Genomic DNA, 72,089 nt, shown 5'->3' with positions numbered 1-72,089 from the left:
AAGGAAAACAACCCACTTGCCACTCCAAATATTATCAGTGTGACATTACCTTTATTTTCATTTTGCGAGACGTTTTGCAAAAAAATTCAAGATAAACACTTACGCCTCAGCATTCAATAGTCCGAAAAGCAGGGGGAGTTAGGCTAGGAAAATAAAATCACGAAATAAAACAAACATGGCACTTGCCGAGGAGAGCGCATTGGACGCGGCGCTTTCCTCTGGCTCGCTCTGCTTTGAGAGAGACGCATTGTAGCTTTTGGATTGACGAGGGCAACCACGTTTCCATGTTCATGAGCTGGCGCTAGCCAGGAAGACTCCCATTAGAGACGAGTGTGTGTGGTTTCTCGTGAACACGCATGGGACAGAAACACAAATTCCCTCATTTCTCAAGGCAGATGAAAATGTCACTGTAAAATGGGCGCAATATGCTCAGTCATAAACTTACCAAAAAAACAATGTTTTATGGAAGGCAGAACAAACACACTTTAAATGAGCTCTTAATGTTAAAATATATATATATATTTTAAATAAAACACAAGATTAAATTATGACGCTTTTAGTTTCCTCCTTGAAAATAATCATAATAAATGTAAGACATAATAAAAACATTATATAATATATAATTACATGCAACTAACCCTCAACCAAACCCTAACGCTATAGTAAGTACATGTAGTTAATTAATATTGCTCAGTACAGAAATATATAATTACACTGTCACAAAGACACCTTAAAATAAAGTGTAACCCCTAACCCTAACCCTATAGTAAGTACATATAGTTAACTATTATTACTCAGTAATTAATTAGGCTTACACTGTAACACGGACAAGCTTTCCAGGTCTTGGATCCCTCTGCACACGGATAAGTATATGCAAACATGCAGTTCATAAAGTAAAACATGGGATAGTAAAACTTCCCGTTGGACGCTATACCTGCGTGCCGTGCGAGTGTGAAATATGCTAGGACTGGGAAAGAGACTGTTTTGAAAGAGCGATAGCATCGGCTGGCACTCGGTTAGAAGCCCACAGGACCGAGAAGAGGCCAACAGACCACAAACAGAGAGCGAGGGACGGACATGCTAACACGCTACATCCTCCACTGGCATTCATTCCCCATCAGATTACAGCTCAAGCTCTTTAGATCAACATATGAGATGTTCTTGTGCTGAAATCCTCATGTACATCGTTGAGCACTAAGACGGTCCATAATAAAGTCCCTAGAGAAAGCTAGTAATGCTTCTCGTGTATCTCAATAGCCGGTAGCCCTTTATATCACTGTCCTGTTACACTATCGTTATAATAACTGGGTAATAACTAGATACTAACCCTGAACCTACCCCATGTAGTTTATATAAACCAGCACTTTCTTACGCAATCGAACATACTGTAAAACTAAATGCAACCTAATAGCAAACCCACTTAAATGTACATTGTTGTGTGCTTAAAATCTTAAAAGTGCATTAGAGAAAACTGTACTATATGCAGATAATACTAATGAAGTAAGTGTTTTAAATAAACCATTTAAGTGTGCTTAACAAGTGTACAATACAATTGTAATAGTCAAATTAAGTTTTACTCTAGCATACGTTTAAATCATCATGTTGTATATAATCTTTTCTCATGCTCTAAAGGTGCAGTGTGTACATGTTAGCGGCATCTAGTGGTGAGGTTGTGAATTGCAATTGCACCCACTCACCCCTTCCTTTTGAAGCACATAGAGAAGTTACGGTGGCTGACACAGGACAAAAATGTCTTCGTCTGAGACAGCAGAGAGTAGCCAGCGCTCTGTAGAGAAGTTTGTCCGTTTAGGGCTACTGTAGAAACATGGCTCATTCTAAGGTAATCCACTTGTTAAGTCGTGACGTAAGGAACGCCGTTTGTGGGTCCAAGCCTCAACTCGTTTCACTTGAGAATGCCATTGACGCCCGTTTATGAGCACGATTTATTCATATTAAACATCAAACGTTTAAAAAAGTTTAACATTTTAAATACTTACAGTCTACACAGCAGTCTCTGTCCTCACAGCGTCACATACATTAATATTTTAACGATTTAAAAAAGATGAATCACTGTCTGGCCATCTGGAAATTTGGTATGGAGAAAAAGGTTATGATTATAGCTTTTTTTGTAGTATCACACCACATTGTGTGTGTATATTAGCAACGTTTGTAGTTTTTCTTGTGGTATAAGATAGAGCGTTTGGACCCGGAAGCGCTGCCGCGTGACGTCAGCCTTAACAACCGGATAGAAACATAACGTCCATTATGTTATATTGCATTTCTGTCAATTGATCCTCATTAATGCTACACACTGCACCTCTAATATAGTTCAGTTATTTGTATGTGTTGAATAACATTCTAAAGCACATGATAATTTTATCATTTTAACTGTAGTGTGTTATTCAACCTTACACCTACAGTAAATATAATAAAGTACTCGTGGTGAAAACCGTGTGCAAATTCATAAGTCAAGACCATTGTTGAGTGTTTTCTTCTTAAAACTGCAGTGAACCAAAGGCAGTCGCAAAAACGTGGTGTGAAATCACTGGTGTTTCTAACCAATCACATCACGAGGGGGGCGGAGCTTTAGCATATCATTAACTGCTGTGAAGCAGGGCAGTCTCAAAAGAAGCCAGGTAAGCCCGGTATATCTTTCTGTTGATATGAAAAATCATGTACATTTAGTACTATAGCGAGTGAATTATATGTTTATGATGTATATTACAATGTTATAATGAACTACTTTCCTTTTCCACTGATGTTTATGATGTTTAAAGCATTTCTTGGGATATTGTCTTGTTAGTTTGTTTATTATCTTGTGTGTTTGTTTATTGAATTGTTTGTTTGTTTATTGTCTTATTAGTTTGTTTATTATCTTGTGTGTTTGTTTATTGAATTGTTTGTTTGTTTATTGTCTTGTTAGTTTGTTTATTGTCTTGTTTGTTAGTTTATTGTCTTGTTTGTTTGTTTATTGTCTTGTTGTTTGTTTATTGTCTTGTTTGTTTGTTTATTGTCTTGTTAGTTTGTTTATTGTCTTGTTTGTTTGTTTATTGTCTTGTTCAGTAGTTTATTGTCTTGTTTGTTAGTTTATTGTCTTGTTTGTTAGTTTATTGTCTTGTTTGTTTGTTTATTGTCTTGTTAGTTTGTTTATTGTCTTGTTTGTTTGTTTATTGTCTTGTTTGTTTGTTTATTGTCTTGTTCAGTAGTTTATTGTCTTGTTTGTTACTTTATTGTCTTATTTGTTTGTTTATTGTCTTGTTTGTTAGTTTATTGTCTTGTTTGTTAATTTATTGTCTTGTTAGTTTGTTTATTGTCTTGTTTGTTTGTTTATTGTCTTGTTAGTTTGTTTATTATCTTGTGTGTTTGTTTATTGAATTGTTTGTTTGTTTATTGTATTGTTAGTTTGTTTATTGTCTTGTTCATTAGTTTATTGTCTTGTTTGTTAGTTTATTGTCTTGTTTGTTTGTTTATTGTCTTGTTTGTTTGTTTATTATCTTGTGTGTTTGTTTATTGAATTGTTTGTTTGTTGATTGTCTTGTTAGTTTGTTTATTGTCTTGTTTGTTTGTTTATTGTCTTGTTTGTTTGTTTATTGTCTTGTTAGTTTGTTTATTGTCTTGTTTGTTTGTTTATTGTCTTGTTCATTAGTTTATTGTCTTGTTTGTTTGTTTATTGTCTTGTTTGTTTGTTTATTGTCTTGTTTGTTAGTTTATTGTCTTGTTTGTTAATTTATTGTCTTGTTAGTTTGTTTATTGTCTTGTTTGTTTGTTTATTGTCTTGTTAGTTTGTTTATTATCTTGTGTGTTTGTTTATTGAATTGTTTGTTTGTTTATTGTATTGTTAGTTTGTTTATTGTCTTGTTCATTAGTTTATTGTCTTGTTTGTTAGTTTATTGTCTTGTTTGTTTGTTTATTGTCTTGTTTGTTTGTTTATTATCTTGTGTGTTTGTTTATTGAATTGTTTGTTTGTTGATTGTCTTGTTAGTTTGTTTATTGTCTTGTTTGTTTGTTTATTGTCTTGTTTGTTTGTTTATTGTCTTGTTAGTTTGTTTATTGTCTTGTTTGTTTGTTTATTGTCTTGTTCATTAGTTTATTGTCTTGTTTGTTTGTTTATTGTCTTGTTTGTTTGTTTATTGTCTTGTTCAGTAGTTTATTGTCTTGTTTGTTACTTTATTGTCTTGTTTGTTTGTTTATTGTCTTGCTTGTTAGTTAATTGTCTTGTTAGTTTGTTTATTGTCTTGTTTGTTTGTTTGTTTATTGTCTTGTTCATTAGTTTATTGTCTTGTTAGTTTGTTTATTGTCTTGTTTGTTAGTTTATTGTCTTGTTTGTTTGTTTATTGTCTTGTTTGTTTGTTTATTGTCTTGTTAGTTTGTTTATTGTCTTGTTCAGTAGTTTATTGTCTTGTTTGTTACTTTATTGTCTTGTTTGTTTGTTTGTTTATTGTCTTGTTTGTTAGTTTATTGTCTTGTTAGTTTGTTTATTGTCTTGTTAGTTTGTTTATTGTCTTGTTTGTTAGTTTATTGTCTTGTTTGTTTGTTTATTGTCTTGTTTGTTAGTTTATTGTCTTGTTAGTTTGTTTATTGTCTTGTTTGTTTGTTTATTGTCTTGTTCATTAGTGTATTGTCTTGTTAGTTTGTTTATTGTCTTGTTTGTTAGTTTATTGTCTTGTTCATTAGTTTATTGTCTTGTTTGTTTGTTTATTGTCTTATTTGTTAGTTTATTGTCTTGTTCATTAGTTTATTGTCTTGTTAGTTTGTTTATTGTCTTATTTGTTAGTTTATTGTCTTATTTGTTTGTTTATTGTCTTGTTTGTTTGTTTGTTTGTTTATTGTCTTATTAGTTTATTTATTGTCTTGTTTGTTTGTTTATTGTCTTGTTTGTTTGTTTATTGTCTTTTTCGTTAGTTTATTGTCTTGTTTGTTTGTTTATTGTCTTGTTTGTTTGTTTATAGTCTTGTTAGTTTGTTTATTGTCTTGTTTGTTTGTTTATTGTCTTATTAGTTTATTTATTGTCTTGTTTGTTTGTTTATTGTCTTGTTTGTTTGTTTATTGTCTTTTTCGTTAGTTTATTGTCTTGTTTGTTTGTTTATTGTCTTGTTTGTTTGTTTATAGTCTTGTTTGTTTGTTTATTGTCTTATTAGTTTATTTATTGTCTAGTTTGTTTGAGCTTCAGGGAGGTGACTGTTTGCCGAGTGTGACCGTCAAAGCGTTTAACCCTCTTTCCCGTCACTCGACTCATGCGCTAGTCAACACATGCTAACCCTGCCGTGCTGTGTGAGGAGGCCTTGTACACTTCTGTATTGTGGAAAGGAAAGGAAATCTAAGTCCGCTAAACCCCTTATTAGGTCGGCAGACGTCACCGACCCTCTGCTAATATTTACCATGAACATTAGCTTGAGTGTACAGTCAGAAATGGGCTTATTAAAAGTGTTAATTCCAAGCAAACATCAATTATTAGCAATAAAGGAGTCCGTGTCGAGGGCTTTGATGTGAGCTGTTTGTGATATACACTTCTGGGCACTGAGACATGGAGCAGGGGGATTCTGGGAAGGTCAGCCAGTTATTTTACATTCATGTTAGAGAGCAGGCCGATGTTCTGGGGTGGAAACAGCATCAGTTCTGTTCGGGAATAGACTGACATTCATCTGTGTTTATTTGCCCTGTCAGGTGATACGGGAGCGCTTGCTAAAAGGTTTTGTTTTGAAAAGCTCAGACTTTGGATCTTTTTATTAGAAATTCAAACTTAGTTGCATGACAAGACTAATATGCAGTACAATGCAGCGCCAAGGGACGGGATTAGGGCGGAGAGAAGTCACACACACACACACACACTCACCCATATATAAATGCTATGCGCACATTCAGACGAAAAGTTCTGGATTTGGTCCGGAATAATGTGAGCAATCTTGCATAAACAGACATGATGCAAACAATGAGCGAAACATTTAAGCTTACATGAACACAAGAGCGTACGAAAGCTTGTTTCTGCCATGGAATAAAACTATTTAAAGATAATTGTGACTTTTTATCTAACAATTGCGAGTATATATCAAGCAATTCTGAGAAATAAAAAGTCAGAATTACCTTTTTTATTTTTAATTCTGTGGCAGAAACTAAGATAGTGTGTGAAGACGAATTATACCGTACTGTCAATGTCTATAGAGATCATTTTAAATGTGCTATGTTTTTCTTTAATTGAAAATATGAAACATTAATAAAAACACTGAAAAAAGTCTACATTTGGCAAACTCAGATACATTACTATCCTCAAAAATATAAACCAAAATTATACAAAAATGTAGCTATTCAGGCTATTTGACATTAATTTTAAATGATTGTTAAATACAAAATAAATGACATGTTTTTAATGTGTGTGTGTGTGTGTGTGTGTGTGTGTGTGTGTGTGTGTGTGTGTGTGTGTGTGTGTGTGTGTGTGTGTGTGTGTGTGTGTGTGTGTGTGTGTGTGTGTGTGTGTGTGTGTGTGTGTGTGTGTGTGTGTGTGTGTAAAAAAGCGTGATATTAAAAGCGTATATATATATATATATATATATATATATATATATATATATATAATTCATGCTTTTTTACATTACTTACTAAATAAATAAATAAAAGTAAATTACATGTTTTCTTGTTAGTTAATATATTATTGTTCTTGGATAGGCTATTCATGTTTTAACTATCTATAAAAAATGTTACGGTCAGATTTTAATTATAAAATATTCATCATCAATTTAACAGTAAATATTATATTATTATGTATGTTGTTAAAGTGTTGTGTAAGTGTTATAGTGTCGTGTAAAACATACAACATTACACTGTTTAATATTGAACTTGTTCCATATCAACTCCTGAAGTTATGAATTCTGTGAACTTCAGCTCCACCAAATTTCCTAAATATCATAAACTTGTTCGAAAGAATCCTTGAGAAAGTGCCACGAGTGGGGAAGGTGAGCGGGAGGGACGGCGATATCCTGCTATTCAGAGCTCTAATCTGAAAGACACACAGATAGTGTTACACCCCACAGTATTTCACAGTAGCATTGTTTTTTTTCTGTTCTCACTTCAAACCTCTCCTCTTTTTTTCCCTCTCTCCCTCTCCCTTCAATTTGAGTCACACTCGTGCATCCTGATGGAAGAGATTTCAGGAAATAAAGCTCGACAATTTCCTCCGAGTGTAATATTAGAATCCAGCAGAAGCGAGGAGAGTCCGCAGGGTTGCTGCGATCTCGTGAAACACTCGTGTAGATAACGCACATTATTATGCACGCATGTCTACATGTGCATGTGTGGCGTCTAAAGTGGCAGGTTCTGTTTCTAGAAGGTTCCTGTCTTGCTGTGCCAGTTCAATTTCCCAGGCCTGAACCGGACATGTGTGTGTGTGTGTGTGTGTGTGTGTGTGTGTGTGTGTGTGTGTGTGTGTGTGTGTGTGTGTGTGTGTGTGTGTGTGTGTGTGTGTGTGTGTGTGTGTGTGATGGGTAGGTTTAGGGGTAGGGGCAGTGTAAGGGGATATAAAATATGGGTATAAAAACCATTACAGCAATGGAATGTCCCCATATGTCACAAAAACAAACGTGTGTGTGTGGGGGGGGGGGGGGTGCGTGCGTGCGTGCGTGCGTGTGTGTGTGTGTAAGTGAATGCGACACTGCTTCGCCTGACCTCTCCTTACGTTCCTCTGTGATTTACATACGACGCTTTAAACTCAGCGCTGCTAAAACATCTTCAATAACACTGACGAGGACGTAACCTTAGCGCAGGCGTCTCTGTTTCCTTCTAATTACTACAACAAATAAGAAAAAGGAAAGAAAAAGGCTCTTGTTTTGAGCGTGCACAGCTCCTCTGAGGTCCAGCTGTGGTCGAGTTTTACTAGTTATGGTCTGAAAAGTGATTTTTAGCCAGCGAGTGTTTATCTATGCAGTCATTCCTCCTGCCATCATTTTTCAACCGAGTTTCTTGCCGTTTGTGCATATAGTTACCTGTGTGTCTGAGGTGGAAAGAGCTGGAGGCAGGAATCCGAGAGAGTTGGGCAGAGCCATCTCATCACTCCTTCATTATGTTGGCATGCCCAGGAATCAAACTGACTCGGCAAAAAGAATAGGCCCTTTCATTTAGCATGGCCTGCAGGAAGAGAGGGAGGGTCAGCGAGAGAGAGATACAACAGACTGAAAGAGCTGGGCACATGGCTGGGTGTCTATACAGAAACACACAGTCTGATGCCTGTGATTCCCCATGCAAAAACGCGGACAGAAACCAGCCATAAAAATACTCGACAATGCAAAAAGTCAGTGCATTTTGGATGAATATATCAAAAATAGATCCGTATAATTAATCAAATCATGGGAACATTTTACAATAAGATATAACATTAGTTAGCATAAACTAATGAGGAACAGCACGTATAAAGGATTTATTTATCTTTGTTAATGATAATTTCAACATTTACTAATACATTATTAAAGTCTTGCTGACTGTGAACTAACCTGACAAACCATGAACAGCTGGATTTATATTAACTAACGTTTACAAAGATGAACAAATACAGTAACACACACTGTAAAAAATTATTTAGAAAAAAAGTTACCTGGTTGCCTTAAAATTTTGAGTTCATTGAAATTAAATTGTTGAGTTAATACAATGAACATTTTTTGAGATTCGACAACCTTTATAAAAATATAATTAAAAGATTTTGTAAGCATTTTGGGTAATTGTGTGTTTTATTTCTGATGACGCAGTGAAACATGCCAAATAGTGCTATTTTCATGATTTATTAAAAAATTTATGTGGTTTAGATACAATAATATTTTGAGTTTCTATTTATTAAACAAGTGTCCTTCATTGTATCAACTCAAATATTTAATTTCAATAAACTCAAAATTTTAAGGCAACCAGGTTACTTACTTTTTTAAGTTAAACCAACAAAAACCACCAATATTTTTTTACAGTGCATGTACTGCTCATGGTTAGTTCATGTTAGTTAATAAACTAACTAACATTAACTAATGAAACTTTATTGTAAAGTGTTACCCAAATCATGATATGGACTAATGTTTGTGAATATTAAACCGCTATAACTACTGAAATGCAAATCCGTGTTTGCTGGATCAAACACGACAACAATACTAATACTAATAATAATTATGAAATTCATACACTGTAAAAAAAAATTGTGGTGTTTTTTTGTTGGTTTAACTTAAAAAAGTAAGTAACCTGGTTGCCTTAAAATTTTGAGTTTATTGAAATTAAAAATTTGAGTTGAAACAATGAAGGAAATTAGTTTAATAAATATTATAACCACATAAAAAATGTGATAAATCATGAAAATAGCACAATTTGGCATGTTTCACTGCGTCATCAGAAATAACACACACATTATTACCCAATATGCTTACAAAATCTTTTAATAATCTTTTAATAAAGGTTGTCGAATCTAAAAAAATGTTCATTGTATTAACTCAAAATTTTAATTTCAATGAACTTTAAAATTTAAGGCAACCAGGTAACTTTTTTTCTAAATAATTTTTTACAGTGTATAAACATCAGCATTAAAGGAATATCACACAATCAAGAAGTTTTCATCCTTGTTTTCATTTATACACTAAATCTGCAGCATTTAATTTCATGATAAAGTATTGGACTGAGTTGAAAATTAATGGCATTACCTGCAGACTTTTATTATAGACTCATTATTATAAAACAGAATCCAGAAAACATTAAAAACAACACAGATCTTTTTTCTTTTTCTTTTCTTTTTTTTTGGGGGGGGGGGGCAGATTTCAAAGGCTACTTTTAATAAAATTATTAGACTGTAAACAATTTATGAAAATATTTACTAAAAATACTTTTTAAATCAAATTACAAACAGAATCGAGAAAAACAGGGCTTTGATTTAATGATTTCATTCTCACTCAGGTAATGCTTATGTAAGGAACAGCATAAATTCACCCACATAAAATGTGGTGCTTGAAGCAAGGAAAGCAATGCAATTAATCTCAGAAATCAATATTAACGTGTAAACTCTAATTATGAATATGTTTTCCACTGCTCCTCTCAGAGATGTTTCCATAACACTGTAAACCCGAATAAGCTGGCGAAAAAAATCATTATTTCTTTATTACTTAAATTTAAAGTTTAAGTAAGTGGGACTTGCAGATTTTTAATTGCTCTTTACTTGACATATCTGAGTAAGCTTATTCATACATTTATTAATTTAAAATTATGATTTAATCTCAATTTAAAAATATGTTTAGTAGAGGGAAGTTGGCTAGCTTTAACTAGCCGATTCTATAAATGCTACCTTGCTCATTGGTAACACAATAACATTACCATAGCATAGCACTTGCTGAAACTACGCTCATCCTCTACTCCTCCTCATGATGGAAACCCTACTTACACCAACATAAGAGAAACTCTTCTAAATTAGAAGAGTTTTTGGCACTTAAAAGGGTTCTTTATATAAACCTTTAGGGGTTCCAAATACGTAGCACTGATAGAGCCTTTTCTAAGAGTGTGAGCCTGATCAGTAAAACACATGCAGTGTCATCTGTACCTCAGATACAGTAAACGTCACTGGGACAGGAAATGGTTAAGAATTAACCTGCTTAACCCATGCGCTATGACATGAACGGCTATATTTAGTCTGCGGTTTCATAGGTAACACTTGAGCATGTGTGAATGAATGTCACCGAGACCAGCGGTGACATCAGAAGCTGATGAACAGGTCAGATCAGGTCATGATTCAGACAACACAACTAAAGCAGCTGATTCGGCCTCGGGGACAGACATGGAAAAGCTTTTTTAAAGCAGGCAACATGCAGAAGATACATGATATTTATTTGAGACTACGGATCTGAGCGCATGGTCTGAAGCTCACGGCGCAGGTACACTTAGGGTGTGTCCGAATCCACTTTTTCAAGTTTAACGATGGAAAAAACGGTCTGCACACCCGACGTATGGTCTAAAAGGGTCGTCCCTCATCTCTTAATGAGTCATGGGTGTGTTTTGGGCGTAACGTGCAATAGTCTCATCTCCCTTTCCCTTTAAAAGCCGACTGTGCTTGCGCCATGACGGATTCACTGTTTACATGAGGAGAGACTGAACGCTTCTCGAGAGATGGAATCCTTTTATTTTTAATATTTAAAAATGTGTGTGTGCTGCTGTGCATCCCTGTGTGTGTAATAATCAGAGTGTGTGTGTGTTGTGCACCGCCTATAGGCTCATATACAAACACACCCTTTAAATAACACAGAAATACTGCACTATTGACTTTAGAGCAGGTGTGTGTTGGTCAATGGTCAGTGGTTTTCAGTTCCTCACAATAGCAACGCTCCAACAATGCTCCTGAACACACCTGGTTTAGACCAGACGCCCGTGAGGGAACACACACACACACACACACACACACACACACACACACACACACACACACACACAGAGAGAGAGAGCGAGAGAGTTTAGGGTTCAATTCTTACTAATATTTGCTTATCAGCATGCATATTACTATGATATTGGTTGTTTATTAAGTACTTATAAAGCACATATTAATGCCTTATTCTGCATGATCATATTCTACATCCCTTAATCACTCAATACCTAAACTCAACAACTGCCATATTAACTATTAATAAGCAGTAACTATGAGTTTACTGAGGCAAAAATCAGAGTCAATAGTGAGAACTGGACTCTAAACTAAAATGTGATCATATATTCTGATATAATGCAATAACACATTCTTTACAATCATTTTATTTGTAAACTACACTAGTAAACATGGAATAACAATGAACAAGGAGGTTCATTCTGAATACTTCTACAGAATGTATTATTCTTAGTTCATATTAATATCTACATTTACTAATGCATTTTTAAAAGTGAATGTTTGGTCTGCTTATGTGATTAGTCAATGCATTGCTCCTTGTTAATATTAATTAATGCATTAATAAATGTTGAGATCTATTGTATATTAGTGTTACCTATGCATTAAAAAAATTCAGACTTCTTGACAGGTTCTTGTATTAAATGCACTGGCACATCTGTTCACAGGAAACAGGAAACACACACACACACACACACACACACACACACACACACACACACACACACACACACTGATGGGGATCAGTGTGTGTGTGTGTGTGTGTGTGTGTGTGTGTGTGTGTGTGTGTGTGTGTGTGTGTGTGTGTGTGTGTGTGTGTGTGTGTGTGTGTGTGTGTGTGTGTGTGTGTGTGTGTGTGTGTGTGTGTGTGTGTGTGTGTGTGTGTGTGTGTGTGTGTGTGTACATGTTTTTCTAGCCTGGTGGGGACCTGAAGGCACACAGACTCATGGGGACTCGTGTCACTGTGGGGACCTAAATTGAGGTACAAAAAGCTTAGAAATCATACATGAGTTATTTTGAAAATGTAAAAATGCAGAAAGTTTCCTGTGATGGGTAGGTTTAGGGGCAGGGGCAGAGTAAGGGGATAGTATGTACAGTTTGTACAGTATGAAATCCATTACGTCTATGGTGAGTCCCCAGAAAGATAACGCACCAGACATGCCATTTTTAATCACCTTGTCACAGTGATTATCAGTAAGTGTCAAAATACTGATACGGTGTAGTATAATGCTGTAAACAATAACAATATATGAAATACTGCAGAGGTTCCCATCAGTCCTCCAGCTGTCTGCATATGAAAACTATATTTGCCCAGGGCCTCTGTCTGCGAGGCACAATTCAATTAAAAATGTGCTGTGCTATGACTGGACCAGGATCCAGACCGACTAGCGTTTCGCTGCATCAGAGAATTCTCGAACTGTGAAAATCGCGGGCACGGCTAACGTCTGCGTTTCCACTGGCTCGGCCCTCCCGCTGACAAACCAATTTCTTAAGCCTCAAGCCCAGCCACCGCCACCCCCTTAAAAGCCCAAAAGAGTCCTTAAAGGTGTGGATCTGTCATTAGCACATTTAGCTTGGCGCAAAAGCACATTGTTATTTTTAAGAGCCAGCTGTATCTTTGGAGCGTGTGCGGATTCCCGTGGCTTTGCGCCTGAGTCCGCTTCCCCTGCCGACTGCATGTTTAATCAGCTCGGCTGGTCAGCGCTCCTCTCGTGACTTACAGTAATAAGTTGTGGTGGCTGTGGAATCAGGCTAAAATGATAACAGTGACACTTCTCAAACATCTGGATCAGACTAAACCCATTCAGACTTTACTTTAGCAGGATGACGCATGTTAGCAAACAGCCTCTGATCGGCTGAAACCAGTTCGCCTGTCGTAAATCACAGATAACGACCTCTGACCTCAACACAACCCCGACACACAGATCACACATGCATTTCTGAGGCAGAATAAAAAGAAACTAGATAAAGAAGTTTGTCGAGACAATCTTTAAGTTGGCGTGAGAAAGTCGGACCAAATAGTTTGAAAAAGTTAATCAGAAGATTAGGGTGTTCCTTTGTGGTTGCTAGGGTACACAGGGTGGTTGCTAGGATGTTGTTAGAAATAAAAACGTGTATCACAATGTGACTATACCTGGCAATCACAACTTTTTTTTGCATATAAAGTGAATTTATATCTCACAATATGACTTGATGCTTCAAAATTATAACTATTTCTTGCGATCTGTCTTTGCTGTATTTCTCACAATTATGCCTTTCTATTTCAATGAATGTTTCTCAGTTGTTTCACAGAACTTTTTCTTAAAATCTTACATGTTTGTGTGATGTTAAAGAATCTGAGGAAGACAAAACACAAGAATGGATTCAGAATGCAGATCCAAACTCATGTCTTTATTTCTTCCATGCAACACAAAATGAGATGTATTTACTATGTTTTTTTTTGACGGAGGCTTTCAGAAGTTTGCAGTTTGTCTATCGCTTGCGGGTCAAGATGGCAACGACAGGAAGGTCTTTTGGATTTCTGCATTCTTCAATACTAGATAAAGTCACGTTTACCAAACTAGTGCATGACTTTATAGCATGAGCCAGTTTGTTCTTAAAGTCTAATTAGCTGTGGTACAGTTTGTGCCAAAAACAAAGCTTCTGAATAGCACGGAGAGAACAAGATGCTCCTTAAACACCTCCGAGACCAAGAAATGGCAAACATGAGTTGCCAGTTTACCTCCAATGTTTGCAGAAAATCTTCACACCATCACTCCAAGAAAAGATGAGAAGTTTCCCAAGGCCTTTTGTAGGTCGTGCCCTGTTCATGGTCATTGCTTTAATGTAACGCATTCGACTGATCCAGCAGAAGAATAACGCCAACCAAACTAAAATACAAAACAGATCAAATGAACACAGGGGCGAGTTTGAAAAACACACACGGCGTTTGCCATCTGTTGCTCAAACATTTTTCTTTTTGACAGAGGTGGACAGTAACTAAGCACATTTACTCGAGTACTGACACTTTTTGAGTATCTGTACTTTACTTGAGTATTATTTTTTCTGGAAACTTATGACTTTTACTTCACTACATTTGAAAGACAAATATCGTACTTTTTTACTCCACTACATTTCTATCAAGGTCGAAAGTCGTTTCTGTAGCAGCTCTGAAAGTCCTTCTTTAAATGTTTTGTTGTTGTCGTTGTTTCAGACAGTCTGTCAGGAACCGCTCTTATAGGGTCATATACATTTCACCAACTTTTTTTGAACACTGATCAGTTCATAGCAAAATGGAAGAAGACGGTACTTAGGCACAAGTGTGTGCACCCATAGCCATACTTTGAAAGTATGTTTCAGTAAAAAACAAAAAAATATCAAGATTAGTTTAGTTGGCATATTGGTGCATGTCTTATAAAATATTAAAAATATGAACGTCTGGGAGAAAGAGAATAGTAAAGTTGTGAGAATATCAGATGTGTATCAGTGTATTGGATCCGTGCATTCGGCCTTAAAGTGACAGCAGCTTTATAAAGAGCTTTGTAACTTTATACAAGTATTTAAATGAGTTTAAGTTAGTCGTATGCTAGTATGTCCGATGGGCATCACTGACTGGCTTAAACCATGATGGCATAATGTGCATTTATACAACAATAATAAAGTAATGCGTTTGCACAAAAAAGGATATTTACTTTTATACTTAAGTACTTTTGAAAACAAATACTTCTGTACTTTTACTTGAGTAAAAATCTGTTTCTACAACTTTCACTTGTAACGGAGTAATATTTGACCAGTAGGACTTTTACTTTTACTCAAGTAATGAAGTTGTGTAGTTTGTCCACCTCTGCTTTTTGACAGGAGTTGGTGTAGGTGTATCTCATGTGAAATCACTGTCTCATTTGACTGCCATCAGATGTGAGTTCTGCTTAACAGGTGGTATAAGTTGATTACAATGCAGGTTGCACTCCTGTAACATTTTATTACTTGAACACCTCAGTGGTTAGTGAAACTTTTAACGGAGCAGTTATTGTGCAAATGTGGTAGCACTTATCTAATTGGCTGCATCGGAGGTAAGTTTATGGTCACGGCAGCAGCTAACAGGAGTTTAATGCGATTCAAGCTCACGAGCAGTTGTTAAAAGATTGGTTGATAAGAGTATGCAAAGTTGAAAAGCTGTCATTCACTCCTGCGTTGGCTTACGTCCGCATTACAATAAATAAACCGAGCCTCTCCTTCCTATTAGCAGCTTGCTGTTAACAGAAGAGGGGACGTGCTATTGACGAAGGTCCTGAGAGTTCGGTTATGTTTATGCTTGAAGTGAATAATTCAAATAAACACGTCCAGTGAAAATAAACGCTGCGTGTCGGAGCGAGGAGGAATCAAAACGCTCACAGTTCACTTTCGGAGCCTTAATTAAACTGCAGGGCAGATAAGATTACTGACTGGATGTGCATCGACATAACGCACACAAACAGCTTTACGACATCCAGGAGTCTGAGAGAACGACACATCTTCATGCAGACTCCTCAAATGCTTTTAAAGCCTAAAGTTAAAAAAAAAAGATGCTGAACCTCTTACGACCTATAGGGAGAGCAAATGCATGAGTTTTAACCAATTGGAAAATAGTTAAAATACATTATAAAGCACATTACAAAGTATTTTACTTCATTTGTTCAAATGTGTTTTAGGCATTTATACACTGACCGAAAAAAATGTACAGTGCTGTCACTGGGGCGGTACCCTAAGGTACAAAACTGAAAAGGTATTAACATGTACCTTTAAGGTACTAATTCACACTCTTAAAGTACTGATATGTACCTTTAAGGTACTAATTCACACTCTTAAAGTACTGATATGTACCTTTAAGGTACTAACACACACTCTTAAAGTACTGATATGTACCTTTAAGGTACTAACACACACTCTTAAAGTACTGATATGAACCTTTAAGGTACTAATTCACTGATATGTACCTTTAAGGTACTAATTCACACTCTTAAAGTACTGATATGAACCTTTAAGGTACTAATTCACACTCTTAAAGTACTGATATGTACCTTTAAGGTACTAATTCACTGATATGTACCTTTAAGGTACTAATTCACACTCTTAAAGTACTGATATGTACCTTTAAGGTACTAATTCACACTCTTAAAGTACTGATATGTACCTTTAAGGTACTAATTCACTGATATGTACCTTTAAGGTACTAATTCACACTCTTAAAGTACTGATATGTATCTTTAAGGTACTAATTCACACTCTTAAAGTACTGATATGTACCTTTAAGGTACTAATTCACTGATATGTACCTTTAAGGTAATAATTCACACTCTTAAAGTACTGATATGTATCTTTAAGGTACTAACACACACTCTTAAAGTACTGATATGTACCTTTAAGGTACTAATTCACACTCTTAAAGTACTGATATGTACCTTTAAGGTACTAACACACACTCTTAAAGTACTGATATGTACCTTTAAGGTACTAACACACACTCTTAAAGTACTGATATGAACCTTTAAGGTACTAATTCACTGATATGTACCTTTAAGGTACTAATTCACACTCTTAAAGTACTGATATGAACCTTTAAGGTACTAATTCACACTCTTAAAGTACTGATATGTACCTTTAAGGTACTAATTCACACTCTTAAAGTACTGATATGTACCTTTAAGGTACTAATTCACACTCTTAAAGTACTGATATGTACCTTTAAGGTACTAATTCACACTCTTAAAGTACTGATATGAACCTTTAAGGTACTAATTCACACTCTTAAAGTACTGATATGTACCTTTAAGGTACTAATTCACACTCTTAAAGTACTGATATGTACCTTTAAGGTACTAATTCACACTCTTAAAGTACTGATATGTACCTTTAAGGTACTAATTCACACTCTTAAAGTACTGATATGTACCTTTAAGGTACTAATTCACACTCTTAAAGTACTGATATGTACCTTTAAGGTACTAATTCACACTCTTAAAGTACTGATATGTACCTTTAAGGTACTAATTCACACTCTTAAAGTACTGATATGTACCTTTAAGGTACTAATTCACACTCTTAAAGTACTGATATGTACCTTTAAGGTACTAATTCACACTCTTAAAGTACTGATATGTACCTTTAAGGTACTAATTCACACTCTTAAAGTACTGATATGTACCTTTAAGGTACTAATTCACACTCTTAAAGTACTGATATGTACCTTTAAGGTACTAATTCACACTCTTAAAGTACTGATATGTACCTTTAAGGTACTAATTCACACTCTTAAAGTACTGATATGTACCTTTAAGGTACTAATTCACACTCTTAAAGTACTGATATGTACCTTTAAGGTACTAATTCACTGATATGTACCTTTAAGGTACTAATTCACACTCTTAAAGTACTGATATGTACCTTTAAGGTACTAATTCACACTCTTAAAGTACTGATATGTACCTTTAAGGTACTAATTCACTGATATGTACCTTTAAGGTACTAATTCACACTCTTAAAGTACTGATATGTATCTTTAAGGTACTAATTCACACTCTTAAAGTACTGATATGTACCTTTAAGGTACTAACACACACTCTTAAAGTACTGATATGTATCTTTAAGGTACTAATTCACACTCTTAAAGTACTGATATGTATCTTTAAGGTAATAATTCACACTCTTAAAGTACTGATATGTACCTTTAAGGTACTAACACACACTCTTAAAGTACTGATATGTACCTTTAAGGTACTAATTCACACTCTTAAAGTACTGATATGTATCTTTAAGGTAATAATTCACACTCTTAAAGTACTGATATGTATCTTTAAGGTACTAATTCACACTCTTAAAGTACTGATATGTATCTTTTAGGTATACATATGCAGCATTTAGGGGTGAGTAGGTACAAAGATGTACCTTTTCACTTTTGTACCTTTGGGTACCGCCCCAGTGACAGCACTGTACCTTTTTTCTGAGAGTGCATAGTTTTAAGATGTTCTAAAGTCAATTTGATTATCACGATAAATTCATGCATAACAAACATTTATTTATCATGCATAAAACACAATTTAGTTTGCAATATCATTATGTACTTGGCAGCAATTGGGATAATCTGTAGATTTACAAATCTAGCATACAAATATGAGGATATTATTATAAAAGTTTGCAGTGTTGTTCGTTTTAAAAACTAAGGTTACACTTTATTTTAAGGTGTCATTGTGACAGTGTAATTATATATTTAAGTACTTAGTAATATTAATTAACCTCATGTACTTACCACAGGGTTAGGGTTTGGTTGATGGTTAGTGATTATGCATAATTTACTGTTGTCCTTATTACACGTTACATGAATTTAGTAATAACTATAAGTCATGCACAACTGCATGCAACTAACCCTAAACCAAACCCTCATCCTCCTCCTAACTCTGAGCTAAGTATATGTAGTTACTTAATATTTTTCTCAGGACTACTACATGGGCAACTTAAAATAAAGTGTAACCAAAATAACAACTTGGGCATCGAAACCCCATGCATGGCAAAGCCACTATATAAATGTTGTGTGATAGTAAATACAGAGCCCGTGGCTGTTTTTAATCAATAATTCATAGCCAGTCGTATAATGCAAATGTATTACACACAGACAGAGTCTGACCAGAACTGATGCACTGTAGTGAACTGAGCACAGAACTCTGTCTCCCCCTATCGGTCAGTTTCAGAATCACTACCGACACCGTCCATCTCCGGACTGCATGACTTGATGAATTCACACAATAATATTTGCAACTTCTCCTAAGCTGTCCAAAAGAAGGAATTAGTGCGCGTGGAAAGCTTTAACTTTGCTGAGTCACTGACTGAGTAACACACTTCCTTGAGCAAAGCTTTCCTAAATCAGACACTGAATAAACGTATTAAACTCTTCGTTTGAATATTAAGCTCGTATGAGTGTTTACAGTCTTTAGTGGTGGCATATGCATTGTATATATCAAAAGTTTCAGGCTGCGCAATCGAGCGTCGAGCCTTTTTATACGAGGCACACAACTTTTTGAAACTAACTTAAAGCAGATTTCTCAAATGCAAATGCTAAATTGCGAGTGGTAATTATTGAGAGTTAGCGAGGGGTGGGCAAGAGGAGGCATCGTTTTCCTTTTCGTCACTGCGCGTGCGGTTTAAAAGCCCGTGCGCGCTCAGCTGACAAACCAAAGTTCGTCCCTCTCTTGGAAATACTACACGGGAGCGCACAGGGAGCGCTTTGCTTTTGCAGACACCAGCAGAAACACTCCAGTGCTTGCTTTCTGAGAGCGAGCGAGCGCGCGTTGGATTTGCAGGGATTCAAAGTTGTTGGAAAGTATTTTTGTTTTGCAACCGAATTCTCTGAGATCGTCCATCTACAGTCTTCGCATGAATCTACTAGACCCCTACCTGAAAATGACAGATGAGCAAGAGAAGTGTCTGTCTGACGCCCCCAGTCCGAGCATGTCTGAGGACTCCGCGGGCTCCCCGTGCCCGTCCGCCTCGGGCTCCGACACGGAGAATACCCGCCCGGCCGAGAACAGCCTCATGGCTCCAGACGGGACGCTCGGCGACTTCAAGAAGGACGAAGACGACAAGTTCCCGGTGTGCATCCGAGAGGCGGTGTCTCAGGTGCTGAAGGGCTACGACTGGACGCTCGTGCCCATGCCTGTCCGCGTGAACGGTTCGAGCAAAAACAAGCCGCACGTGAAGAGACCGATGAACGCGTTTATGGTGTGGGCGCAGGCGGCGCGCAGGAAGCTCGCGGATCAATACCCGCACCTCCACAACGCCGAGCTCAGCAAAACTCTGGGCAAACTTTGGAGGTAAATTAACTAATTTAAAACCCAAATAGAAACCGTTTGCAATAGTTAAACGCGTTAATGCATGGGTAGTTGCATGTATCTGTGTGGAGATATGGGAGTATATGTTCATTGTTCTGCTCTGGGTAGATTACTGAACGAGGGGGAAAAGCGTCCCTTCGTGGAGGAGGCTGAGCGCCTCAGGGTTCAGCACAAGAAAGATCACCCCGACTACAAGTATCAGCCTCGGAGGAGGAAGTCGGTGAAGAACGGGCAGAGCGAGTCGGAGGACGGGAGCGAGCAGACGCACATCTCGCCGAACGCGATCTTCAAAGCGCTCCAGCAAGCCGACTCGCCCGCCTCCAGCATGGGAGAAGTGCACTCGCCCAGCGAGCACTCAGGTGAGCGAAATCTACTTCACAACTCGAGCGCTTTTGCAGCGGTGCTCGATTACGCAATCCGGTTCGAATAATGGAACACTAGTAGTTCGATTTTAGAATACTCAGACTACAGTTATCACTCTAAAAATTCTAGGTAAAAAACAGCCCAATGTTGGGTCAAATATGCGATTGGGTTGTCTTAAGCAAATATTTAACCCAACCACAGGATTAAAACAACCCAATTGCTGGGTTAGTCCATATTTGACCCAACATTTGGGTTAAAACAACCCAACATTTTTTAGAGTGTACTTTTTATTGATTGTAACATGATTACATATCACTCACCAAATGTCTTGATCATAATTCGCTGATTCCCCCTAATGTAACCGTGTATTATTATGCCTTCGGGAGGCCTTTGTCTTTCAAATGCACATCTTTTTGCTGTCCAAAATGCGTAGGTTATCATTCTGCTTGTATTTTAGTATCAAAATGTTCAAAAGTAGTTTATGTGTGGTTTATCAGATTGTAAAAACTACACACTCTGAGAAAAAAAGATGCGAAAGCGGTTATCCGAAAAGTGTGCATATTGCTACCGTAAAGGAACAAAAGTGACAGCTTCTGTAGCTTTTTTTTTTTTCAGAGAGTGCATTTGCGTTGAGTAAGTTATCCACCCAGCTCTGGTCATCTGTGCAGTGCTTAACTTTCTCTCCCCTCCTCCTCCGTTTCCAAACAGGCCAGTCCCAAGGGCCGCCCACTCCTCCCACCACCCCAAAAACTGACGTGCAGCCAGGCAAAGCCGATCTGAAGCGGGAGGCCCGTCCGCTTCAGGAAAGCACGGGACGTCCGCTCAACATCGACTTCCGCGACGTGGACATCGGCGAGCTCAGCAGCGACGTCATCGAGACATTCGACGTTAACGAGTTTGACCAATATCTGCCACCGAATGGTTACGCGGGCGGCTACGGGGCTTGGATGGGGAAGAACGCCGTCCCTCAGACCGGCCAGCTGACCCCGCTCGGCACCGGAGAACCGGATCAGCCGAGAACGACACACATTAAAACCGAGCAGCTCAGCCCCAGCCACTACAACGAGCAGCAGGGTTCGCCTCAGCACGCCAGCTACGGGTCATTCAACGTACAGCACCTGCAGCACTACAGCACTTCATTCCCATCCATCACCCGGGCGCAGTACGACTACTCTGACCACCAGGGCGGCGCCAACTCCTATTACACCCACGCCGGGGGTCAGAGCTCCGGCTTATACTCCACCTTCAGCTACATGAGCTCCAGCCAGAGGCCCATGTACACGCCCATCGCTGACTCTACAGGGGTTCCTTCCATCCCTCAGTCCAACCACAGTCCTCAGCATTGGGACCAGCAGCCGGTCTACACACAGCTGTCAAGACCCTGAGCAGACACTCGTTACGCACCTCTCTCTAAACACACACTTGAACACACACACACACACACACACACACAACAATGTAGAAAAGAAAGCTGGACTTTGAGAAAAACGGCTCCCGACGTGCCTTTTTTAATCGCCTGAAATCGTGATTAGAATATATATTTTTAGCCTTGATTGCAAGAAGAGACACATTTTTGAAAAATGATTCCTCTGTGAGGACTTATTGATTATTGATACTTTAATATGTACTGTGTATGTTTTCTTAACATGTTCTTTTTATGTTTTTTTGTATTTCCGGCCTTTTGTGTTTCTTGTAGAAAAGTCTATTTTTACTAAACCACTCTTGGCTTTGTTTTTCTTTTTCCTCTTCTACCCACTAATAACACCCTTTGTTGTCCTCATGCGGTGCATTTTATATTTCATAGTTTGCGTTTGTACCCTTTATTTATGCTCCTGTAAAATACCGTCCCCTATGCAGCCGTTTTTTAAAGGTGTCACTGTCTTCACCCCACATCAGTGCCTGTCAAACGCTGGAAGCGAATTAGCGGGAATATCTACGTGGCAGCGGCAGCTGAGAATTTCCTGAGCGTCTAACAGCATGTGTCGCAGCTCCAGGAAGTGCCCTTTGACCCCTGCTTGTCATTAGCTGCCAGTGTCATATTACAGCCCCCTTCCCTTCGTATCCCATCTTAACCCCTTTAATTTATTTATTAGTATTAATTTTATTTCAAAGAAATTATTTGCATTTTATTCTTTAATACTTTATACAAAAAAATGAATTGTTATTTTTGCGCCTCTGAATATGGTGACATATAATCCGACGGGCCATTTAGACAGAGGGCTGGTACTTAATTCTGTATTCATCATGTTTATTTATCGTATGTAGATTTTTCTATTTTAAATGTTTATTTGTCCTTATTTCTAACCAGTTGTGTAATGCACAAAATACTGTTGCGGTTTCTAAAACAAGGCTGATTAAACTGGAAGAGTAGTGTTTTTACGATTAGTTTGTTAGTTGGCTTTCCTAGATTTGTCCCTTTCCACTTTTGTGCTTTGCTCAGCGATCTGATGTTGAGATTCTTTTTTACACGAGACTGAACGAGTTGTTTTTGTCTTTAAAAAGTTTAACATTTTACTGCCTTTGAAGAAGCTCATCTTTTGTATTATATTTGCAATAAAAGTGAGAATAAAACATAAAATAGACACCTATGCCTGGTTCTTGTGCCCTGACGTGTGTGTGTTTCAAGTTTAGCACACTCAAAAAAGTGCTGGGTTAAAAACAACCCAAGTTGGGTTGAAAATGGACAAACCCAGAAATTTGGACCCAGTGAATGGACCCATTCAAACAACCCAATTTATGGGTTTGTCCATTTTCAACGCAACCTGGGTTGTTTTTTACCCAGCATTTTTTAGAGTGCAGTGTTTCGTAAGTTCGGCCTCGCAATCACAGATGAAGCAGCAGGAGGGCTGTACACTCTAAAAAATGCTGGGTTGTTTTAACCCAATGTTGGGTCAAATATGGACTAGGTGTAAGGGAAGTGAAAAACTGTGTAATTACAAATGTAACTACAGAAATTAATTACAGATGTAATTACATGCAGGTATTTTTTAAATGTAAGTACAATGTAAAGACATGTATGTACACAAGAAGTCTATTGTATCAAATGATTAATTGCAATGTTAGTACATAGTAGTTAAGGCCACCTAATATAAAGTGGGTCCGGTTGTTTTAACCCAGCCATTGGGTTGTTTTAACCCTGAGGTATTTGCTTAAGACAACCCAATCACTGGGGTAAAACAACCCAACTGCTGGGTTAGTCCATATTTGACCCAACATTGGGTTGTTTTTGTCTCAGAATTGTTTAGAGTGTACGCTCAGCACATTATAAAACTGGAGTAAGAAAAACAGAAGCTTGTTTTCCTGTGTGCTTCCCGAAGTTGGCTCCTCGAAAACGGTCGTCAGAGTCCGTCATGCCAAGGACATCATGTTCTGCTGATTTATTGTCATGTTCATCACTCTTCGGTGATGGCCTCATCTGTACCAGTTCGCAAACACGACACCAGAAACAACAAACATCTGCTAGCTTTAAACATCATTTACCACAAGAATCAAAATGTTTCACACATAGACGACAGAGTAACAGGGATTGTGATGCTTTTCATTATGCAGCATATATGCCAAGATCCTTTAGTAAATATGGGATAGTATTCATAAACACCTGATTGGTGTGTAGGAGAGACGGCAGCCCACAGCGGTCAGTGGAGGGCCATCGGGCGCAGCTGTTTCAATACAGGGCACATATTAATCTTACCACACCATATCCATCCATCCATCCGTCCGTCTGTCCGTCCATCCATTGTTCTATCATTCCAATCAATCAATCAACTAAAAAACCCATCCATCCATCCATCCATCCATCCACCCACCCACCCATCCTTCCATCCATCCATCCATCCATCCATCCATCCATCCATCCATCCATCCATCCATCCATCCATCCATCCATCCATCCATCCATCCATCCATCCGTCCGTCCTTCCATCCATCCACCCACCCATCCGTCCTTCCATCCATCCATCCGTCCATCCATCCATCCATCCGTCCATCCGTCCATCCGTCCTTCCGTCCTTCCGTCCGTCCATCCGTCCATCCATCCATACGTCCATCCATCCATCCATCCATCCATCCATCCATCCATCCATCCATCCATCCATCCATCCATCCATTGTTCTATCATTCCAATCAATCAATCGATCAATCGATCAATCGATCAATCGATCAATCAATCAATCAATCAATCAATCAATCAATCAATCAATCAATCAATCAATCCCAATTATTACTTTTATTTCAATTAATTAAGTGACAACAAAGACTGTTATATTGTTAAAATATGTTTTTTTTTAAATATATGCTGTTCAAATGAACCCTGTAAACTTTTTATTGTAAAATTCAATGAATCTTGAAAAAAGAAAAACGGTGCCCACAAACTCTGAAGCAGCACAACTGTGTTGAACACTGATAATAATCATAAACGTTTCTTAAGCAGCAAATCTGTGATGATTTCTGAAGGATCATGTGACACTGGAGACTGGAGTAATGATGATAAATTCAGCTTTGATCATTACTGTTTAAAACTACGGTAACACTTTATTTTAAGGTTCAGTTATTAACTATATAATAGATCCTTATTATCATGCATATTACTAGGATATTGTCTGTTTATTAGCACTTATAAAGCTCATATGAATGCCTTATTCTGCATGACCTTATTCTACATCCCTTAATCCGACCAAATACCTAAACTTAAATGCTACAAAAACTACCTTACTAACTATAAATAAGCAGTAAATTAGGAGTTTATCGAGGCAAAAGTCGTAGTTAATAGTGAATATGTGTTCCCCATACTTAAGTGTTACTAAAAGTACATAGCAATATAAATATAATAATATTTCACCGTATTGCTGTTATTTTTGATCACATAAATGCAGCCTTGGTGAGCAGAAGAGACTTTTAAACAGTTATATTATTATTATTCACAGCTTGACATGCTGTAAAGACTGGATTCTTCTCATGAATGTGCAGAAAACTCAACGCTCACCTCAGAGACCCAGACTGGGGCTGAGGAAATGGTGTAATGACTGAAAGCAAGTGACAGAGAGTCAAATACAGATAAAGAATGTGAAAGGGATTGAAGGGAAAGAGCTATGACTTCAGCGAGCTCTGCATCTGCAGAAGCCATTAAGATGGTCACTCTCACAACGCCAAAACATTCTCGCGAGCTGCGGATCCTGCCATCGGTTGGGAAAGGACTGTACAGCTCCGGTGATGAAAACCATCATTGTCACCTCTCTCAATGCTAGAACGGCCCGTTCCCGTATCCTAAATGTGCTAATGGCCCTCTCATTTCAATCAATATGTCTCATTATTGATTACGGTAATAAAGCTGAGACTGAGGAATTTAACATAATAAATGTAGCCGTTCCTGAGTTTTTTATTGAGCAATAAAAGCGGCAATATATTTTTCTGACATTCTGGAGAAAAACTTCAAGAGTTCTTAATGAAACATCCAAACACAAGTTTGAGGCGCACTTGAGGTTTGTCCCGAAGGAGCGCACACCCTCACGTACCCTCAGGACAGCTGAGCGGAAACAGAGACAGCGATGCACTGGCCCATTCTGTGGGCAGTTTTCCCAGGAGAAGCCCATTAATATTCCAGAGAGACGGCGTGCAGGGAATCTCTCTCCTCCGAGCCCAATGGGTGGTCCTTTCAAATGCAAAACAAGAACACAAAATAAGGATGAAAAAGAGGAATCTGGCAACTTCCCACTTCACTCTAACAAAGCGACCATGAAAAAAAAAATTAAGCATAAAAATAAATGCATGCACACATGACCAAAGCAGGTGGACTGCAGTATCACACGTGAGGAGAAAATGCAGAATTTGACTAACTTAAGATTATTTCAAACGCACACACTGGATTACAAAGGGGAACGAACACTTCATGGTTTCTATCAATTTATTCTAATAATTGTGCGGCTTCAATATTTGAAACTTTTCCTTATATGCCTTCAATGTTAGAAGTAATGATCTTGGGAAAATTAACACTTTTATTTAAATGAGTGACAATAGAGACATTGTTACAAATGTGTATTTACGAATATATAGCCCTGTAATCTTTTGGGAAATTACTTTTTGTAATCTTTTTACATGTTGCATGTAGTTACTATAGTAATAACAATAAATTATGATTAATTACACTTCAGTTAGCCCTAAACCAAACCTCATCGTAATCCTAACCCTATAGTTAGTACATGTAATTAGTTCATATTACTCAATACCTTTTCAAATAATGTAACTAAGACACTCTAAAATAAATGGTAGCACATTTGGGTAACACTTTATTTTACAGTGTCATTGTTACATATGTTACATGTACGTACCATAGTAATAACAGTAAATTATGCATAATTACACGCAAGTAACCCTCAACCAAACCCTAACCCTATAGTAAATTAATAATACTCAGTACATAAATATATGTACAAAAGTGTAACCCACTTGTTTAGTGTCATTGTTACATAGTAATAACTGTAAATTATGCATAATTACAAGTAACTAACCCTAAAGCAAACCTTACCCTAACTCTATAGTTAGTTAATTGTTATTACTCAGTACTTAAATGTATAATGCACTGTAATACTGACACCTAAATATTAGGAACACACAACTTTTGATTTTAATAATGCATTAGTAAATGCTGAAATTAAATATGAGCTAATATTAATAAACACATTTTCCTTGTTAGTTCATGTTATAGTAGATGGAACATTACTGAGTGTTACTAAAATATCTCCATTTTTTGTGAGGAAAGTAATCCCTGTTTATTTAGCGTTACAGTCATCCCTGCTCTCCCGTAAACATGCAGCTATTCTATTGACGAGGAAAGTAATTATTTTGTGGCCTCATTTTTCATTGCCATAAAAAGCCAGTCTACTGGGTTGCATCTGCATTGAACTCATTAAAAACATCAGGAGCAAGAATTTGCCTATTCAAATTTCAGCCCCTGGGGCGAACTTGTTTGCTTATGCTGCGCTAAACAGAATACAGTACGAAGCTTGGTTACAAATGCTGTATAACTGGACTTTTCCACCTCGACTCTGGCTATACCCCTGTGGGTCCCGAAGGATCTCACCCCTGCGCCTCCACATAGCATCACCCCGCTGTCATTGTCCCCCAGGAGCTCCACAAAAGGGACCGTTTGACCTCCGAACACACCCCCATTTCCTCTCTTTTGAAAGTGTCCTGGCCCACTGAAAGTCTCATTGCGACTCAAAGGAAACTGTACATCAATAAAAGATGGCCAGCCAAACCTCATAGAAAAAAAGTGAAGAAAAGCACTCGCATTTCACCCCAGCTGAAATTGACAGAGTGGGCCACTTGCTCCCTAGCAACAGACGCCTACAGCACAGGAAGTTGCAAGTTCACAGTTCAGTTTGGTGTGGCTGGACTCCCTCGGACCTCTGAGTTAAAAAGAGATGCACAAGGTCACATCCTTACTACACGTAATGGCATTTACACTTTGAAATCTCATGGATTAAAAGCACAATACGCACGATTTTGGAAATAAAATATCCCAAAACCACTAGAACAATGTTATAAATTTTGTTGACTAGTTACATAATCCCAAATGTTTCCAACAATGTTTGAGTCCAGAGAAATTGGCAATTATTAAAAGAAGAAGAAAAAAAAGCATGTTTTTGAAGACACTTAAGTACACTTATAAAAAGAATCCTTTGTAATAACGGTACATTAAAAGTTTTTCTTTTCACAACCTCAATGTTACTTATCATTCTGCTCTTTAATAAGATCAGGAATCGTAACATATGTTTTTTTTTTTTTTAAATAAGTAACTAACATATTACTAGCACATGTAAAGTACAGTACTGGATTATAATTTCAACTGTAGTGTGTTATTTGATGTAATAAATTGCAACCCATGATTACAAAAAGTGTAATTAGAAATACATTTTTAATTTGTGACATCCAAGTTCTGATAACAATAACATTTAAGTATATTTTAGTTTACCAGAAATGGTTTTTAGTACACTACACTCAGCTATACACTTTAATTAGTAACAACAAGTAAGCACTATTAAGTTCAACTAACTGCATTTAATATGAACTGTAATGTATTTTCATTTAATTGTAAATTACATGCAATTAGGTGTCTGAAATCATTACATTCAGTTTGCACTTAAGTATATTATTTTAAAGTATATTATTTGCTCTTTTTAAAAGTATGCTAACATTTATTTCTTTTTCACAAGCACAAAAACTAAAATGCACAAAAAAGGTCTTACAACCCTCTCAGTTTGCTTTCTTTTAGGTTTTAGCTTTGAGTAAATGTTATATATCGTATTAAACAAGAAAATGACCTGGTCTGGCATTAAACACACATTAGTCAGAATGCCATTGCACTGTAAAAAGTAATAAGTTGACTTTACTTGGAAAAGCTGTGGAAACTGATTGCCTCAAAATTTTCAAGCAAATTAGGTCATCATTTTTGACTTGAAAATACTTACTACTACTTTGTAGAGTTATCTTGTGTATTTGTAGAGGTTACCATAAAACCTGAGTACAAGTAACTCAAATTCAAAAGTTCAGCCAACTTACATATATAAGTTGGGGTTTGTAAGCAGAACTCAAACAAAATAGTTCTTTTAACTAGTTCTTTTAATGTCTGCTTGTTCATTTTACTAGAAGGATGTGTGGAAACTGATTGCCTTAAAATTCTCAAGTAAGCTGAACTTAACACTCAGTTAAGTTAGCTTAATTGCATCAAGTTGATCTTACTTAAACCCTTCAAGTCGACATAATTCTATCTGTGAGCTGAGGAAGTGTACTCCCAGAATGCATTGCAGCATGAATAAATTAATCACAGGGCAATCGTAACTCCGTTTTATTATTTTTGGCTTTATTTTACCATTTTATTTGCTGTCTTTTGTCAGTATAACCCCAATAATGACAGCAAATGAACTTGTAATGGTCTTATTAAGTGTAAAAAAAAAAATGTTACCATTGTTGTGTTTTGCACGCTGAATAATGAAGTCTGTGTGTGACTCAAGCATGGTAAATTGTTGGATAATGTCACAAATATAGAGTCATTATATCAACACAATTAAAATTTTGTCAGAAGTGTTAGCAATAAAATGTTAAAATATCATTAATTGGTATAACATTTATATATATATATATATATATATATATATATATATATATATATATATATATATATGTGTGTGTATATATATATATATGTGTATATATATATATATATATATATATATATATATATATATATATATATATATATATATATATATATATATATATATATATATATATGTGTATATATATATATATATATATATATATATATATATATATATATATATATATATACTTATTACTTCCCTTCCTTTGAAATCTGTGATTTCGTGTTGCATTGCTGCATCAATAGGAAGAGATTTATAGTAATATAAATTAAGTTCCAAGTGCCCAACCAAAGGGAACACTTATCACCGTAATGGTGAGAAATTTTAGGAAATCAACATAAATTTATGAAGTCAGCTTATGTGATGCTTTCCCAAAGTATTTAGTTGTATTTTCAATAACATTCAAGATGACTGGAAAATGAGTGAATGCAACTAAGAAGAACGATGACTGCAGAAGTGGAGGAAATGAGTGAAAAGTCTATTAAGAATTGCCCCGCCTCAATCTTTTGCCCGCCCACCTGTTTTTTGAGTGTGTTTTTTTCCTTTGGCAAAATGGTACTCAAACCAGTCAAGTAATGTTTACTTGGGTTTTCTAAGTAACAAAGGCATAGCATGCAAACAATTCAGATTGCTAAATAGTTTTAAGTAAATTCTAATTATTGTACATTAAGTTAAGTTTACTAAAAAGTCTTAGTAAGAACAGCTGTTGGATTTAACTGTGTGAACATGCATGTAGTACAACACACTCAACATTCTTAAGTACAATGTACTAAACTTGCATAGTTTAGCTATCGCATCCACCTAAAAGTTCACAATACTCAGTATATTCAAGTTAAATCAACAAATTTTCCAAAATCAGTTAATTTTACAAGTTTTTCTTTAGTAGATTCAACAATTACTTTTTACAGTGTGGTATCGTGTAACCAATCGTGACGCGCCAAATGTGCATATTCAAATGAGATTGACAGCTACAACAGGTTATGTTCCATGGAAACATAACAGCACGTTTAGAAGATAATTTTAATTATTTTAAACTGTGGCAAAACGTGTGTTTTTAATGGTGTACTGCATTCACTTCCCCTCCCATTCCCCAAAGCACCTTATCAAAGGCTCATTATGCAAAGGAATCCTGAAAAGGAAGTGGTTTCAAGGTTAGAGGACACTTCTTTTTATCTATTTGGCATTTAACTGCTGCAGTCCAGAGGAATAATGCAAATGAATGAAGTGTGTTATCTCAAAATGAAACCAAATAGTCGAAGGCAAAACCATGTCGTGTTGTTGATTCACCTGACGTCGGCCAGCTTTTCCAGTGCATTAATACACACAAATTCAAATGATTCAGGAGTAACCCAGCTTTGAGGCTTGGTTAAACAGCACACGTTCTGAGCAGAGCAGATGATATGCGGAGGAAGACATCACACATGTGACACGGGCAACATCTCATATCTCAACACAAATAAAGCCCAGCCGTCCACCATATCTTCCCATTCGACTCCTCCGGAGCGCCGAGCATCTTTCCCCGGCTACACACGTATCCCGTTACGGTAGAACGCCTATGATCAGTTCACTAAGTATGATTACATTTAAACGCAGGCTCTCCCAGCGTCGGCTCATGTGTTAAAGAAATAACATCTTTAACCAGGGTAAATACACACAGCACACAGTCCACACCTCCTCTGTAACCCAGCCCGATTCAGAGGCTGGAAGGAGTTTACATTGAGAGGCCGGTTTCAAACAACTGATCTGTGCGTCTGGGTTCAGGTTCAGGGTTCAGCGACTTCGCTGGAAGTTTGGATAGAAAAGTGCACGTCTGCACTTTTAGAAAATGTGCCGTGTCTAAATGTAGCGATGATGACCTGAGCTGTCCGGAGAGATAAAGGAGCGAGAGAGGTTTAGCAGGCTCTAGCGAGGCGACATGGAAAGGTGTGGACACTGAATATGGGAGGAAAGCTGTTTGGACTAGGGGCTTTTACCATGACGAGTGTGGGCTTTTTATGGTCTTTTGGGGGCAGAAGCAAAGCATCCATCTATTACACATGCCTGGAGATTACTGAAAATGTGTGGCAGCACCCATTACTAACACAAAAAACTTCCACACAGAAATGATTCATAATCCTTTATTATATTTGTATTCTTGGTCTAAGTCACAAATAATACACTTGAGTAAAGTGGTAGGTAGATACTATATAGCAAATCTTGATTGTGTGTATTATTGCTAAAATGCTCACTATATTATCGCCCATTAACTCTTTTCCCACCAGCGTAAAAAAAAAAAACTAAATTAGCTTGCCACCGCCAGGGTTTTTGATAATTTTCAGAAAAATGTAATGGCTCATATAATTAATACATATATATATATAGCGTCCATTAAGGAAAGCGATGTCTTTGAGTTTGTCCTCTTAACTGGTATTTCCCATGACAGCTCATCACATTAGCAGGTTGTGTGTTAAGGAGTTAAAGGGATAGTTCACTTTGAAATTACATTTTTATATGTTTTAGCATACCTCATGGGCATCCGAGATGTAGGAGTATTTGTTTTTAGTACCATTTCTATTAGCCATTTCACCTATAATCTGTTTTGTGTAAACAATGAGAGACATACACGCGCGAGAGATCCACTTCCGGCGCTTTCTGCGCTTGCGCAGACTAAAGCCAGAACACACGAATGTCACAACAGGAAACACGCACCCTCGGATCAGTCGGACGTAGTGGTGTACAAGAGGTAAAAGCAATATAAATACTGTTGGTTTTCTCACACAAACCGCTCGTTTCGTGTCTTAGGCCATCAGTGTGTACTTACGATGGGGGATTGTTTAATTTGGACTTCTCTGTGTATGCTCTTTGAGGTGGTGACCATAGACCTGCATTATGTGAGGCACAGACAAGAACGGTTTGACCTAAAATGATCAAAATTGAAACTACTGGGGAAACAAATCTCGGATGCCCATGAGGTAAGCTAAAACATATCAAAAATTTATTTCAAAGTGAACTATCCCTTTAAGGAGTTTTCAAATGGTGTTCTTGTTTCCTTGATACTTTCCATTTCATTATACAAGACTTTGATACTTACTCATAAAGACCTGCCATCGTATGGTGTAACAAAATAATGTAACTGTCACTGAAGTTGAAATTACAATCACTAACGGACCCTTTCTCGATACCAAATATGACTGTTGTTTATATAAAATATTACAGTAACACTTTATAATAAGGTTTATTAGTTATTATTAGTTAACAAAATTAGTTAACATGAATACTGAGCAGCTCTTTTAAAGCATTAATTTATCTTTGTTAATATTCATTTCAACATTTATTATTGCATTATTAAAATCTTGTTAACAATAGTTAATGCACTGTGAACTAACACGGACAAACCATGATTTTTATTAACTAACGTTTACAGAGATTATTTATTGCTGAACAGAGGTGTTTTTGATGGTTAGTTCATGTTAACTAATGCATTAACTAATGTTAACTAATACAACTTTACTGTAAAGTATTACCAATATTACATATTTATCAAGAACATTAAAATTAACAATATTAGCCATTATAAAAGTATAAAATAATTGTACAATAGGAAATAATCACAAACAAAAGCAGCTTTAGTGGCCTACAGATTTCAGTTAAATGAAAATAAAACGTTATGAAACTATGCCAAACTTAGCCAAATCACTTTGAACAAGTAATAGATCGATTATCCGAAGATTGCTTTTTTTAAACCCATGAATTAGGTTAAAATGAATTAGGCTATACCTCCTGTGTATCCTCTATCACAGACGGTAAGAATGTCACAGTTATGATCTGTCTTCACCTGTGCTCTTTTGTCACTGATTAGTCTATCTCCACCTGTGTCCACCTTCACCTTGTGTATTTATACTCCCTATTCTGTTCTGTCCTCCGTCGGTTATTGTTAGTGTTGTGTTGCTGTTGAATGTACACACGTCTGTAGTGACCATTCCTTATCCTTTTGAAGTAAAGTCTGTGTTGAACCCTCATCTCCTGCGTTGTGCGCTTACTACTGCCACAACATCCTGACAAAGATCAGATTCAAGAACCAGAAATAAATGATGTATATACAATAATACATAGTGCAACAATGCAATATAATATAACTGACATGGCCAAAATGTCAAAAAAAAAAAAAAATTGGACATGTGACTAAGCATTTATATGCTAAATAAAAAATCTTTCAGTATTCAAAAAAAAAAAAAAAAAAAAAAAATCCTTCAGGTTTGTAACTTTTTTTCTTTTCTTTCTCAAGTATGGCCCTGATGTCATAAAGGGTGAAATTCCTTGTATGGGCACTTCTCCAGGATGAGCACACACACACACACACACACACACATCAGCGATCATCAACAAACTTTGTTCGGGTTACAGAATCTGTCGGCGGGGTTGACATTTTGTTTTTAGACACGAGATCAACAATGTCACTAAAGAAGTGTGTGTCTGCTGTGGGGGAAAGATCACCTTGTTCAGCTTCACAAATGATCCGAGTTAAGGGAAAAGTGGATGCAGTTTGTGTGTCCGGTGTTTTGCAAGTGTGTGTTTGTTCCCGGTCATGAGGGGAAACTATATCAAATGTTGTTTTCGGCTCCTACGTGCATATAATGTGAACAACACAAATGTATAGTGAATCAAAAGTTATCGAGTTGTACTGAAAGAATCGGTACAGTGTATCTGTCTTTTATAAATATGAAAAATATAAAGACTCTTGGCAGATATGAAGGATCAATACTGATCTATAGATCCTCGAGATTGACAGAAACGGTGTGTATGTCCACTTTAAAGTGAAACAGACACTACAGGCATGTGTGAAATTGAACTTTGTTTATAATGAATTCCACTATAGTTTATGTTAATTTCATATTTACCTTTTTGGTAACACTATAAAATACGGGTGCACTAATATGCATTAATTCATGCTTAACTAATGCACAGATAATCATGAGTTAATGTATCACTCATGAATAACTAACCCATTTATTAATGATTACTGCATCAGCAACTAATGGAGATTCTACATGATTAATAGATTAAGCGATCATTAAATTGTTATTAGTTAAATGTGTCATAATGTATTAATTCCTTAATAACATATTATATTAACCATAAATGTATAATAACGTGTTAACTACAACGGGTCAAAGCCATGCATTTCATCTTCCAGTTGTCTGCTTTAATTAATGATTAGCTAATGATTTATAAAGGTATCATTATGTTATGACTTTACTTGTTGTAGCACATGACTATTAACTAATTCAAAATTAATTCAAAACCCATAGTTACATATTACTTAACAATTAGTTAATGGTTAGCATTTCTGCTCTGCTTTGAATAATGGTTTTGTTAACAAAGTGAGGGAAACTAAAAAAGCATGCTTGTATATGTTTCGTTTTATTTACCAGTATTTAAAAAAAAGAATAATAATAATCTGAAAGTAATATGACTTAAGAACCAATTTACTTGTTTCTCTCAACTAGGTCATTTTGACCTGTTGCGACTTTGATACGAAAACGCCTACTATACTAAACTAACGTATTTCTTTTTGTTTTTGCACTGTGGATTGTGCCATAGACGCTCCCTCCACTTCCTCCTCGGAGAGAACGCCCCCCGACCCAACATCATGAGCAAGATGTCTGACAGAAACAAATGTTGCTTCTGAAGAACTTCACAGTTGTGGAGCCACACAACCAGGAAGACATCTGACAATCAGGAAGAAACACACACACACACACACACGCGCACACGCACAGGAAAACACGTGTATGCAAACATAAATCATCCGCATGAGGGTTATCTCAGCCTGACCTCCATATGCAGAACACCATTTGCTTGCACAGCTGGTGAGGCCACTGACTCACTGCAGCCCCGACAGATGCAAACGTTACCCATAATCCCCGATCATCAGAGCAAACGCTCTTTGTAGTCTCCCCGGTCTTGATGTCTTCCACAAAACACGGCAAAATATAACGAAAGCTGTTCTTCTGACAGACAGAGACATACGGACACAGACCTCATAGAAGAGGGACCTACTTAAGAAATACACTGCAAAAAATGACCAGCATTTCTCTCTCGTTTTCTAACACAAATATCGTATTCTTAAATCAAGATGCATTTACTTGGGAAGCTAAATGATTTAAAGTATCAAAATTAAGTGAGTATACGCAGGAAACAAGAGATAATGTCTTCCAGTGGGGTAAGAAAAATAAAACTTTACTTTAAAACTACGGTAACGCTTTATTTTAAGGTTCAGTTATTAACTTTTAACTAGTTGCTTATTATCATGCATATTACTAGGATATTGTCTGTTTATTAGCACTTATAAAGCACATATGAATGCCTTATTCTGCATGACCTTATTCTACATCCCTTAATCCGACCCAATACCTAAACTTAAATGCTACAAAAACTACCTTACTAACTATTAATAAGCAGTAAATTAGGAGTTTATCGAGGCAAAAGTCGTAGTGAATATGTGTTCCCCATACTAAAGTGTTACCTAATAAATAATAGTAAATTACACTTTGAATACTTCCCAAGTAAATGCATCTTGATTTAAGAATGTTTAGATGTTTGTACTGGAAAGTAATACACAAATACTGTTTGGTTTTTTTTTTGTGGGTTTTTTTGCAGTGTAAAATGTGTGAATGCACAAACACACACTTGCACAACTCTGCAACCCCACATGTTGCTGGGCTTTATGTCTTGACGGTGCATATATCACTAGAGATTAGCAGAGGCATGCGCTGCATAGCCAACAGATGCAGCAATTCGTCACTTTTTATCTCTTCCTAACACACACACACACACAATTCCAAACACTTTCACCACCTGATGCACTGCGTGAACTTTATGTGCTTGAGGACGAGTGTGTGTTTGTGCATGCAAGGGGTGGAGCAAAAATAACTCTTTTTTTTTTTTTTTTCTTATTTCATAAACCACAACATGGTATCGCAGAGATCAGAGACCACCAAGACACACACACACACACACACACACACACTGTTGGCCTCCCTGGAAGATGAGCTGACACTGATTATAGCCTCTCACATCTCTGTGAGTAACAGTGAAGCAGACGTCTGGATTTCCCACGCATGCACTCGATCTGCTTCACCTGAGGATCTTTCACTGGCCTTTAACCCTGTAAAACCTGCTCGGCCATATTTGAAAGGTCTCCAAATGATCAACATGTTCAAAACTTTGCTGATAAACACACAGTTTACTACACGCATTATGTCGTCTGATTGATAGTGCGTCCTTTTTCAGCTGGGAAATATTTAATAAAGTAAACAAAAGCCACTACATGTACTTACTATAGGGTTAAGATGAGGGTTTGGCTGAGGGTTATAGTTGCATGTTAATTTGCATAATTTATAGTTATTACTATAGGTACTAGATGTAACGTGTTGATGCAATGACACTGTAAAAAAGTGATACTGAATAACTTATATTGTAAGTAATATTTGAACATAAACACTTACAGGACTAATACAAATCAGTTTAAATGTAGGTCGTTTTTCCTTCTCGAGAATATTCTCGCTATATCTGAGTATCTGAGCCATAAAGGCCTGATGTATCAAATATGATACAAGCATAGAAGATGAGCATGGAGAAAAGCATATATTTGTCACTTTCAGTTATAAGGAAGGTCTTCCTTTGAGTGTGCGGCGCTAAAAACACGGGCTTAAAATATCAGTGCAGACACAACAGCTGAACAAAGAAAGACAAGACGCCAGGTGAGCACATCCGTCCAGGCCTGGTTTTGACATTTAGCACTGGTTTCTGCAGATCACTGACAATGAGAAGGACAGCAGGAGATAAAGTCAGTTACTGCACTCTAAAAAGAAGATTTGGGCTCAACAAAACTATTCATGCAATGCCTTTTTAAGTTATGACAACGTCTAATGACTAGTTAGAGGAGCCAATTAAGGTTATACTTTATTTTGATGGTCCACTTTAGATATTTTTAATAACTATATGTAACTTTGTAACTACATGTCTACTAACTTAGGTGTTAAGGTTCAGGTTAGCAAAATAAGCTGACATTGCAAAGTTACTTATAGTTAGTAGAATACTCTAGTTTAGGGTCAAATTCTCACTGTTAATAGTTGCTTATTATCATACATATTACTATGCTATGGCTGTTTATTACTTATAAAGCACATATTAATGCCTTATTCTGCACGATCATATTCTATATCCCATAATCACTCAATACCTAAACTCTACAACTACCTTACTAACTATTAATAAGCTGTAATTATGAGTTTACTGAGGCAAAAGTCAGAGTTAATAGTGGGAATTGGACCCTAAACTAAAGTTTGACCATTACCAATTTACATTGTTAATTATAAACGCACGCACGCACGCACACACACACACACACACACACACACACACACACACACACACACACACACACACACACACACACACACACACACACACACACACACACACACACACACACACATATATATATATATACTTTATGAAATGCTATTTTTGTTTTATTTATTTTTATAGCCAACTAATTTTAACATAATTGAATGGTGGCATTGGAACCGCTTCATCTAATTTACTGTACTTCAGTTTTAATGAACATTTAAACAGCACATGTTGATTTGAACTTATTTAGCATGTAAACTAAATGAACACGTAAGATATTATTTAATACTGCACAGTCGTTTCTCATAAAGTAGGTACAACGTTATCTCACGACCAATTCGTACGTATTTTACAAGGTGGCTAATTCATACGAGTTTGCAAGTTTTGTCTAAAGCCCAGTGACGGGTGGGCTTAGGGGCTCGGTTTGAGCTATATTTATATGAATTAGCCGCCTCGTTAAATAAGTACGCACTGCCGTGAGATCGGGTTGTAAAATAGTGTAAACCTTTATTTAGCCCCAACCTAACCAATTAAAAACTTTAAGAGCACTAAACACTTTACTAAAAACACATAAAATAGCATTTCATTTCCACATTTATCCAGAAATCCCTAATTTCCAGGGTTATCAAGACAATTTAATGAAATAACCTTTTTTTAATCTATTAACAGAAATTTACATACAATAATAAGTCAATGTGATCAAAATTATTATATCAACATAACTCACCAAATAATGTTTGCAACTTGCGGTCATTTTTTGGTCACACTTTAGATTAGAGTCCAATTCTCAATATTAAGTCTGAGTATTGCCTCAATAAACTCATAGTTACTGCTTATTAATAGTTAATATGGCAGTTGTTGAGTTTAGGTATTGAGTGATTAAGGGATGTAGAATATGATCATCCAGAATAAGGCATTAATGTGTGCTTTATAAGTACTAATAAACAGCCAATATCATAGTAATATTACATGATAATAAGGCAACTATTAATAATGAGAATTGAACCCCAAACTAATACAGAATATTTAAACATGTGCCCATGCAGTTTCTTTTTAGAGAGTACTAAAGCGTGCAGTGATTTTTGTACCTATTTTTAGTTGTTTTCCTCATTAACGTCAAAATCATTCCACAAATTAAGGGAGCACGCCCTGACTGAGAACGTTAAATGGTTAGTTCACCCAAAAAATGAAAATTAGCCCATGATTAACTCCCCCTCAAGTCATCCTGGGTGTGTATGACTTTTGTGTGCTACACATTCAGAGTTATATTAAAATTGTCATGACTCTTCAAAGCTCTATAATGGCAGTGACTGTTAAAAGTTCTTCTGTCCATCATATAACTGCTCCACACGGCTCCGGGGGTTAATAAAGGCCTTCTGAAAATATGCATCCTTTCCTGTCATTCAGACCTGCAACACATTTCAAAAAAAGTTGGGACAGGAGCAATTTAGGGCTAGTAATGAGGTAAAAGGGTTAAATAATGATGTGATTTGAAACAGGTGATGTCAACAGGTGATTTATGATTTGGTACAAAAGCAGCATCAAAGAAAGATCTAATCCTTTAGGAGCAAAGATGGGCCGAGGATCGCCAGTTTGCCAACAAATACGTGAGAAAGTTATTGAAATGTTTAAAAACAATGTTCCTCAAAGAAAGATAGGAAGAGATTTGGATATTTCACATTCAACAGTGCATAACATAATTACAAGATTCAAGGAATCTGGAGGAATTTCAGTGCGTAAAGGACAAGGCCGCAAGCCTAAGCTGAACAACCGTGATCTCCGATCCCTCAGGCGGCACTGCATCAAGAATCGTCATTCATCTATAGGCGATATCACCACATGGGCTCAGGACTACTTTGGCAAACCTTTGTCAAGTACCACAATACGTAGTTACATCCACAAATGCCAGTTAAAACTGTACTGTGCCAAAAGGAAGCCTTATGTTAACAGTGTCCAGAAGCGCCGTCGACTTCTCTGTGCTCGGAGGCATCTGGGATGGACCATCACACAGTGGAAATGTGTACTGTGGTCAGATGAATCAGTATTTCAGGTATTTTTTGGAAGGAATGGACGCCGTGTGCTCCGGACCAAAGAAGAAAAGGATCATCCAGACTGTCGCAGCAACAAGTCCAAAAGCCAGGGTCTGTCATGGTATGGGGTTGTGTCAGTGCCCTTGGCAAAGGTAACTTGCACTTCTGTGAAGGCACCATTAATGCTTAAAAGTACATAGAGATTTTGGAGCATAATATGCTGCCTTCAAGAAGATATCTTTTCCAGGGACGTCCATGCATATTTCAACAAGACAATGCAAATCCATATTCTGCACACATTACAAAGTCCTGGCTGCGGAGGAAGAGGGTACGGGTACTTGACTGGCCTGCCTGCAGTCCCGACCTGTCTCCAATAGAGAATGTGTGGCGCATTTTGAAGCGCAAAATGCGACAACGAAGACCCCGTACTGTTGCCCACCTTAAGACTTGTTTGCATGAAGAATGGGACAAAATTACACCTGAAACACTTCATCACTTGGTGTGTTCAGTCCCTAAACGTCTTTTAAGTGTTGTGAAAAGGAATGGCAACATTACAAAGTGGTAAATGCTTTACTGTCCCAACTTTTTTTGAAATGTGTTGCAGGTCTGAATGACAGGAAAGGATGCATATTTACAAATGACATGAAGTTGACCAGACAAAACATGAAATATTTTGTGTTCATGTTGTCTGCAATGAAATACAAGTCAAAGTAATTTTAGAAATCACTTATTTTTTATTTTATTTGCACATTCCATACTGTCCCAACTTTTTCTGATTTGGGGTTGTAAACTGAAATCCATTCAGATTTGATAACAAGAATGTTGGTTAACCCATCGCTCTTGAGGATTATGGGTAGTGAAGTTCTTTACTGGGAATTTGTCAATTACACTCTTTTTTTTAATTATTATTTTTTATTGAAGCTGGAGCACATATGAAATCTGTCTTGAAAAGTGTATTCAATATTGCAAAATCAATTGCTCCATGGAGAAAATGAGCAGGCTCTTACTTCCAGAAATTTCCCGCTGCGCTCTATTGATCTGCATCAATCTACATAAAGTTTCTCCATTTTCCATCCTCCTCTTTTCACTCTCGTTCTCACCCAGACCAACGGACTCCCATTTCTGACCTCAGTCTTGCTTTCTTATGTTTGTAATTTCACCTCTTTACAAGCACAACAAGACCAAAACAACATTTGGTCTCCAGATTTACCTCCCTCACGAGTCTCTCATCCACAGCCTCTCCAACCCGTGGCTGGCCAGCGTCAGAGCGCCTCCTTGATTATCTCGTCCATGCTTGAACACCACTGAAAAAAAAGAGCAACCGAGAAACGCTTGAGAAATTGGAGCGAAGACGATTACTCAACCGACAAGCAGTTGCGCATGGAAAGGGATATCCTTTCACAGGTCAGTGCTTTAAAGCTGGCAAAATCTGCTGTGTTATTAAATCTCATTTAAGAACAGACACCACAATCAGAAAGCATCTGATAGTAATAAAGCAGCAGTGGAAAAAAGCTGAACGTGTTTGAGACTGAGATAATAAGAACATCTTGTGCTTTACGAACAGAAAACTGACCCGCTCCGTGAGGAAAAGTATCCTAATCAACGACCGTAAGTTGAAAATAATAAGAATAATATTTAACCACTCGTTCTCTGTGTGAAATGTGCTGAAGTTGTATTTACTTTGGAATAATTCACACACTCTCGTTATGCAGTCCTTTTTTTATTCCATCGGTCTATCAGATACGCTGTGATGTTTTCATTTTTAATGCTGAAAGGAAGGTGTTTAAAGAAACCGTAGCCTGTTTAGTTTCATATTTATGTTTAAATAATAGTAGCCCCGCACATTATATAATTTATTATTATTATTCATTATTTTAATTAGGGATGCACCAATATTCGGCCACCAACAATTTTTGTTCAAAAAATGGCCCAAAAGTGCATTCTCGGTGCATTCTTGGCCGAAAGACTTTCATCACCGAAACAATACGGTCGAAATGTTGTGATGACGCAAACAGAAACCACGACCTGCACATGCTTGTCTAAAGCTATGCTTCATCTCACATCTGATGACATCTATAATATGGGTAACTTGAAAATAATCCTTTGTTAATGTTTCTGTCGATGGATACACATACTGGCGCCTCAGTTATACAGCAAAAGCGATAAATATAGAAAAACGTGGGCAAAACGGTCTCTCTATGTAAACTTTTTTCAAATCTAATCTGCTCGCGAGTGTCGTCTAGCAACTCTCAATACCCTTCTGAGCCTAACTCTTGACGGTCCAATCACATCGTGTATAGAGTCGGTGGGCGGGGCCATAATGACGACGCAAGTTGTGTTTGCGTGCTTCTAGTTAACAGAAACTGGCTAACGGCGGTCTTTCGAATCAGCTTTGACCGCGACTCTGGAAGACTTGGAGTTAAGCTTTTCTCTGAGAAAAGAACAAAGAGCGGCACTGAAGTCATTCTTAAGAAGGGAAGATGTGTTCGGAGTTTAGCCGACCGGATAAGGCGAATGTTCAATCTGTCAACTAGCTCTGTCTCACCTTCGTTGCTCTGGTTGGTGTAGCGCTATCCTATCGCGTGCAGAGGGAGTTTGAAAGACAACCGTTTATCCGCCCCTCGGATTGAGCTGTCAATGGTGAGTTTCCAGACCAAACATCTTGATGTGGCTCTTGCTTGTCAGGCTACCAGAAGACGCGAATGAGAAGATCTGTCTCTGTGCAATCATCCGAAAGCGCACACACGTCTCACAGCGAATATTGAGTTATCTTTCAAGTCTTGCGTTTGAACGGACAAACTCACACAAAAAGTATGTCAACATGTCCATCTTGGCTCTGATGAATATCTAGTAATAGTGTCATCTAATTTTTTTAGCCTTCAGAACAGCTTAAAATGCACATATGTAGATCATAGAAATCAAAACTGTCTCGCCCTGAACCCCCCTGAGCTGTGAATACACACACACACACACACACACACACACACACACACACACACACACACACACACACACACACACACACACACACACACACAGCTTCATCTTTTCTGTTGGTGCACAATGGAAATGATATGCTTGACAATTCTGTACAGACGACGTGGGGCCATAGACACTTCTGGATTGCATTATTTCTTCAAATATCAAAAACACTTTCCTCAAAGTAATGGTTTATCGGTGAACCAGATGCAACAGAATATCCCTTTACATTCTTCTCAAAATATTTAGGAAGATATTTCATGCTTGGTGTTGTGTTCATCCTTCCCCAGTCTTCTGTCAGCCACATGTCAGGCTTTTGGATCATGTCTCATTTTGTAAGTCAGAAGCAGATGACCTTTTTCTCACCCTCTCTCACTGGACTGAAAGGACCCCCAACTCTCCTTTTCACTGACTGATGGATGAATTGGGACTGGCATCCACCCCCTGCCCAGATGGGCGATGTCCTGTTAGAAGGTTTGGGAGGGGGGTTGTACACGTAAGGCGAAACTGAACCGGGGGAAACGACTGATTGTCACTCATCCCGAACTCCCTCTTACCTGTCAGTCATTATGACTAATGAGAATTGCATCATCAGGCGTCTTAAGGGAAACAATCCTTGGGGGTGCCACGGATTCACATGCATATGCATGTGTTTGGATATGTGCTCGCCTGTGTGGGTTTGTGTACTTAAAGCAATAGTTCACCCAAAAAATATCATTCTGTCATCATTTGTTGTTCCATACTTGTAAGTTCTTTCTTCTGCTGCACACATCAATTTTTGAAAAAAATCAATAAAAAAATACTATGGAAGTCAATGGGGCCAATTAAGAAAAATATGGGTTAACCATGTTCTTCAAAATATCTTGTTTTGTCTTCAGAAGCCCAACAATCATTGCATATCCTTTGCTTTGTATAATAATAACATGTTTTGTTGAAATAAAGTGCGTTCAGAGGCACGTAAAGGGAACTGTAGTGTTCAGAGTTGTTTGTAAACTCAGGAATAAGCACTGGTTGGCCACTCTAGAGATGAGCTACGGGTTAGTTTTTGGTTGGCCAGTTCATTGTCCAGAAGACCTGTGTTCACAGAGTTTGGTAATCCATATTGTGCAGCAACCAAAAGAAGAACGTCACTGTGTTACTGGAACATTATTAAAACACATCAGGAACCACTGACGGTGAACACCCTTCACATGCTCTCACTCATAACTGCTACTGAATATCTGAACAAAAGCAATAATCAAATACACGTTGACAGTTCTTCTTCCGTCTGTCCTCGAAAATGTAATCAACTATTGTATCAATAATAAATAAATGAATTATTTAAGCAAATTCTTTCAACTTAAATTCAAAATAACACAATTTCATGCATAAAGGCTTGTTTATACTTTCGCCTGGCTCCGCTGCGAGCCTCCGCTGACTGCGCGCACTCCTCCCCAAACGGACGAGACGTTTATACTTGACGCACCGTTGTGCTATTCTTTGAAACGACAGAGGGCGACTTGGAGTAATTGTTCTATAAACCAACGAGAAAAAGCGTCGAGAAGTAGTGGGCTAATGTACACAGGTGATGATATTTATTTTAGTACACTTCACCAAAAACCACACTACAAAAGAATCGTGTAAAACTCAGTAAACCTTTGCTTGATATTATTACTTGTGACATGAGAACAAAATATGCACTAAATTAACAATCTCTTAAATATTTCCTAATTTCACTAAATTTTAGTGTCGTGATTTATTTATTTATTTGGTTAAACATGGATCTTTATTTAAAATGGCTTATTTCTGCTTTTGTAGGCTCATTCAGTAAATATAAACACCTCATTTGTATGTGCAAACTGGGTGCTGGTGTGATGAGACTTCATGCTCGATTCGCAGAGAACTCGTTCATCTTCGGATACGGAGCTGCGCGCGGAGTTACAAAAAATGCGCTGCACACCGCCAGGCGAAACGGGGTCTTGCGGACCCATCGCGCACTACCGCCCCCTCCGTGTCGACGTCCTTTTTGTCGCACGCACCCTCACGCTCATGCGGACGCGTCGAGTATAAACAAGGCAACCCTTTTAATTTAGCTCAAAATATCTTGAAGTGACTCTGCCAACAAATTGTTTTTATTATATATATATATTTTTTTATTATATATTTTTTATTATTATATATATATATATATATATATATATATATATATATATATATATATAAATATAAAATGGTATTTCATGACTCTTTCCAAAAGCCTTACAGCTCTATCTGGAGCAAATGAGCTGTTCCGCTGAGTCCTAAAGGCAGTTTCTCTTCAGTATGCATTCATGTACACATGGACATTATACAATATTTTTTGCGTAAAGTTTTAGCAATTTTAGTTTTATTTTAATTTTAATTTTGAGCATTTTAAGGTTTTGTACGTGTACTGAAGCTAAGATATTTGATTGTAGGGGGGTCAAATTGACTCGTGAGGGAAGGATTTGTTACTTTTTAAAATTTCAACCAAAAAAGTCCTTGAATCCAGTAATTTATTGAAGTGTGTGTGTGTGTGTGTGTGTGTGTGTGTGTGTGTGTGTGTGTGTGTGTGTGTGTGTGTGTGTGTGTGTGTGTGTGTGTGTGTGTGTGTGTGTGTGTGTGTGTGTGTGTGTGTGTGTGTGTGTGTGCGCGGGCTACTAGTTATCCATCTATATTGCAACTAGTATGAACATGATGGACATAGTGAAGACCTGGCAAACAGACTGCTGTGAGACTCAGCAAGACTCTTTCTCTCACTCATGCACATATGCACATACATCTGTTCCACATTAACACATTAAATGCCTCAAAGGTGTTTGAAAACACTGTGGTGATCAATTTCATCTTGAAATAATCTGTGGTTTCGATTGTGCCAAATGCTAATTTATAGTGTGTATATGCAACATAGAGATTTACTTTGGATACTATGACGATGACATGTCAGAGAGTCCTTTAGCATCTACAGGTTAGAAAGTCTCGAGTCTCACAGATGCGTCTTGAATGTAAACTCATACACTGTGTGAATGTCCTTACAGATTGTTTCACACATCATAGTTTGACAGGTAGTGTTCCCTGAGGACTCTTTGACACCATTTGTCAAATGTCAGATTCTAGTATGAGTTATGAAGGCCACCTAAAGCTATGTGACATTCAGTGTGTATGGTTGCTATAGTGAGTTGGAAGAACAATGCAAATGGACGACAGCGATCTGTCATGGGGGTTAACGTAAAGGACCAGAAAGAGGATCTGAAGATTTCACACCCATCATGAGTAATAAGAAAGAACGTGCTCTGAGTGCTCATTAATCAAAATCACATCTCACTGATCTCTGTCAATTCATCAGTCCAACCGTCCATTCGGCATCCATCAAACTCAACTTCTCCCTTATGTGTTGCACTGTCTACAACTAGTTATTGAATTTGACAGAATATTAGGCACAATGCAGTATCACCTCCCACTGATCTCACATTCATCATTGTCAGCTTTGCTAAACGCACACGCTTGTCAATGATGTGATAGTGGAACTCCTACATGCCAAGAAAAAAAAACATTTGGATGAAATGAGTGACAATTTCACATGTCAGAAGAAATTACAAGACAGACCTCTAAGCGCCAGCAGAAAATGTTCCTATATGTGTGTGTTTGTGGAATGGTGTTTCACGTGATGAATGAGGAGTTGATCCATCAGGGCCCCAGACAGTCCAGACAGGCCCACATGCTGAGACCCACATTCTCACTGACCACCCTCAGAGAGGCGGGCCGCAGTATTGACAGGAAATGACCTCAGCAGCTACCCTCTCAATTATGGTCTTATCCATCATAATTGGTTTTTATAGCATGGCATCAACACTCCAGACATAACAACAGATGCACTTTAGTCAGATCAGCTAATGTCCTCAAAACAGATGGTTTAAGATGTGCAGCATTTATCCTTTTTGATAGACTATTAAAGTAAAATTGTTAATACTTAAAATATTAAAACCATTCTTTAAAGGCCCACTGAAATCTAAATTTAAGTTGTTTAGCTTTTAGTATGACTGTGTTAGCCTTAAAGTTATGAATATGCTGGTGTGTTCCAAAACAATGACAAAATTAGCATTTAGGAGATATAAGCATTCAAAACGTACAGTCTCTCACTTCAGTTAAAACAAATCTCAGATTTTGACGACATCATCGCAGACTTCACCTTCTCATCAACTCTTCTGTCCAATCAAATACTCTCTAGAATCTAAAGCCCCGCCCCCTACGCTGCTGAAGCTGCGGCTGAAATCAGTCAGTTGTTCACACATTTACTAATTTCTACATGGTGAAAGGCACATAGCACACTATATATGCGATAGGAAACGGTTCAGTGTAAATATGCTTTCAGTCGAGGCGAATGAAGTCTATTTTCACGTAGTTTCACGCACCGCAGCAGTCCACACACACACACACACACACACACACCATCGGCTCTGGTCTAAAGTTAGACTACAGACACGAAAGCGCAGTGCTTCTGGATCATATGCGCGAGTCGGCGCAGACAACAAAACATATCGGACCCATTTGACTTCTGCACAGAGTAATACATTTCAAAGCGATATGGAGGAGATTATGATGATAAACGGTTAGAGGAAACTGGCCTCACCAAACAGAAAGGTCCGCTCTAGTCATTAAACTGTGTATTAACGAAACGCTATTGGCTGTTTCAAAAAAGGGGAGGAGCCGCTAAAACTGGAGCCATTTCAGGGAAAATCACGTCAACACATTGAATAATGTGGCGCGTTTCAAAGCACTTCAGTGGGCCTTTAAGAGCATGCATGTTTTCTGATACCCCTGTAGTCCATAATTGCATCCCTAAAGTTAAAACTCCTGTGAATTCGTTTTTCATGCCTTAGAATAGCTTGACTGTAACTCCACACCCTTGCCTCATTTAGTATACGCGGATCAATGAATATGCAAATTATCCCCGCCTCCACTCACTCACACCGGCTCAGAGATCCACTCGGCCAGCTTTACTGTAGTAAACGCTGCACAATGGTATCGCTCTTTACAACTTCGGACACATAACGGTAATTAACATGATTAGCCTTTGGCTTGACTTTGTTATCAAACCGCTAATTAATGTGTTGCTAATCTTCCCATGTTCCCGTTCACCATCTCAGTCGGCAATCTTAAAATCAGCCTCCTTAGAAACAATCTGAACATCATAGAACGTCAGTGGAGAAAGGAATATAGTTCATCACAACATCATAATATAATTCACCCGCTACATTGGATACAAGATCGTTTGTGACATAAGAAAACCCAATGATTTTAAAGCGTGTTTCTGAGACTGTCTTTGGTTCACTGCAGTTTTAAGGATATATTACTCAGCAATGGTGTGACTTATGAATTTGCACATGGTTTGTTTGGAAGCATATTAAAAACACTGCATAGACATACAAACAACATTAAAAACATTTTGAGTGTGTGTGTTTGTGTGTGTGTTTTTTTAAAAATGTAGGCTACCTCTTGGTTAACAGGCCTTTTCTTCTCTCTCAGCCTAAAACACACAGATAATCTAGCCGAACAATCAGTGAGATGGTCAGAAAACAATTGGAAAACCATTAGAGGGGAAATGAGGTCAATACCCTGGAGTTTTTTCTATCATAATGATGATGGCAATATGATTATGGTGTGTGGTGGTTTGTAGCTTAATATTGAGTCCGGATGACAGTATATTCAGTTCAGTCAAGCGTGATCACTCCCATCTGCTAGTATGTGATTACTGCTTTACGCTGTGCCCTGACGCTTCCACATTATCTCATTTTTAAAACTGCACCCCAAATCTCTCACACACCTGTAATTGTTGCAGAATATATGCCTTGTTTGAATATTGTACTGTAACTTTAGGAGTTGGATTTCTGCATACTCCACTTCCTGCCATTGTACAATCATATTGCTGTTCTCTTGTCACTTTCTTCATAAACTCTTGAGCAGCGTCTTTGTTCATAAGCGGGCCGCCTCCAGCACTCCTGCGGGGATTACTGCGGGAAACTACCGGGAGCGAACACTGATCGTTTCCTCCATTCTCCAAGAATTCCATTCACATCCAATTGAGTCAGGTTTAGAAACCATCACAGGCCATGTAGGATATGTGTACCCCCAACTCCATCACTTCTTCAAAAATGCCCCAGTGCAGGAGACGTCATGCCAGCCAACATCCAACTGATCACTTCCATATGCGTTTGTGTTGCGTTCGGGTTGGACCCAGACGTGCCCCTTTCCTTCTGACTTGCGCTCATGGATACTTACACACACACACACACACACACACACACACACACACACACACACACACACACACACACACACACACACCTCATCCCCCTTTCACCAGATGCCAATGGAAATAAGAGGACTCCCTCTGCACTTCATACTCTCTCCTCCTACGGATGAAGGCTATTTAGGAGAGCCCCAACAGTTGAGGGCTGCCTTGTGGCTGAGGTCATTATCGTGGATGTTTTGTTTCCATTATTGAGATTATCAAGTATGTACAGTGGATATTAACCAAAAGAAACTTTATCCGCCACCTCAGCCCTAGGTCTTAATCCAAGACGGTCTTTCCCAGGACAAAACGCCAATATTCCCTGTGCAAACAAATGGAGAGGCCTTCGCCTGCTTCTGCTCAAGCTCCCCATGACGGCAAATAATCACCACCATACACCTCACCCTTAATCAAAACACCCCTACAGACTGACAATGGTAGATCCCTGCTTGCTTAGAGGACACCCCACTACTCTCCAGGCTTTGAGAGAAAGGTTAACAGTGGGGGGAGCACGACTGAGGATTATCAAAGGAGACTGAGAATATGCCATGTGTTGGTTTTAAGAAGGATTGGCCGCTTGTCTGTATTGAGAAACCACGGCAAACCCTCCTGATGATTCCAGGATTCTTTTACATTCAGATAGAGATTGAGGACATGGAAACAAAGACGCATATCCTCCAGGCCACCAAATCCACCTGTAATTATGAAGGTTTGTATAAAGAAAATCCCCACCCAACAGTTCATTCTTTTCTCAGGCGTATCTGCACAGCAGCACCTCTTTTGGCCTCTTGATTTCACTCTTATGCAGCAGACATAAATTTCAAGGTTTATCACTGTCAGATTATGATTACGAGGAAACCTTGGGAAGCAGCCACCACCACAGCCTTTCATCTAACCATTTGACCAAGTTGTGCCTGAGTTATATTCTGACTGAGAATAGCAGGGAAAAGACCCTTTTATTTTGAGCTCTTGCGTCAGCAGTCGCAAAGTACCCTGGCATGATTTGTGAAGCTTTGCCTGGAAATAACCGAAGACATTTCTGGCTCGCAAATGGCTGAGATTACCTTTAGAGTCTAAAATTATGCTGGTGCACACCCAATGCTTATCAAACTGAAGTATACAAACTGTGTAAATTCATAAAGTCAACTGTGCTCCAATAAAAATGACTGACCTGGATTGTGCCCTCCTAATGAATCATCTCAGTTTTGGAGGAACCTCACATCATGTGGAGACTTCATACGATGGAGATCTTTCAAATTGGCTCAGAGTATCAGAGGTGAAAGCCAGTCACTTGTTACGGTCCTTAATACCAGACCTTCACCACAGTTCAGTGGTCTGGCAATCGCCTCCATATTGAGGAATCAACTCATCTGGACTTACTCTGCATACAGTGATACAACATCTTTGAATCCAGTGGGGGATAAGGTTTCACAGAGCTCATTTGCAAGAGAGGTTCCGCTGCCAAGAGAGAAAGTAGTTGAGTCGGATGCTGAAGCCAACAATGATTTTAATAGGAAACATCCGCATATGCCAGCCGTTCACCAACATTACACTAATTGCCCTGTTTTGAAATCATTGTCTTGAGCAATAGTGCGATTAGGAAGGTAGAGAAAGAGAGTGCGGAAGCTTGTGCAGAATCACAAATGTGAATTCTTAGTTCGGGGAGGGCTGCTGTGTTTCCGAAGCATGCAGGATGATGTGGGAGAGAAATAAACTGACTGGAGGGCTGGTGAAAGAAGCAAAGGGTAGCAAAGTTAGAGAGAGTTGATGAAGAGCTTGTAGATAAAGAAAAGCCAAGTGTACACTTGGGTCGGTTAGTGTACCTTAGTGGCTTTGGATGTTCTGTACAACCCAGTCCGCACTCCCCAGCCAGATTCCAAGTCCTCTAAATCAGTCGGCGGTTTTGGGATCTCACATCATTACCATTTTGAACAGCCTATAAAAGAATTTGAAATGGATGTCTTGAGAATAATAAAGAGCAAAGGGAAACAAATGCCATCAAGGAAAAAAAGCTGTGAAGGAGTCCAACATATAAAAGCCCTTTTACATGAAGACGTGAAAAAGATGTGAAGACTAGGCTGGAAAGAGACTTGTGAGCAAACACAAGGTTAAAACCCCAAAAACCATCATCTCAGATGATGTTATTCTCCAGTGTCCTCTCACCTTGTGAAGTTTCATGGTCCAGAAATGGCGCATTGACGTTCTGTAGTGCTGAAGCCGGAATCTGGGGCTCTGTTATCCATGAATCCAACCAGAGTCCTCACTTCTCCCCAGGTGTGTGGCAGAAGAACTGAGGGTTTTGGGCTCGTCATATGGTTCTATTTGCCATTAGCATTGGACTGCAGCCCTGACACTTACTCTCTGATCTGCAGTTGATCCAGATCCAAAGGCCGTAGGGGCTTAAGAGCAGAATATGGGCTCTGCCTGGTAATAAGTTTGATGGTGTGGGGGGTCCACTATAACAGTTCTTCCTTACCTGCAAGCTCCTCATAATAAAGGTGCAAATGAGGAAAAGTTGCAGATCACCATGCAAATATCCATGTCATATGGAAGCACACACTATTTTTCCTTGGTACTATCACCTGATCTTCTCTGAAATAGCATCTTTCCTAATAAGAACCTCTCGTTCCCTGTACAACGGCGTAACTCGCTGCTTAACTACCATAGTACGATGCATCGTTGAAGAAATATTAGCTAATTTAGCTAGTCACGACTGTTTCCCGAAACTGTACTATCTCATTGGTTAATGATGCCACGCAGGTGATGGAGTAATAACTTCTTGAATCTGTTTAAAATTGAATTAATGGATTAGTTCACTTTAAAATGAAAATTATCCCATGACTTTCTTTTTTTCTGATGAAACCAATAAGAGCTATATTAATAAATATCCTGATGTTTCCAAGCTTCATAATGGTGGGGTCCATTGAGTTTGAAGCTCAGAAAAGTGCATCCATCCATCATAAACATATACACAGTTTTTTTTTTTTTTTAAGTTGACGGTGGTCTGGTGGAAGTTAGATATTTTGTAGCCATGTGGAATACATTTATGATGGATGTTATGGATGGACGCACTGTTTTGAGCTTCAAACCCAAGAGCCTCACTCACTGCAATTATAAAGCTTGGAAGCATCAGGATATTTATTAATATAACTTTGATTGTGTTCATCAGAAAGAAGATTTTCATATACACCTAGGATGGCTTGAGGGTGAGTAAATCATTCACTGATGCTCATTTGAAAGTAAACTTATCCTTAAAAATACGCACATGGCATCTGAGGACTAATTCTAATTTTTTTCTCAGTTATTTTGCTTTATTTCCAGATTTAATCAGAGGCTGATTCCTACACTGTAAAAAAAAATGTTGTTTTATGTTGGTTAAGCTTAAAAAAGTAAGTAACCTGGTTGCCTTAAAATTTTGAGTTATTGAAATTAAAAGTTTGAGTTGATGCAGTGAAGGAAATTTGTTTAATAAATAAAAACTCAAGATATTATTGTATCTGAACCACATCAAAAAATGGATAAATCATGAAAATAGCACTATTTGGCATGTTTTACTGCATCATCAGAAATAAAACACTTTTAATAATAACACAAAATCTTTTAATAATATTTTAATAAAGGATGTCGAATCTCAAAAATGTTTCATTGTATTAACTTAAAATTTTAATTTCAATAAACTTAATTTTAATTTTACTTGATGGCAACCAGGTAACTTTTTTTTCAAAATAATTGTTTACAGTGTACGTACAAGAGCAGGTACGCACATGCTCACTCTTCAAAAAAGTTGCTTTAGATCTCTTGACAAACTTAAAGATGTAAATGACATTTCTATACATTCGAAAATCGAAATAAATGATTGTACTGAATGTCAGCTTGATAAAGATTTATTAAATCCACATTATGCAAAAAATAATCTATGATTCTAAATACAGGTCGTCGTTCCAACTTGCACAACTTTGCAATGCTGTTTGTGAATGTTTGTTGGAACTATGGTTTCAAACTCGTTTGCTAATAACGACAGAACTTGCAACCATAGTTGGCTAACGAAGCTTTCGGGAAACGCAGCCCAGATCAGTTTTGTGAATGGGTTGAAGATCTGACTTAAAAGAGCAATTCGTTTACAAAACCGGACATCAGTAAAAGGCATGGTGTGCACAAAGACCGAGCAACACTAGGAGAAAAGAAAGAAAATGTGAATTACCTCAGATTGCAATACAACGGCAAATGTCTAAATATCAGAGTTCTTGGAGTGTTTAGGGTTAAAGGGCAGTTCCCAGAGGGCTGGGGCTGATAAAGCCATCTGACAGCATCTTGGATGAGGGAAGTACATCTGCTTCACATTTCCACCATGTCAGAACCCATACTATCTTTGCTTTGGCTTGTTTGCAACTCATTGGCTCAATCATATTTCTATTGTTGTAATGACATTTAATGGCATGTAACTACATCTGTACTAATGCTTTGACTTTATAGTAGTGTCATCAGTTCTTCTAGTAAGACCACCATTCATTTGAAGCTAATAAAACAGCATGAATACGATACACTTGAGGTCTACCATCTAAAATACAGATAATTAGGCTAAGGTCTGAACACCCTGCATGCCTTTCAGGATGATTCATCATTCAACGTACAACTCTATTGTGAGAAGGATTTTTTGGCTCCCGTCTTGTGCTGAATGTTTTGTATCTTAAAAGGCACTTAACAGTAGTGAATGTATTGACAAACTGACCAGTAGTTAGGCAGTTTTGCTATTTCCTCATGTCCTCTAAGCGCCAGGCTCTTCTGTGCGTAATTGCTAAAATAGAACTGACTGCCCCTTGCTGCTGTTGTGCGTCAGACTGCCTCTGCAACCTCAATGGTTTTGGACGCTGTTGGCTCAGCCCATATGGAGCCACTTCACACAAGTTTTAGCCTAAGCCAGATCTATGCTCAGAAGACACAGCACCGCCCCAGCCACAGACAGCAACTGAGTCGGCGTCCTAGTAATGGTCTGCTGGCTACCGCCACACCATTGCCAAGAAGTCATTGTAAAGCTCTCCATCTCAGACCATGTTTAGGATCCTTTATTAATTATTTCCAAACTCTTGGGAGATTTCCTGTTGTGGCGATAGCAATTGGGGTTAACAGAGCAGTTGGGACAGGCTTGTTTGAAACATTAACTATTGCAGTTTCTCAGCTCAGTCACATTTGTGAATGTGCAAAGTCACGTCTTAAAAATAGAGCAATGATGTCATTGCACTTTACTGAACAACTCTGAGGCACTCCCTAATGTGTCGTTTATTTCTGTGAAGTTCTTTGCCTTAAGAGGAAATACTATGAAAATTATTAACAGGCACTTTTGTATGAACACATTAATTTGCAACAAATTTGTATGCACACTCTGATAAGCACAAGTATAAAATCGTCCAACTGCACTGCATAGTAAACAAATTCCTACTTCCTGTTCACCTGAGCTTCAAAAATGTGCACAACTTTAAAAGGATAGTTCACACAAAAATTACAATTGTATCACTTAGCCTCACGTTGTTCTAAACCTATATGTGTTTCTTTCTTCTGTTGGTCACAAAAGAAGATATTTTAAAGATTGTTGGTTAGCTATTGAACCATCTGTGTGTGTGTGCGTGTGTGGGGGGGGTACTATGGAAGTCAATGGGGTCTGTCAACTGTTTGGTTGCTGACATTTTTTTAAATATCTTCCTTTGTGTTCAACAGAAGAAAGAAATTCATACAGTTTCGGAACAACTTGAGGATGAATAAATGACAGAAATTGTATTTATTGTATTTTAATGAATGTTGCCAATCAAACAGTTGATGGTAGCCATTGACTTCCATAGTAGAGGAAAAATACTATGGAAGTCAATAGGCCAACTGGCAGTTAGCATCACATTGGTTCCCTTGAGAAAAATCCAATAGGAAAGAGTGCATTTAGGCCACTCCCACACCGGAAGGGGGGGGGGGGGGGGGGGGGGGGGCATGTCACGCTCTCTCTCAGTTTTGCCTATATCCACTTTTGTGTCCTTAAATACTCGTTTTTGGGTCAAGCAAACTTCTGGGTGTTTTAGCTTGTTTGCTTTACACCTTGTCACATATTAATTTTTAGACATTGTTCTGTTTTTTGTTATAAGTCTGACATTACAAGAAGGCCACTTAATGCAATTCAGAGTCAATGGAGACGGTTTGATTGTGAGCGTGGTTTTCAGATTATATATATATATATATATATATATATATATTTTTTTTTTTTTTTTCTTTTTTTTTGGTTTTCAGATTATGACGTGTGTCGCTCTGTCTGGATCTTCCCATAGGCTTTATGATTATCGCAAAAGAACATATACACAGTCAATCAGTCAAAACATAATTTATTTTTATAATAATTTAAAATTTATTTAATAGTGGCAACAGAGGGGGAAGATCTAATATTAAAAGGGAGACTGTTCCTGAGTCGAAGAGCCGCCACAGAAAAAGCCCATTTACCTTTATTTTTATAACGTGAGCGGGGAATCGAAAGAAGAAATTGGTTAGAAGAGCGTAGTGATTTTGAGGCATTGGGCATGGCAAGAAGATCACTAATATACTGCGAGACACGTGGTCTGCTTTCAAGACACGTAACAGCTTTAAAAAAAAAAATCACGAGTGGGTTAATACGAATGTATTTTATGTCGTAGAATAAAACGTGAAAGCGTCTTGAGCTTGTGTTCACCACAGATTTTTTTTTTAGCCATTTAACCAAAATCCCATTAAAAACCCCTTGACTTTGGGACGAGGGAACCAGAAGTGCTAAAATGCTAACTCGCATCCATGTTTTGGCCTACAACATGGACAACCACTCTATGGCTACTGTCTTCCACATGTTTTCTTTTGTGTTCAACAGAAGAAAGAAACTCATACAGGTTTTGAAAAACATGAGGGTTTCATTTTTGGGTGAACTATCCCTTTAAGTCCTGCCTGTACAAATAACCAATATTCATCAATACGTTTTTCCGTCCTCCGTGTTTACGGCTCTAGCATGTAGCAGTGCGGTGTATGGCAAGCCTGTTGGCTGAATCCAATGTCTTGGCCACTGTCTCTGTTTTTATAGGCTGATTAAGTCATGCTTTTGTTTCCAGGGTCACCAAGACATTTCCCATAATCCCAACACGAGGCTTAGCTAACGAGGTAACGACGGAAACACTCTGACGCGTACGCTTAGCGCGCCTCCAGACCGAGCACAGGTCCGTTGTGCAAGAATGAGGCAAATCCAGCTCTCTCGGGATGTGTCCTCGCCACTTTGGTCTCTGCAGTGTGTTTAAGGAGGCATGTGTGTCCACTCAAGTGGAGAGCGTCGTAAAACATGGCTGAAATGGTGTAAGAACAGTGGAAACCATCGGCGTCCCTTACCAATAGCTAACCCAACGTGCTCCATTCCAAAAAAACGGGTTCCATATTTCAGCAAAACATCTAATTTCATGGGTGGGTGGGAAGGGTGTGTGTGTGTGTGTGTGTGTGTATGTGTGCACATGGCAGTTTAGATGCATTATCTGTCATATTTTCCTCTCTTGGAGAAAACAACTCTATTTGTGCGACGAAGCAAGAGCAAAGTGTACCTTTTCTTCAGGAGTGTGTGTGGTGTGACGCTCCACAAACCACACAGTTGTCATCACTTCCTGGCACTTCACATAGAGCTCTTCCAAGCCCACTTTCCCAACACGCCTCGTCCAATGCTCGCCGCTGCCCTTGATCGAACGCAAAAACCATTATGGCCAGGGTTTGGCGTAAAGGCTTTAGAATAGGGAGGCTTGGGAAACGGCAAATCAAATCAGCCTGGCAGCGAGCGCTCTGCCACTTCCCATACAGCGAGCCTTCGCCCACTCACCCGACACATACCCAGTCAAAACAGTGAGCTCAAAGCTTGGGACTCCCTCAGAAGTGTCAGGCTTGTCCACTGGGCTCAAGCAGCAGAACTGAAACCCAGAGCATGGCCAGGGCCCGGCCCACTCTTTCCATTGCCACCGCTCAACGCAGAGGATGTTAAAAACAAGTTGATCACTGGAGAAAACAAACTGCACAGAGACGCATTGTTCACAGGCCCGCTCTGTCATGAAGGAAAGGTCTGGGAAATAGGAGCTGTCTCCATTGAGCTTCCACTGTTAGCGCAAGGCCAGATTCCACAGCATTGATAACATCGTTGATTAGGAGAACCTGAGGAAAAACAAGCGCTCATTATTCTAACTAGGCAGCTTTCCTATTATTTGTTCAAGCTGATGATGCACTTTCTGCAACAAAACGCTAACACATCCTCATGCTGGTTCGACTAATTTGTCGACTCAGTGTTTAAAACAATTCAAATGATACATAAAAAACATTTCCAGGTGTTTTTTATAAATCAATTATATCAAGTGAACACACTGTATGGGTTCCTACAATGCAACACACTGATTAAAGTTGAACAATCCCTAAATTTGCTGCCAGCTGTAATTTGCAGGCCAGAGACCAATTACTATAGTTTGCAGATCTGTTCACATGACTACTGCATTAGTTCTACCTCTGCTCTTTAATAAAATATGTACAGTACACGACGCATCTGATTTTTATAATATATGGGATTGGGAATATATCACTCAAATGCATTTTCCTCTCATGCACTAAATGCTGTAGTATATCAGGAGGATAGATATACACACCCAAACATTCATATGCAACCGCATAATTCATATAATATACATTACATATAACGTAAGGCAAATTTGTGGTGAGCTGTATCACATGTAACTCAGACGCCGGTGGCTTCATTTGCCATAATAAGCTTTGCTTATATATTTTTTTCCTCCTCTTACTCTATTATTACCAAATGATGCCAATTATTCCCCTCCCAAAAATGACAACCATTGTGACCACTACTGCGCAAATCCCGAGCAAATTCTTTACACCACTTGCTTGATTTGGTTTGATCTCCAGTTTTTTGACATTTTACTAAACCATTGGTTTGCATATGGATTTTTCACAGAGGTCTCGTGGAAATCCCCCTTCTGTCTGTCTGGGTGTATTGATGATTGAGTATCATGGCGGCCAGTGGGAAATTCAAATGTCGATGTATGTACGTGTGTGTGTGTGGGTGGATGGCAGTGCAGATGGATACATTTTGCATGTTCCCCTTTTCCCATGCAATTTTCCCCATGTTTCTCATGTGGGCACAAAATGCAGTGCCAGACTGTGTTTCTTAGTCCTACACTCTCTCACACTTCAGTTCTCACACCTCAGAATATACTGGAAACAAAAAGCCTGACATCACAAGGCTGCAACTGAGGATGAGAAACATCCGTGTCTCGAGGCTGCTTTAGCTAATTACGGATAAAATCACCGTAAACACCCCGAAAATCTGCTACTTACCTGGGCAGTTTAAAAAAAAAAATGCAGCTAAATGTATTTGTTTATTTATTTATTTAGGTAGGACTAATTTTTATAAATAAATAAATAAATAAATAAATAAATAAATAAATAAATAAATAAATAAATAAATAAATAAATAAATAAATAAATAAATAAATAAATAAATAAATAACATGTTTGTTTGTTTGTTTTTGTGCACTTTTGTTTTGACCCAAGTAAACTGAAATAAAATAAAAAAGATTTTTTACTAATAAATTCAAAAATAATCTAATATAATAAAGTAAAGTGAAGTAAACAAATGAATTATATTAAAATAAAGTAAAGTAGTAAAGTAAAATAAATACATTTAATATATATATATATATATATATATATATATATATATATATATATATATATATATATATATATATATATATATATAAATGTTATAATATATTGAAGTAAATAAATGATTAATATAATGATTTAATAAAATCAATTAAACAAAAAGCATATATAATATAAATAATAGAGAAAAATAAATTAAAGAGCATAAAATATATAAAATATTAAAGTAAAGTAAATTAATTATAATAAAATAAAATAAAAACAACAAAAATAATATTAAAATAAAATAAAAAATAAAATAAAAATATATATTATAATATATTAAAAGTGAAGTTAATAAATGAATTATAATAAAAAAATAAAAAAATATAAATAATAAAATAAAATAAAGTATTAAATAAATACAATAAAATAAAATCATTGAAAAGCTCATGTGCTATTAATGTTTTACATTATTGTCTAATGTCAACTATTGCCTGATTTAAAATCCAACCTATATGAAATCAGACAGTACAGCTGGCAATAGTTTGCATGTCATGCTGTGGTTGTGATTGGCCAGTTTAGGGCCTGAGCTGGTTTTCAGCTTCAGTCCAGCCCTTTTGCCAAACCACACTTAGAGCCGGCAGCGCAGCTTGAGTAAGTGAGATGTGACGTCAGTCTCGGGTACACAGACCACGACTGAACAACAGCACAACACATCATGGATGGCCGTGGACTGAAGGCCAGAGATACACTTATACTTTACCTTTTATAAGGTGTATTCAGTGCTTTCGTTTTCCACAATGTAATTATCTTTATTTCTTATCTTCAATATTAATATGTGATTCATTTGCATGCAAAGCAAACAAGCACACTGTATACTGGAACATGTAAATACTGGTCCAGTCTCAGAAATGTTGTTGTGCATGCAGCGTCATTTGTTCATTACAGTTTGTAATCCAGAGTTTTCAGTCACGTGACTTTCGCGAAGCTTTGGGGGGCGAAACCGCCATCGGACTCCATTGAACTGCAGCACAAACCTGTCAGAATTCCATCACAAAACTAAAATATGTGAACAAGATGCACGTTTTAGTCACTTATGATCCATATACAGCACCTGCTGCAGTTTTAAATCACTAAAAACAGCAAGACGTTTTAAAACGCTTAATGTGAAAAACACTATACACTCTAAATAATGTTTTTTAACCCAAAATGGTGGGTTAAGACTGTTGGGTAATTTTTGTTGGTTTATTTGATCACATTTTAAACACCATTGGGAAGTTTCAAATTTCCAGTCGTTGGGTTAAACCTGCTGGGTCCCAATGCTTGGTTGATTCTACCCAGCGCTTGGTTGTTTCACGTGCTTCCCGCGTTCATTCATTTAAATTCGCTCCCAAACAGTAATTTTGAAAGGACAATGCAAAAGGCAAAGCCACTGGTTGCAGATGTTTTAAGATAAGTTCATATGTTTTCATTAATAATCATTTTAATTAGCATAATTATCGTTTTTTTCTTCTTCGCGGCAACAATTCTTAAGCTTACATGACGTTAAGACGACAAAAGTTTTACCTCAGAATCCGATGCAATGTAACGTTAACTGACTCGTGTTAGTTTAGGTAACGTCAAGCATGTGAGACGATAGATTATTACAGTTTGTGATTACATGGAACCATGATCCCCTTACGAAAATTAAAACATGGTTGTATGATATCACAAGTACCGGTACTTCGGTACCAGGTACATACTGAAATTTAAAAAATGTGACGATAGTATCTATATAGCATCGACTCACATGCAGACTGTATTCGGTCCCGCAGCTGCGTTCAGTCGCGACACGTAGGGCTCCAGACTGTAGCCGAATATAAACCAGTGTCTGTGTATATTAAATACTATTTAAATATTAAAGTTACTCTTCCATGTTTTGCGTCTCTGTGTGAATGACTGGGCACGTCATGTCATGAACAAAGACACTCAAAGGTCACGGCAACCTGTCAAAATAAAAGTTCGTTTTTAAACATTAATAAATTTACTGCATATTTTAGGTTTGTTGTTGTCATTGTTGCCAATTTTAACACATTTGTGGATTGTAACATTTGTCAAGCAATAAAAATGATTGTTTTAAAAGTCTAAAGATGCATTCTTCATTTGTGCTTTCATTATTGTCTAGTTTTACAGCTAATGCATAGGAGAAATTTTAAGAACAACCCAGCAAGAATAACCCAGAATACCAAATCCATTAATGATAAAATTGACTACATTTTGGGTTTTCTCAACAGCCCCTGCTGGGTTAAAATGCCACTGGGTTAATTTAACCCAGCATGTGTTCTGTCCAATATTTAACCAGCGCTGGGTTGCCAATTGGGTTGTTTTTAACCCAGCCATTTTTAGCGTGTAGGGTGAGTTGCACCAAAGGATTCAGTTAAGCAAAGATTAACTCTAATCTAGGATTTGTTGATACACTCTAAAAAATGCCGGGTTAAAAACAACCCAAGTTGGGTTGGAAATGGACAAACCCAGAAATTGGGATGTTTAAATGGGTCCATTTACTAGGGTTCAAACAACCCATTTTCTGGGTTTGTCCATTTCCAAACCAACTTGGGTTGTTTTTAACCCAGCATTTTTAGAGTGTATGGGTTTTATTTTAAATCGAGTTGTTACACCTCTTGATTTCAAACAGATTAATTATGCAGTAAACCCGTTATAGAGCTGATCAAGCAGACGGAGGGTGAACTGAAGACTTCTTTTATACCATTAAAGTGCTATAATGTACTTAAAAAGTGATATTAAAAGATCAAATTCAGTTTACACCTTTCTGATGATGCATACTATAAAAAGTAGATGAGCCAAGAATATGAATGCAACGTTTTCTTTATAATGGGTTTTGATGGGAAAACACCTAACGAGAAACCTGGTGTTGCATTAATATTCTGTGTTCATTTACGTTCCTTTACAAAGTGTGCAACATTAACAAGGTGTAAATTGATTTTGCATTACTTAATGCATTACTGACTACACTTTAAAAATGCTGGGTTGTTTTAACCCAATGTTAGGTCAAATATGGGCTAACACAGCGATTGGGTTGTTTTAACCCTGCAGTTGGGTTAAATATTTGCTTAAGACAACCCAATTGCTGGGTTAGTCCTTATTTGACCCAGCATTGGGTTGTTTTTTACCCAGAATTTTTTAGAGTGTACAAACCTGGTAAAAATGACTGGTGGGCAATGGAGGAGAGCCTTGTTTCGCCCTCCAGGTGGCGTTCCTATGAGTGTGTGACGACACGTGAAAACTATGGATTGATTTAAAGCCCTAATTAACCCAACACCTTTGAGCAGTAATGGGCTTTATTAAACGGGTGATAAATGCAGCGACACCTAAAATCACCATGCGTTTCCAGATCACATATGAGCATCGCATCACACTCGAGCACATTCAGCAAAGGTGTAAACACTAATGCGTTTCATTCCCGACATGCAGCACGAGTAAGTGATAACAGACCTCGCACAGCAATCATTTTCCACTACGGTTACTGCGATGGACTGTACTGTAAATCTCCCAACATCACTCGATGGATATCCCATGGATTACGCGACTGGAATACACCTACAATCTCTCGTTCCTCTCCTCAAATCCTCACTGGCGTCTCTCGCTCCGTCTCTATCCGCAGGGAAGCTTTAAAACGTCCGTTTCTTCCCTTCGCTTCTAATCTGCATTAGCATCCTTTACTGTGGAAAACGCAATTGACCAGATAGCTTCTTTTGTATCTGTCAAAATGACAAAAACGTGTTTTAAAACTTGATAAATGACGGAAATGTTCGTTTAACACGACCTCTGAAGTAATACGCAAGTGCTGTTTTCCATTTTGAATGTTAGCGCCAGATGTAAAGGAGGCCGTTGAGACGAGTTTGGAGTTTTTGACTACTAACAGAATTAACTGAGGCTTTTATTGTTGTACTTACACACACTGTGTTGCCAAGCGGTTCTTTCAGTGCTGTCAATAAACAAACTCAATTGTAACTGATTATGAACTTAAGCTCTCCACTTCTTCATACTGTCTTTTTCCCCTCTCTCTTGGACGAAGACGAGGGACAGAAGGCAGATGGAAAAGTGCCCCTTTTTAAAGTGTATTCTCCAAATTGGTTTTCTTGGACAGCGCTTCCCAGTGCATGTGTGAACATTAAACATCAGTGGCAGGCCGGCTCTGATCCGCTGGCACCGCTTGTCACTCCCGGCGCTGGCAGGCCCAAGCGTCCCAATCAGGACACGGTTCTTTTGGACCGCTCTCCTGTGCGCGGTTAACCCAACCTTCCCCGGGAAACGCGCTTCTCGCCGGACAAACTGCCAATCTCTCATGACTTTGCCTGCGCTTTCCAATGCTCTGACGCAGACATGAACGCTAAATATGCACTTCTGCTCTGACTTCCTCCGTCAAACGTCCCCGCGCTCTCAAACACAGGCCTGGATTGTTCACTGCCTAATCGCTTTAAGCAAATAAGTTTGGGTGAAGACTTAGGGTGTTTTCACACCTGAAAGTCCGCACCAAGGTCCGAACCAAAGTTTGTGTTTGGAAATTTGGTTCTTTTTGGTTTGCTTTCACACTGCAGTTATGTCAGCGCACCAAAGAACTTTACATGACGCACTGGCGTCCTGTCGTCATCATCTCTGTGGGCTGCATCTTAACATTGATTGGTTTGTTAGCGGACGTGCGTCTGACGTCAGTGTGTTGTCAATTCAGCGGCTAACTTTGACAAGAATGAATGAACAGACGCATATCGTTGGCAATACTGTTAATATTATGGCACTACTATCTGCAGCACCAACTATACTCGAGGCAAATTCACCAAATGAACGTCCTCGTTGTGCAAACATTTTATCGGCGCCGACAGGAAAGGAGGAGCTCCTAGAAGGCTTTAGCCAAACAATGTGTTTTATTTTAGTTATGTTTAAATATTATAATGTTATTTTTAAATTTCATCTAGGCTATATTGATTATGAAACGTGCACAGATGTGCAATATATGTCAAAGACATCGAGTCAGAAATAATTTTGACCACTTCATTAAGATTTCTTTTGTAGAAAGCTTTGTATTTTGTATCTTAATTTTAATAAATGTTTCATCATTTGCCTGAATTTAATAAATAAGCTTAAATAGCAGACATCCCGTGATCATTTGCGTTGCACATGAACTGGCGGTCTCATAAATAAACCGAAACTCAGCATAACGTTACTTGTCTCACAGACATTAGAAATACATTAGAAATATGCGTGAACGGAATGCTCTGCTTGTGAATATATATATATATATATATATATATATATATATATATATATATATATATATATATATTCACAAGCAGAGCACGCCGTTCACGCGAGCTGACATGACTACACAAGCGGTTCTGTTTAAAATGCTGCGCGATCACTGCTGCTCACGTGTGCTGTGAGTTTAATCTGTGTTTTTTTCACTAATCCTACACCAGAACTTCCTGTAAATGGTCTGAAAGTCCGAACTATACAGAAAATGCTTTCACACAAGAAACGAACCGAACCTTTGTTCAGTTTGGTCCGGACCGAGACTACCTCTTTTCGTCGGACCAAATTTCGTCTGTTTGGTCCGGACCGTGGTCCGAGGGAGGTTTCACACCTGTAATTTTGGTTCGTACCAAACTGAAAAGTCCGAAAATCCGGACCAAACAAGGTAGGTGTGAAAGCACCCTTAAATGAATCACCAAAATGTTGGTTCTGGACATTTGGCCTTTGGAGTCGGTTCAGAACCCATTTGATGTTCCCCTTATTAGGGGGGGTGAAACACTCAGTTTCAGTCAATCTCATGTCAATCTTGAGTACCTATAGAGTAGTATTGCATCCTGAAAAGTCTTTAGTTTTGTTATATTTATAAAAGAAATATGGGCTGTCCCGAGTCTTTCCGGAAAAAAACGAGCGCCTGGAGGCGTATCGTGTGGGCGGAGCTAAAGAATGACGATTGCGAACAAAGCAGTGATGTCCTCAAGCGTGAAGAAGCCCATGGCTATCTCAGCTAATACAGATATGATCCAGAATCCAATAAAAGGCAGAAATAAATTGAACAGGAAAAACAGCAACATCAGGACGTCTGTCTCTGTGGTATGGACTGTATTTAGGGGCCTTTGTGTGTCTTTACTCGCATTTTATGAGGACATGATTCGGTTTATGGACTATTGTATGCGACTAGACCTTAGAGGTAGGAAGCAAAACGGTTTTGCACGTCAGAGTAGTGTAACGTTATACAGAGAACAGCAATGGAGTAGCCGTTAGCGCATTTGAATGACGAAGCACGCGATCGTGTCGTTTACTGATGTTTACTCACGCGACGATAGCCGACAGCACAGACATTTGAAGCTCACCGGCTGCTTCCAAAGCAGGACCGAACCTTTATCGCTGGGACCGCTCCGTCAAAAACACACTTCTTTGGTATGATTTGGTGAAGTCCTGTGACAGCAGTGACCATGAAAATCCATTTTGCGACACGATGTTGTGAAGCTTCCCGTCATTTCTGCGTTCAAATCGGTTCAAATGCAGCGCTGCCTTCCCGGAATGCTGTGCTGAAGCGTTGAAGTCGCTCGACGTCACCCATAGGAATAAAGTGGAGCGCAGCGCGACAGAAGTGTTCACGGACGACTGGATCTGCACCTGAGAGTGTTTATGGGCGTGCATTTCCTCTCTCGCTCTAGTCACACGCGCGCGCACCCTACCGGGAGAAGAGCCCGTACGGCCCATACAAGGACCTTCCGCTCTATTAACGTCAAGCCGACCCATACTCGAAAAAAACTCTCCAAAACTTGTGAGAAACCAGAAGGAGTATTTTTGACACAGAAATACTCCATCAAACGTCCAACATTAGTTTTTGAAACTTTGTCTATGTTTAGGATGGGAATCCAAGTCTTTAACAGTGTAAAAAGCTCAGTATGCATGAAACAGCATTTCACCGCCCCTTTAAACAAACAAAGATAGTGGCAGGAGATTTTGTGACTTTTGTTACATTATCTATCCTAACACACACACACACTCTCACACACACACACACACACACATTTCTGTCCCCCCATATGCGTGTGTGTGTGTGTGTGTGTGTGTGTGTGTGTGTGTGTGTGTGTGTGTGTGTGTGTGTGTGTGTGTGTGTGTGTGTGTGTGTGTGTGTGTGTGTGTGTGTGTGTGTTTGTTTATACACAGGTTTTCTTCTAACCAGCATAATTCTGCCTCTCAGAATAACATGTCGATCAATATCCAGCAACAACTCATATTTATTAAGATCATCATTAAAGTAATTTCTTCAGAACAAATAAATCAATACAATCACATAAAGTCAATACGTGGGGTCCAAACTAGAGACCTGCACTCCTGCAGGACTACCACAGGACCCAATGCAATCGAGTGCAGGCGCGGGCGGTAAGGTACTCGTGTGTGTGTGCAGGTTGCGGGAGAATAAAATGATTTGCAGGACTCCCATCTAAAAGCTAAAAACAAATTAATTGTTATTAATCTATTGCACAAAAGCAACAAAATACAAATAAAACAAATAAAACGATGTACAGGCACATGGGCAGAGTTTCTCTGTTTTTTCAGCATTGTGCAATGTAGCCAATCACAGACATATACGTGTTGATTTCTTGAACGCAACGGCCAATCAGATTTACGATAGAATCCACTCAGCGCTCAAAGTGAGTTTTTGTTCAGTGCTGAATTCTGCATGCTGGAAAAACCTGAGATTATAACACGGAAAATGTGTAGACATTATGGAAGATCCATTGTGCAGTCAGCTTCACTGATAACGGAGCTTTGAGACATCACGCTGAACTGAGATGTCAGATTTTTAGGAACTATCGAGCGCCAAAACCATGCACGTGCTTGCTTTTATGTAGAATTACTTCAAACTATTTCATGGACGTACAGAAAAAAATCTATTTATACTTTTATGTGGGCTTTTGTGGGTGGGAGCGGGACAAAACATAAATGTTGCGGGTGGGAGCGAGAGAATGTAATATATAAATCAATAAATAATTCGGAAAAACTGTATCCCCCAAAAAAAGGAAAATTATGTCATTGTTACTTCATGCCACTCCAAATCAAATTTTCTTTCCAGCTTGAATGGAGCATACAAATTTTACTTACAAAAATTAACTTATTTTGATGTTCAAACTATTATATATAAACTGTTAAACTGTATATATATATGTGTGTGTGTGTGTGTGTGTGTGTGTGTGTGTGTGTGTGTGTGTGTGTGTGTGTGTGTGTGTGTGTGTGTGTGTGTGTGTGTGTGTGTGTGTGTGTGTGTGTGTGTGTGTGTGTGTGTGTGTGTGTGTGTGTGTGTGTGTGTGTGTGTGTGTGTGTGTGTGTGTGTGTGTGTGTGTGTGTATGTATAAGTCATGTGGGTTCAGAATCACACGAGGGAGAGTAAATGGTGTATTTGCATTTGTTTGGGTGACTGTCCTTTTAGTTGAAGCCAAAGCTACAGATAAAAAAAAATTATAATAATAAGATGCTAATCAGTCCCAAAGAGTGAAAGACAGCAAAAGAAGGAGGATAAGGAGCGCTATAATGAAGGGATAACGCCAAACAAGCCCCAGTGCAGCATGTCCGAGCCCTTCTGCCCGCTCTCTGTGTGAAGCGACTCTAGGTGAGAGTCCTTATTAAAGGCTGCTGAGCGTCTGTGGAGAGATCCTGGCAGCTGTCCACCACAACCACACAGATTCTGATGCTCAGCGAAAAAACACAGGGGTGAGAATGCAATTACAGCAGGAATTTTTCCCATTTTTCAGGATTGTGCTATGGAGAATGACATTAAAGGGGGTCTAATGCTATGTCATGCACTCTGACATATTAACCACTGTTGATTCTTGTGATAAACATGGCCAAAATATCAACAACAACAACAACAAAACAACGAGTTGGACGTATTTGTGTGCCAAAATACACTCCTTCAGGATTCAAATAAGTTTCAGAAAGTTTTTTTTTTTTTTTTCAAGAGAGAGTATGATGTCAAAGGGTGAAATTCCTTGTATGGGCACTTCTCCTAGACGAGCACACACACACACACACACACACACACACACACACACACACACACACACACACACACACACACACACACACACACACACACACACACACACACACACACACACACACACACGTTGTGGTTCCATGTTTTAAGGGGACATTTCATAGGCATAATGGTTTTTATACTATTAAACTGTATATTTTATCCCCTTACACTGCCCCTAAACCTACCCATCACAGGAAACATTCTGCATTTTAACTTTTTTTTTTTTAATCACAGTGTGATTTGTGAGATGTTTTCCTCATGGGAACCCAAAAATGTCCCCACAAGGACAACAGTGCTTGTTTGTTTTTTTCGGTGACGAAGTAAAAGGAGTAAAATCGCTGTATTATGCATGTCAGGCCAGAAGTTGGTGAAACAGTACATGCCCATAGACCGAGCACATAAAACGCATGTGCACAAAGGTCGGAAGAACCATAAAGAAGTGGAGATGGTGGTTAAACAAGTTTGTTGATCTAAGAAAATAGTCCTGTTTTTACAGTTTGCTCTGTTGATAATAGTAGATAAGTAAGTAGTGCGTGCAGTGTTAATGGCATGTTTATACTGCAATATGAATTCAGAGTAGAGGGTAGAATGAAGAGGAAGACAAGTCTTCTTATAGAGGCGCTCAAGACGCCTGGTCTTTGCTTTCATTAATCTGAGCTTCGAGGGGAACCAAGAGGAAGAATGAAAACTGAAAGCTTCTCTAAGGAGGAAACAGATCTGCGTGTTCAATGACGCCCAGGTGCTCGTCATTACTGCAAATAGGCTAATTCTGATACATGCAATGACTATCCATTATGATGTAGGCAAGTATGTACAAAGTAATAATCTTTTACATTTTAATCTTTTAATTTTTCATATTTAAAATTTATGTGTGCTGCTGCTCGTCCCTGTGTGTGTAATAAGCAGTGTGTGCATGTTGGCTCATATCACTAACACACTCTTTAAATAACACAGAAATACTTCACTATTGACTTTAGAGCAGGTGTGTGTTGGTCAGTGGTCAGTGGTTTTCAGTTCCTCACAATAGCAACGCTCCAACAATGCTCCTGAACACACCTGGTTTAGACCAGACGCCCATGAGGAAACACACACACACACACTGATGGGTGAACAGATGCGCCAGTGCATTTGATGTTTAAACACAGAGGAGCTGGACGTGAACATGAGAACTGCGTCCGGCTGGCATCGCATTGCGTCAGGTGTATAATAAGGCCCAGTGTCTGTTTGTCTTTCATTTATATTGATCAGATGGAAAATAGCACAATGCTAATTCTCACAACACACATTCCTTCACTAGTAAGTAGAGCATATTCCACTTTACAGCATCCATTAGACATAATTAGCATTTGGCGTTTTTACTTTTCTGAGGGATCCAAGTAGTCGACAAGGACAGAGGGGCGGAAGATAGCCGGCCATTGAGAGCACTGGCTGAACCTCACATGGTGTTTTGGTTACAGCAAACGTGCCTGTCCCATGGAAACTCTCAGATGAGGAGCCATTGGGCCGAGCTCCAATCATGCCTGAACCACAGCTCCCACTTTTCACAGCAAATGAGGAGAAAACCATGCATGCAGCTGTTCCCTGGGAATGGACAGAGGGAAATGGAGGGAGACAGCACTTGTCTTGCAGTAATATAGGGCAGATAAAGCCGTGGGTTTTCCTCTCCCCTCACTCCAGGACACTTTTAGAAGTTTCCGAAAGTGCCTATACCCTCGCTGTTGTGAAGAAATGTCATGTTATTTATCCACAGGTGAGGTTCCGCCAAAGAATAAAGCCTGCAGCACATGAGGAAAAGAGAAGTTTCCATGTCTTGACTCGATCTTCACCTCAACCACTGCACATGAGTCGGGAGAGCTCATAAGAGCTGGCACGGCTTCTGCTCCGTTGTGTATATTTGGGCGCTCATCTGAAAATATACATGGTGAGGCTTGGCATGTCATTTCTGACCACATATTGACATATTATGGCATGACTGAGGTCAGCGCCTAATCAGATATGAAGAGGAGGGTTTCTGATTACACCTGATAGTCTTTCCCTCCAAACGAGGGACTAATTAGGGAGCGTGTGCTTTATCGTTCCTATCCCTGGGTGTGTTTATTTCTCTGCACAGAGGCATGACTTCTCTTCGCTTTTCAGTCCCTCCATTCCTGTATATCTCACTGTCTTGTTTAGGAATCGGATGAAAGCGAGGAGTTGCATTTCATCACGCTCCAAGTCAGACTAAAGCAAACAAACGGACTGCTTGTGCTTGTATAAACTACTGCCACCACTTTCTAGAGATCTGGGTAGGGTTGCACCAGCAAGTTTTTACTTAAAGTGGAACGTAAAGTCCACACTAAAAGCCTAACTATCAGTTAGTTACTAACTAAATACATACTTAATTTGGTTGCACCATTTGATCTTAAAGGCTGGAATACACTACATGACTTTTGTAACTTTTTCCCCCAATTTGCAGTCTGAATGAGTCAACGCTAGTTGCCAAAAATCTAAGCTAGTTTACAGATTTTGGGTAGTCATTGTTGACGGTTTTTACAGAAAATACGGTAGTTGCCAAAAATCGAAGCTAGTTTACAGCTTACGTATCTAAAAATAGTTAAATCTAAGCTAATTTACAGCTTTACGTATCTAAAAATACGGTAGTTGCCAAAAATCTAAGCTAGTTTACAGCTTACGTATCTAAAAATAGTTAAATCTAAGCTAATTTACAGCTTTACGTATCTAAAAATAGTTAAATCTAAGCTAATTTACAGCTTTACGTATCTAAAAATACGGTAGTTGCCAAAAATCTAAGATAGATTACAGTTCACGTATCTAAAAATAGTTAAATCTAAGCTAGTTTACAGCTTTACGTATCTAAAAATAGTTAAATCTAAGCTAGTTTACAGCTTTACGTATCTAAAAATACGGTAGTTGCCAAATATCTAAGCTAGTTTACAGTTTACGTATCTAAAAATAGTTAAATCTAAGCTAGTTTACAGCTTTACGTATCTAAAAATACGGTAGTTGCCAAATATCTAAGCTAGATTACAGTTTACGTATCTAAAAATAGTTAAATCTAAGCTAATTTACAGCTTTACGTATCTAAAAATAGTTAAATCTAAGCTAATTTACAGCTTTACGTATCTAAAAATACGGTAGTTGCCAAAAATCTAAGCTAGATTACAGTTTACGTATCTAAAAATAGTTAAATCTAAGCTAATTTACAGCTTTACGTATCTAAAAATACGGTAGTTGCCAAATATCTAAGCTAGTTTACAGCTTACGTATCTAAAAATAGTTAAATCTAAGCTAATTTACAGCTTTACATATCTAAAAATACGGTAGTTGCCAAATATCTAAGCTAGTTTACAGCTTACGTATCTAAAAATAGTTAAATCTAAGCTAATTTACAGTTTACGTATCTAAAAATACGGTAGTTGCCAAAAATCTAAGCTAGTTTACAGATTTTGGGTAGTCATTGTTTTCAAAGAAAATCGCAGAGCGTATGACAGACTTAGTTCCATGAGGTGGAGAATATCAAACTAGTTTTAGAACACATTGTTTTCATTTGTCACGCGTTTGCCATCAACAAGTTCATATTTAATTATAATTAGACCCCATTGACATTATACGGGCACCGGTTGGAGTTAAAAATCTTAATTTGTGTTCTACTGAAGAAACAAACACACCTACATCTGATGCCCTGGGGGCGAGCAGATACACATCACATTTTCATTTTTGGGTGAACTATCCTCTTTTAATAATGTTTAAAAAGCATAATTAGATTTTTTGAAATTCATTTTTCCCCTTCTTTCTCCAACAGGGTGTGACCAAGATATCATTGATGCTTTGTCGTCGTTGCAAATGTTCTCATCCAAGCCAGTCAGTTCTTCTTAAAGGGATAGTTCACCCAAAAATGAAAATTCTGTCATCATTTA

At 38.1% G+C, this 72,089-nt stretch overlaps 1 protein-coding gene and 1 long non-coding RNA gene across 2 annotated transcripts; one reads left to right on the top strand and one right to left on the bottom strand.

Annotated features, from left to right (window-relative positions):
- The first annotated feature begins 19,534 nt into the window (after positions 1–19,534).
- Positions 19,535–23,150, top strand: sox9a (SRY-box transcription factor 9a). The gene is made up of 3 exons (XM_067429391.1): positions 19,535–20,187; positions 20,314–20,564; positions 21,277–23,150. The coding sequence occupies exons 1-3, from the start codon at positions 19,751–19,753 to the stop codon at positions 21,951–21,953; spliced, it is 1,365 nt and encodes a 454-aa protein (XP_067285492.1). The 5' UTR covers positions 19,535–19,750; the 3' UTR covers positions 21,954–23,150.
- Positions 23,151–50,602: 27,452 nt separating this feature from the next.
- Positions 50,603–52,151, bottom strand: LOC137056247 (uncharacterized). Its single transcript, XR_010900256.1, has 3 exons — positions 51,582–52,151; positions 51,242–51,354; positions 50,603–50,876 (listed from the first exon to the last, which is right to left on the bottom strand). It is a non-coding gene; the product is annotated as an uncharacterized lncRNA (long non-coding RNA).
- Positions 52,152–72,089: the final 19,938 nt, after the last annotated feature.

This window comes from Pseudorasbora parva, chromosome 21 (genome assembly GCF_024679245.1).
Source record: "Pseudorasbora parva isolate DD20220531a chromosome 21, ASM2467924v1, whole genome shotgun sequence".
NCBI classification, from domain to species: domain Eukaryota; kingdom Metazoa; phylum Chordata; class Actinopteri; order Cypriniformes; family Gobionidae; genus Pseudorasbora; species Pseudorasbora parva.
The sequence above is the reverse complement of the archived record's forward strand: the minus strand, read 5'-3'. Positions and strand labels throughout refer to the sequence as shown.

Excerpts from the sequence above, each read along its gene's own strand:
- sox9a (XM_067429391.1), top strand. The coding sequence starts at position 19,751 with ATGAATCTACTAGACCCCTACCTGAAAATGACAGATGAGCAAGAGAAG. Across the intron at positions 20,188-20,313 it reads ACTCTGGGCAAACTTTGGAG|ATTACTGAACGAGGGGGAAA; the intron begins GTAAATTAACTA and ends TGCTCTGGGTAG. Across the intron at positions 20,565-21,276 it reads CTCGCCCAGCGAGCACTCAG|GCCAGTCCCAAGGGCCGCCC; the intron begins GTGAGCGAAATC and ends GTTTCCAAACAG.